This window comes from Mytilus trossulus, chromosome 6 (assembly GCF_036588685.1).
Source record: "Mytilus trossulus isolate FHL-02 chromosome 6, PNRI_Mtr1.1.1.hap1, whole genome shotgun sequence".
Classification (NCBI taxonomy): domain Eukaryota; kingdom Metazoa; phylum Mollusca; class Bivalvia; order Mytilida; family Mytilidae; genus Mytilus; species Mytilus trossulus.
In genome coordinates this window covers 42,897,966-42,949,889 of record NC_086378.1, presented here as the reverse complement: position 1 = coordinate 42,949,889, position 51,924 = coordinate 42,897,966, and the positions used below count along the sequence as shown (strand labels likewise).

The window sequence follows — 51,924 nt, the reverse complement described above, 5'->3', positions numbered from 1 at the left end:
TGCCAATATGCACATCTAAATAGTATGCCCTTATTATCTACAAAATTTCATGAAATTTTGTTGTGTGGTTTCAGAGGAGTTGCGATAACAAACTGTTGCAGAAGAACATTGAAGCAAATAAGTTCAAAGGGGCGTAACTCCTAAAAAAAAATAATATCGTAATTTCCCGTCAATATGCACAACTACATAGTATGTCCTTATCATCTGAAAAGGTTTCGTGAAATTCTGTTGTGTGGTTTGAGAGAAGTTGCGATGACAAACAGTTGCAGTAGTACATTAAAGTAAATAAGTTCAAAGGGGTGTTACTCCTAGAAAAAAATTGAATCACAATTTCCTGTCGATATGCACAACTACATAGTATGTCCTTATGATCTGAAAAGGTTTCGTGAAATTCTGTTGTGTGGTTTGAGAGGAGTTGCGATGACAAACTGTTGCAGTAGAACATTAAGGTAAATAAGTTCAAAGGGGCGTAACTCCTAGAAAAAAATTGAATCACAATTTCCCGTCAATATACACAACTACATAGTATGTCCTTATTATCTGAAAAGGTTTCATGAAATTCTGTTGTGTGGTTTGAGAGGAGTTGCGATGACAAACTGTTGCAGTAGTACATCAAAGTAAATAAGTTCAAAGGGGCGTAACTCCTAGAAAAAAAATTGAATCACAATTTCCCGATGATATGCACAACTTCATAGTATGTCCTTATTATCTGAAAAGGTTTCGTGAAATTCTGTTGTGTGGTTTGAGAGGAGTTGCGATGACAAACTGTTGCAGTAGTACATTTAAGGAAATAAGTTCAAAGGGGCAAAACTCCTAGAAAAAAATTGAATCGCAATTTCCCGTCGATATGCACAACTACATAGTATGTGAAATTCTGTTGTGTGGTTTGAGAGGAGTTGCGATGACAAGAAACAGGACTGATGGACGGACTGACGGACGGACTGACGGACGGAAGGGTCAAAAACATTATACCCTCCGCAACCCGTTGCGTGGGGTATAAATATGACCCAACTCAGTAACAGTTATTGACAGAGGATTTGTTGATTAGAAAAAAGATATATGAAAGTTCATATGTTTGGGGGTCTATTGGTGTAAGAACTTTAACAAATGTATCACTAGTCTGTCAACACTTAAGTTTTGGGTTTGAATCACCCACATGGCAGGTGAGCTCAACTCCAATCTTAATTGACTAGGATTGTCAGTTTTCATACAGAAAGATGTTGCTTCTCTCTGGGCACGTGATAAAAGGACTTTAGCATATGATAAAATGACTTTAGCACGTGATAAAAGGACTTTAGCATATGATAAAATGACTTTATCATATGATAAAATATTTATGTGTTTGATTCCATGCCATATACTCTAATCAGAATGACAAAACATTACACAAAATCTTTTAATATAAATAAAATCCTTATACCATTTAAAAATTATATCACATGAAATCGGCATTTATCACTATAAACATGTATAATCAACATAAAACATGATAAATTTATACAAATCTAAAATAATTGTGACATTTCATAACCATTAAAATCTTTACGATCACATGTAAAAAAACAACATTATGTAAACAACAATTATGCCATATCAAAACTATAATGCAATATTTAGTAGCTCTTGCCATTCAGATCAATAAAGATTCAAAACGAATATATGTTGACTACAATATTGAAATAACACTTTCATAAAAAAAAATTGCCAAAACCCCAAAAAATTCTATGTTGTGCAATGCATTTTTGAATTATCAGACTATTGATTACTTGCTTTATGAAAAAAATGTATATCAAGTAAGAAAATCTAAACAATATACTGATAAATTTGCAACTTTACTGTGGATTTTTATGAATATTCAAGGATTTCGTAAAAAAATTAATTTAGACTCCATCAAAGTACACATGAACTTTAGACTTGTATAAAGACTTGGAAATAACCATGGAATCAAATATCTACGAAATTATGTAATTTTTCCTCAAACCTTCAATATTTTTTGTCCATGACAATAAGCGAATCCACAGTTCTCACTTTTCTTATACTTTTTACCTGTAAATTTATACTGTTCTATTTTTGTAGTAACAAGTTACGTAACAGGTTGCAATCCTAGTGAAACATTTAACATAATGATAAGGAAAATTTAGCTTAGATGACTTATGCTTTATGATACAAACTGGCAGTCATTATATATTTAGTAAACAAGAGTTGACACATTAAAATGTCTTGCCTGCTTACATGCAACACTGTATATCTCAAAGTTTGTGTGCGTTTAATTTTCACTGTAGGCATTTAACCCTGAAAGTGTCAATGAATTGTACAAGGCAGTAAAATATGAACATTAAACATAAGGGAGATCTATCATCTCCTTCAAAGGCCTTAACAGCAAACTAAACCTGATTAAAAAATAACTCAATATGCAGTATTTGAACAAAATGCATTTTTAACAAAGATTACATACCTCAAAAAATCATCTGGTATATTGCAATTCTTATGAATCCATATGCCATATATTTTAGTCTTATAAATAACTTGGTAATGTATAGAAAACAAGAATGCGTCCTAAGTACACGGATGACCCTATCGCACTATCATTTTCCATGTACAATGGACCGTGAAATTGGGGCTAAAAGTGTAATTTGGCTTTAAAATAAGAAAGATAATATCATAAGCAACAAGTTTACTAAGTTTCAAGTTGATTGGACATCAGCTTCCATCAAAAACTACCTTGACCAAAATCTTTAACCTGAAACTGCCACTTTCATTTTCTATGTCCAATGGACCGTGAAATTGGGGCCAAAAGTCTAATTTGGCTTTAAAATAAGAATGATCATATCATAAACAACAAGAGTACTTAGTTTCAAGTTGATTGGACTTCAGCTTCATTAAAAACTACCTTGACCAAAAACTTTAACCTGAAGTTGGACGAACAAACGGACATACGAACAGACGAACGAACGGAGGCACAGACCAGAAAACATAATGCCCCTCTACTATCGTAGGTGGGGCATAAAAAAAAAGTAAACCTAAACACTGGAATGTAAAATTAGGGGATAAGTCTGAACAAAATATACTTGTTACAAGTGATTACATATACATAAGTATTATTAGAGAATTCATAAGTTAACAGATCGTTTTGCCTTTAAACAAATGACGATATATAAGAAAATATAAGAATTGCAGTGTTGTAAATCAGCAATTAGAAACAAGAACCTTATTAAGACACAAACATCAAAACACATCTTTACATCATTTAGTACAGAATGGAATCTGCTTATTCAAATTACATATATCGGAGCATTAATTTCTTATGATACACTAAATTAAGCAAAAAAATAATAATTTAATATCATTGCAGTAGTTGATTCAGGTCTCACAACACATAAAAATAGTCAAAACAAAAACTATTATAAATTCTTACATAAAACATGCAAAAATCGCAATATCCAAACAATTTGCAGTACATGTCTAATTCTATGGAAATTTATCCCATTCCCTTTCCGAACCATTGTATAAAAAAAATTTAATCAACGTGTGGTTGTCGGTGATCTCGAAAGATCATTGGATAATTTTAAGGGTCATAACCTTTTTAGCTAACTGGATGAATAAAAATATGCCAACAGGTGTTAATAAAATTGACAACTTCGTGGAATGTGAAAGGCACCTGAAGGGGATTTTCGTTTAAAAAAAAAGATAATTTTTTAATCATAAGAGAAACAGATTCTTACATAGTTACTCGTGAATCATCAGATTTATTCAGTCTCGATAATTTAACTATCTTGATTGGATAAATCCGATAATCCACTGGTATCAATGTAAGAATCTATATTTATCAATGCACTGAGGTGCATAACTGGTTACAATTATTGTAACAAAGATGGTCTTAAAAGAATTCTCTTCCACAATTTGCGACCTTGACATTTAAACATACTTTTAAGGTGGATCATCACTAAATATTTCCTCCGAATTTTCATGTACTTTGTCAAAATATATTTTTACAAAGCTTTTTTCAAAAGTATAATAAAAAGTATAGGTCACCATGCTATTTCTAAGCTGCAAGTTGAGAAAAATTACCCAGTTCTACATAGATAATTAGTACTTATAATATTCTTTTCGGAAAATAAAAAGCTCAAACTTGTTTTCTTGCTACTTGTGGAAAGGAATACATTTCATAGTCATTTCTTTACAAAAAAATAACAGTTATCTCCCTTTATATGGTTTAGTTGAAAAATTAAATTAAGCAAAACAAATATTTGAAATTTGTAAAAATAGTCTATATAGTACAATAAATCAATTATTTTTCTTTTTACTTTATTTGTGCAAACAGTGTTTCACATAAATTGCCGCTCTGTTTCAAAATTTGAAGATTTAAGCATTTATTTAGATTCTAAAACATTGAACAAACCTTAATTATATATAATCAGTAAGTGTAATTTATGGATGAACAGATATTAAAATGTAAATATTGAAGTTCCAATTTAATTTAAAGAATTCCTGGAATAAAAAATAGAGATTCTAAACAATTGCAGACCTTCTTGTATCATGTATATAGTAATGCTTACAATATGACTGATTTATTAAAAATATCTGAACATAACCAATAAGAGTGGTGAAATTATTTGAAATTATTATGTATACTGCAATAAAATAATTTCATAGTACATGTATATAAATTTTTAAAAAAACTTGGAAGACTAAATAAACATAAACATTAGATTTATAAAAAAAAAATTATGTATAAATATCAAACTTACATACATTTGCACTACATGCAGTTAATTAAGGGATATACACACAATTCTCTCACAAAATGAATGAACTATACTCATAAATAAAGATCTGAACTCTGTTTTGCTTCTGTTGATGCTTATCAGCTATTTTTTCTATTCTGTTTTGTCAAATGTTTACTTCTTTTTAATAATGTTACTAATTTCCAGAAGACTTCTGTGGGTGTTGGAGTCCTTACTATTTCACCTTTATTTTTATTTGGATAAGCACAATCTTCTAATAGTTGTTTAAGTTCAGCAGCAATTTCTTTTGGTGGGTAGAACAGAAGTCCTGTGTAAAAGTTGTGTGCTCTGGGAATAAAAACGTCTTCACAAACATTCTGAAAGAAAAAATAGCTCTTCGAGTTACATTAAACATTGTTAAAAGAAATAATCAGACTCCTCATTTGCAAATGGTTACCTTAGCAAATGCCAAAATAGTACAAAGTGTTGAAATACAGATGTCCATATTAGGGTATTTTATAATAGCCTAGGTGCCATACAGATAATCTTTTTGCAATATTCACACAACCTCCAATACTAGTATAACAAACTCATGTATTACAATATAACCAATTATAAACATGTACATTTGTACATTTACCATTGCTGATATTTTCTTTTCAAATTATTTCTTCATATACATATGTACACCCACTTGTGTAATAAAATATATTGTATTAGTTTACAGCACATATTCAAAGAGGGTGGTAAAGGGGGGGTTGCTTGTACGAAAAAAACGTGAAATAAGACATAATTATAAGAAATAACCCTTTACCACCCACTTCAAAGCTGTTTTATTTAAGTTGAAGTACAATGTAATAGATTTACATGATCAACAATAGTAAAGTTAAGGTTGCAATAATCAATTGGATATTACAAATATGACACAAATATACTTAGCTAATGAGAGTGTTAGAAATCAATAGTTTTTCTGATTCATAATGTTTATGTTTTATATCCTTATGTCCTTAAATTTGTTTGCACAGCAATCAGAATTCCCATATCCCTATATAGCTAAAGACCATAGAAAAAAGAGGTGTGAGAAATTTAAACACTAAGAAGTAATATCTAGTAGGTAGGTTATCTTTTCTTTTACATACATCATACATGTACAATGTACATGCATAAATATTCAGCCTGTGAAGTGTTGGCTTAAATTTCTTGAAAAAAACTTACTTGAATTAAATACATGTTTTCCAAAATCAGAGCTAGATTGGAGAAGTATTGTTATCAAAATTGTGTATGAAAGCTTAATTTTCTGATGATAGTTTTGAAGCTTATCATGGATGTATGAATTAATGTAGGTGTAGAAAAGTCAATACAACTTTTTCTTATAAGTTGCTTCAGAGAAATGTGGTATCTGCAACTCCTCCTTAAATTCTAATACTGAATATAAATGTATAGAAATTTTCTCAGAATCTTTAACATATAATACTATTTATGCACACCTCCTCTTTTCTTTCAGGGTATTCACAATATACAATGTAGTGTTAAAGTATCACTTCAATTTTTCTTATTTATTACCTGTAAATTATTATTGGTTCTCTTAGGAACACACTTTTCTTTCTCTAAATCACACCATCCTCGACAATCAAAGAAATCACATTCTTGGTGGCTTTTACATTTTGGATCTCCTAAATCTTTCATCATTGATGTGTCGTAAAATAAAGAGTCAGTATCAATTATTTTTACTTGCTTTTTAGAATCTAATCCAAAGTTTTCTTCCTTTACATCACAAAAATGTAAAGGTTCATGAAAATCTATGTCTAATGACTGACAAATGTCTAAAATTTGCAATGCTATGCTTGCACGTTCAACCCAGCCTCCTTTCTTAGCAGTAAAAATGCTTGGAGATGAATTGAGATTTTCACCTGATGGAGCATACTCCGTCACATAAACTCCTCCACATGTTCCATAGATCTTTGGAATAAAATGACTATCCTTATTTACCGACATGAACAAGTATTCATCTTGGTTCAATAGTTTCCATAAGCTTTCTATGACAACATTGTCAGCACCAGGGTATCTGGCACTCTTCACAAAAGAGGTGAAATCCATTTCCCATAGTTTTTCAAAAATGTCTTTGATACTTCCAATGTTTACTTTTGTTGTAGAATAAATAAGATCATTCATCAAAGTTTTTGCAATGTTTAAACTATCTGCAGTCAGACTTTTATTACCATGTGTACCTAAATTCAATGGTTCAAAATGATGTCCCTCCCACCTTTTGGTTTTGATTACAGCCTTCACATTTTTGCCTTCCTGACACCTTCCATTACATTGTGCGAGCAGAACTACCTTCCCTCCTCTGTAGTTTGCACATTTTTGGAATATAATGTCTTTAGACTCACAGATTGCTTCACATAATCTGCCTTCAATTCTATTACTTTTGTAGTCCTCACACTGTAATTCATAAACGATAATTTAATCTAAGTCTTCAGCAATAAAAGTAAACAATAAGTCAATAGCTGCTTTATCATTTCATTGAACATTTTTCAAATTTAATAGATTGAATGACTGGACTCATCTGAATAAATTTTCAGTGTGAAAACTACTTTTACATTGCCGTATTGCATTTAAAAAGTCACTATAACTGGTTTATTATGATAACTTATCCTTGACCAAGAAATAGCAGCATATTTAGTAATATTGTCTAACCAATATAAAATATACTTACAAGATCTTCTATGAAATGCAGTGACTCCTCATTTGAACATTGATTTTCCTTTACTGTTATCACTACAAGACTTATAACATAGACCAAGGAAATAAGTAATGTGGCACAAATGGATGTCTTGATCAGTCGGTTTAACCTACATCTTATTATTCTCATTCTGCATGGTCTCCAAATCTGCAAAAGATATATCATTATATGTATTTCAGAATAACTATGTTAACAGCTAACATGAAGACTTCTGTTTTCTTCAACCTGTGTTGCAACTATATAGCAACTGAAAAGTCAATGAAACAATAAAAAATATAGCTATTGTATAAAGTCTAACTGAAATAAGACAATGATGATGCTCAACAGATCTGATAACTGAAATGAGCAGGCTCAGCATATAAACTCTAAAATACAATCTCAAAATAAAAAGCTTCCTTAATAGAAATCCATCAATAATTTAAATTTTTATCACCAAGTCTAAATTGATTTATACATTTTCCAGTCTGTAGTTGCTTGACAATATTTTTTTTTCTTCAAATTAATTGAAACAAATATAAACTTTAATGAAATCGATTTTGTTTCTTGTAAAATGACAAGAGCTTGGAATAATACTTCAGCCCTTTAACAGCCACATTGTCTTACTACATCTTTTAATATTTCTTTTCATGGCCATGCTCACAAATGTCAAACAACTTGTCAAGAACATATATGCTTATTTATGTACATGTACTAGGTAAAATTTACTGATCAAAGTCTCAGAAGTGGCAAAGTTAATAAAAGGACAATGATAAAACTTTGTTTCAAATTATAAACTAGAGTCCACTTTGTTTCCAATTATAAACTAAAGTCCACTTTGTTTCCAATTATAAACTAGAGTCCACTTTGTTTCCAATTATAAACTAAAGTCCACTTTGTTTCCAATTATAAACTAAGGTCCACATCTCTTAGCACATAGGTATATCTGTGTTTAAATTGTCTATTATTGGAATACATGATATTGATTTTGTCTATAGATTTTCAGCACTTACATTGACTTATTCTGTATAATTTGTCTTTTAATTATTCATTAGCTTTTACTAGTGAGGTTTCTATCTTGATGTAGAAAAAAAATTTACTGAAAAAATAAATTACTTTAATTATACTGTAATTATTGTGTTTTAGATGAAAGAAATTTCAAGTAAGTTTCAAGTAAATTTCAAGAGCATGTTCATACAAACCAACCTGAAAACAGGCAATTTTAAGATACTTTACAAAAAATAGATCATCAATTTTTCTGATTAATTTTTATTAGCTGATCAACTAAAAGATCTAAAGATTGATTAAAAAAAATATCCTTCAAGAAAACCAGACAGGAAATAAAGATGCTATCCTGAAGACATGAGCTATCTTATATGAATCCTCTCCTCCCAAATAAAATCTTCCCCAAATATCTCACTATCAAAACTATTGCAGGATTTGAACAAAAATATCTGGATTGTATTTAAGTTACATCTTACAAAGTCTACCCAATTATTTTGCAAACTGGTATTAGGGTTGTCCAAAACTTGCAGTGAGGTGAGATTTTTTTGGCACCAAAATTTTATATGTTTAACAATTTAAACAAGAAAACTAAACAGCCTGATTTATGTACAAAAGAGGGACGAAAGACACCAAAGGGACAGTCAAACTCGTAAATCTAAAACAAACTGACAACGCCATGGCTAAAAATGAAAAAGACAAACAGAAAAACAATAGTACACATGACACACCATAGAAAACTAAAGAATAAACAACACGAACCCCACCAAAAACTAGGGGTGATCTCAGGTGCTCCGGAAGGGTAAGCAGATTCTGCTCCACATGCGGCACCCGTCGTGTTGCTTATGTGATTACAAATCCTGTAAATAGTCTAATTCGGTAGGTCAAATTCATGTAAGGGAAGGGGATTGTAGTTACGACGTAAGGAACATATCCGATATCATTTGTGAAACGGTTATTCCATAACGGTCAACCAACTCGTGATGGCGTCAGTAAAATTTATGAAGGGATGATTTCAACTTCACCATTTGGAACTCTTGGTTTAATAGCTTCCTTGTGAGCAGTAACCCTCTATCAAGAAAATCATGATAGGAAATGCAAGCACGGGAATATCGTATCAATTGGGATATATATACCCCGTATGCAGGTGCTGCTGGAATGTTGCTACTTAGAAATGGAAAGTTCACAATTGGAAAGCTGAAATCATCTCTTTTGTCGTAAAGTTTTGTCTTCAACCGACCCTCATTGTCAATTTCTAGATGTAAGTCAAGATATGAAGCCGACTTAACTGTATCTGTAGTATCCTTTATCTCCAATTCTATGGGATAGATGCGATCCACATAGTCACCAAATTTTGAATATAAAATAATGAATGAAAAACAATTATGATATACAGCAACAAACAACATGAACAACAACCACTGAATTACAGGCCCCTGATTTGGAACAGGCACATACAGAATGTGGTGGTTTATACTAAAAAAAATGTAGTTTGAAGGCAAACCAACCTTCCTATAGCCTTGTACAGTGGTGTAGCAGTACATCATTAGAATAAATAACAGCCTGATACTACTGAAGAGGTTGAACCCTAAACAGTTGTTGCAAATTTTGACACAATATTCAAGCTTAATTCTGTCTGAATTTGGATTGTGATCAATTTTTTTACAAAGTATAGGTTTCTGACACAATAAATGTCAAGATCTTACCAATCTATTGCAACACTGTGCAATTAAAGAGTATTCTTGAACATGTTGAAAATTAAAAAAAAACAAACTTTTTGAACCCCCTTTGGAGCAATTACCCCACACTTAAACCCAGCCTTTCCTTTGAAGTATAAAACCTTGTTATACGATTTCAGAGAGATCCATATTCTTAAACACGAGTCATTGTATGGAAACTAGAAAAATGCTTGTGTTAGGCCCCTTTTTGGTTTCTAATTCCTGTATAAATTGGGCAATTATCCCCAAACTCAATCACAGCCTTCCTTTAGTGGTATAGATCCTTGTGGTACAATGTTAGAGAGATCCATACAATTACACACAAGTAAATGTCCAGAAACTACAAAAATGCTAGTTTTTGGCCCCTTTTTGGCTCTTTCCAAAACTGTTGGCACCATAACCCCTAAAATGAATCCAAACCTTCTACTTGTATTAATAAACATTATGGTACAATTTCTGAGCAATTGAAATACTTATACACAAGTTAATACACAATGTATACTGAAAGTAGAAAAATGCTTGTTTTGGGCCCCTTTTGGACCCCTAATTCCAACAGGGTGATGACCATCATCCCTAAAATCCATCCCAACCTTTTCTGGTGTTGAATCTCTCATTAAATTTCATAGAGATCTCATCACTTTAACTAAAGTTATTGTGTGGACACCAAATGTGTCTTCGAACAACACACATGACGACGACATTTTGACATTGGTACAATGTAAAAAATTTTGAACACATGCAAATTATTTAATTAAGACTGCAAAGATAAAAATAGTAATTTGCAATATAACTTGCACGACTTTAAAATTTCAAAGGTGACGACAGTAAAGATGTTACAACAACTGCGTGGAAAATTTCCCAATAAACCGCCCTAACCGATCTTAGTTGGTATATATAAATATTTCAAATTTGACAACGAGTAAATATACGTTAATAGTGGGTCTTCACACGGATAGAAACAAGCGCCTGTGAATATAGCACCCTGTACAATTTAAACTGGTATAATTTTAAGAAATCCAGTACAGAAGCCTGAGTTACTTCAAACAAGTGATGGTAGGTAAAATCTTTCCTGAGCAAGTCTGTCAGCCCTCGACCTACATTGTAGCTGCGGAACCGTAGCTCTTAGGTACATGTACATTTTTTTTTTTTTAAATAAATTTTAAATAAAGTGAAATATTTACAATTTACAAATAAAAATAGTTTATTGGCACTAGTTAACACTATTAAAATAATTGGCAACACATTTTTTACAATCATTGTTAAAAATCGTTTTTCTTTTATTTTCAAGTTATAAAAAAAACTTGATCCCTTATTCATGATATTTATTTTAAAATTATATTTTATTTTTTTTCTCCTCAAATATACAAAACAATAGTTTACATTAATATCTATCCTCCTTAAATACTAACATATCTGTACAGGTAAAATCAAATTTTAATTAAGCTGGTACAGATTGATTTACGACCTTCCACCTGGATATTGCACAGCAGGTGTTTATTACACTGGGACAACTGTCCGTCTAGTCTGATATCTAGACGGATTAAGGCATCCATAAAATTAAGTCCCTACACGTACTGTACTTCTGTTATTTTAAATTTAATAATAAAATAATAACATAAGGACCTATGAGCTACGGTTCCGCAGCTACCCTTAACCAACCCTCGTTGTGGTCTATATTAAAAAAAAATTGTGAAGGAAATGTTTTTGATGTCAGACTGTCAACGTATATTTGTTCCACCAGAGACATATAATATGTCTCTGGTTCCACCAAACAGAAGTTCCAATGGAAAGTTTGTTATAAACATTGACATTATTGTTCCTGTTGGAACAAATATTCTATACCATTTATTCCGTTAGGAACATATATACTGTAATATTTATTCCTGTGGAAATAATATATTCCTGAATATTTTTTCCTTTTGGAACTTATATTATTCCGTGACAGGGCTTGCAAGTGCTGTCACTTGTGCTTTTGTTAAGATAAGCTGGCTTACCAATATATAAGATCTTTAGAATATTAGGTAAAATGATATACACTCTCAATAAAAATAAAAATGCCACATCGAGTAATAATAAATGGGAAATAACTCTAATGTTTTTATTTATATTTTTTATGTCACGGTCAAATAAATGTTTTCAAGAGTGAGATCTTTAAATCAAAATCAAGCGTCTATGTGACAAAAAATTGTCTCCCTTGGTTGCTGATGCTGACAGGTGCCCGATGATGTTGAATTTAAAAAATCTCTGGTTTTAAGCTGATTTTAAGTAATTATTAATACATTGTATGAGCAAGGTGATATTCAATACACAAGACAAAGTTCTTAAAAATAATTATTTAGGGCTAATTATTGTCTAATATTGATTTTTGCATAATTAAGACTATACATGTACTACACACCAGAGTACACACTAACACAGCTACAGTCTACAGTAAATATTGTACAAGAGTCAATTGGCTGTCTATGGAGGTCATCTTGATGGATTATATATGTTGTCTAGTCGAAATACACTCGTGAAATGATGACATTTTATACTAAGTCTATGAGAATAATCTGAAGTTTATATTATAACACTCTTGAAATGAGTCTTCACATTCATGTAAATCACGTTTTGAAAGTTATCTTAGAAATATTTAAAACAAAAATATATTTGGAACTATAAATTGAAAATAGAAATACATCTAAAGTGGGATTAATTAATTAAACCAGTTAATCAAGTGTACAAAATGTATATCAGCCTTCAAAATTATGCCTCAGTTTTCACATATTATATTTGGGTCCTACTAAAAAGCGCCTGGGAGTGCCTCGGTGAAGAAAAAACCGTCTGGGGAAAAGAAAAAAGCGCACAGGGGAAGAAAAAAAAAAACCCTGGGAAAATATATAGAAATTGCATTGGCATGAAACAACTTTGTGTCGAAAAAAATAAGTTATGCACATCGATTTAAAAAAATTTAAACAAGTATTATGCAAATTCAGATAATAGACATTTGTAATAAAGCACAAAAACAAGTATGAAGGTTTCATAAAATAAATTCTACAATTTTTACTGCATATTCCACAAGGCCAGAATATCATATTTGCTTTAGCAGTGGGGGTTAACTTTTCTTAGTGACAGGCATGTTGAAACCCTTCCACGATCTCTCAATGTCAATTAAAGTGTGTTTAATTAAGAAAACACAAAACTTTGAAGAGTGTTCACCATGCATGATTCTTCTATTTCCTCTTGTTAATTTTACAGCTTACATTTACTTACTTATATACAATTTTGAAATCTAAAATGTAAAAGTGCAACAACACTATCTACACTCTTTAGACAAAACAAACAATGTTCTTTTTTTTATTTTTTTATTCAGAAAAACATTTGTTGTTATAAAATATTAATAATTTCTTCTCCTGGGCGCTTTTTCTTTTCTCCGGGGGCTTTTTCTTTTCCTGGGTGCTCTCCAGTGCTTTTAGTAAGACCGTTATATTTTGATTTATTTCAATAGCCACATAAGTAGATAGTCGCTTAAAATGAATATACAACTGCATCAACAATAATCCAACATGGATAATAGATTTCTATCATTATAACAAACCTAAATAGCAGGCTGGATATATTTATCGTAAATTTATTATAGTGACCAAAGTTACTAAAATTCATAAGAGCTTTCATGTTTAGATAACTCTTTGTGTCCATTTATCTCATATATTCTAATTAGCATTTATTTTATTTCTATAGATATGGATTTTGTGCAAGCCATTGAGAATTTAGACTCCCAATTGCTTTGCAAACTGTTTGTGGAAGAAAAAAATGTACCTTCAAAAGTAAGTAAAAGGATATTTACATGCACATGATGTATAAAAGTAAGATACTAAATGATAAAGAATTGTTTCTTTATCAATGGTCAACTAGAGATTCATATATTTAAGTGGGAACCAAATTGTATGCAGTGATCAAATACTGGCTCTTTTGTGGATATTTGATTTCATGATTTTCACAAAGTCTCAACATAAGCCAGCTTCCATTGGTATTTTTTTAAACTTAAATTCATAGTTCACATGCAACCAAGAAATCTGTCAAAGTTAGAACTTATCAAAAATTTACAGTATGTTTTCCACATCGGATGGATTAAAAAAAATAATTCAGGGGAAGTTCTATATGTTAAAAAAATCCCTCATATCCAAAAAAAAAGTTTCCTAGTCTGACTTTGAGTCACAGTATAAACATACAGAATTTTATCAAAATGTTGTTTGACTGCCAATGAAACAAGGGCCCACCACAGACTGCAAAAATTAAAAAAAGTATTCAAATGAGAGACCATATGGCCAGATTTATGAAAAAAGCAATAAAAAAAAAGTTTGCCTGACTAAACAAGTTTGTCAGTGCTCAACCTTTCCCTTAACTCAAGAGAATGATGAAACAGCATAATATAAAAAAGAGTTCACTTTTTATTTACAGGTCAGCAATTGTAACTTGTACCATCACCTTACTGATACCTTTAACAGTAAACCTAAATCTCAACAAGATGGAGCCCAGCTAGTTTACATTTTAAGTAATTATGGAGTTGATATTAATAAACAAGATGAGGTAAATATTTTGATTTGATCACAGTACATACATGTATTGCTGCTTATTTGAGAACCCAGTACATAATAAATTTGTAAAAGGGTTTGATTCGGCCAATTTTAAATGTGTTGACCTGAATATTTCAAATAACAAAGAATTTTTTAACTTCATGCTAACTTTTTGGACATATTCAGGCAACCAATTATCATGATTATTCACAACCTTTTTAACTTTGGATGATAAAAAGCTTGACATAATAATATGAACAGTTTTTATATGACCGCAAATTTTTTTTTTTTTTGGTTGATATTGGTACAATGTATCATGTCGTCATTGTCAGTGTCGTTCAAAGATGGAATGTTTCCAGATAATAACTTTAGTATAAGTAAATAGAAATCCATAAAATTTTAACACAATGTTTATAACCACAAAAGGGAGCTTGTGATTGATTTTGGGGGTTATGGTCCCAATGGTTTAGGAATTAGGGACCAACAGGGGCTTAAAACAAGCATTTATCTCGTTTCAGTACAATAAGTTGTGTATAAGTATTTCAATTGTTCTGAAATTGTACCACAATGTTTAATACCATAAGTAGAAGGTTGGGATTTATTTTCTGCGTTATGGGACAAACAGTCTAGGAATGAAGGGCCAAAAACAAGCATTTCTCTAGTTTACGCACAATAACTGGTGTGTTTAACTGTATGGTGTATGGATCTCTCTGATATTGTACCACACTTAGGTTCCATATAACAAAGGGAAGGGTGGAATACAGATTTTGGGTTCTTGGTTCTAGGGAGGTTTCAATGAGTTGTGGGCCAAAAAAGAAGCATTTTTGGTAGAAGTTTTAATAAGTTGTGGGCCAAAAAAGGGGCCCAATTAAGCATTTTTATAGTTTCCAGTCAATAACTTGTGTTTAATGTAAAAATCACTTTGAAATTATACCACAAGTTTCCATACTAGTACAAAGGGATAGTTATCGGGGGTCATGTCTCAAATCATCTAGCAAATAGGGGCAAAAAAGGGGGTAAAACAAGGATTTTTCTGGTTAAAGGCAATTAAGACAATTTAAAATCAGTGTAAGGGAGGTAATTCCATTTAAAGAATACTGTTATATATATCTGTTTGATTACCTCCCTAACACTGCTTAAAAATTATGTATTAAGAAGTGGTGATGGTCTTGAGATGATTAGCTTTTTTAACCGAAATTTTTGTGACAAAAATGTCGGTTATTGATTTGGGGATGTACAGCGGGCGGTCGGGCCGCCGGGCAGGCGGCAATCAAATGTTGTCCTTGCATTAGCTCATGAACCTTTCAACCAAAGCTTTTAAAATTTTAATATGTTGTTACTGACAACTAAATGAAAGTCAAGTTCAATAATGGCGATTTTGACTTTACCGTTCAGGAGTTATGGTTCTTGAAAGATTGAAAAATGGTGTTTCCAGTCGTGTCCGTGCATTTTCTCAGGAACCATTCAACCAAAGCTTTTCAAATTTTATTATATTGTTACTGATGACAAAATAGAGGTCAAGTTCAATAATGGCGATTTTGACTTTTACCATTTAGGAGTAATGGTTCTTGAAAGATTGTAAAATGATGTTTCCAGTCGTGTCCGTTCATTTACGCATAAACTATTCTACCAAAGCTTTTAAAATTTTAATATGTTGTTACTGACAACTAAATGAAAGTCAAGTTCAATAATGGCGATTTTGACTTTACCGTTCAGGAGTTATGGTTCTTGAAAGATTGAAAAATGGTGTTTCCAGTCGTGTCCGTGCATTTTCTCAGGAACCATTCAACCAAAGCTTTTCAAATTTTATTATGTTGTTACTGATGACAAAATAGAGGTCAAGTTCAATAATGGCGATTTTGACTTTTACCGTTTAGGAGTAATGGTTCTTGAAAGATTGTAAAATGACGTTTCCAGTTGTGTCCGTTCATTTACGCATGAACTTTTCTACCAAAGCTTCCCAAATTTTAATATGTTGTTACTGATGACAAAATGGAGGTCAAGTTCAATAATGACGATTTTGACTTTTACTGTTCAGGAGTTATGGTTCTTGAAAGATTGAAAAATGGTGTTTCTGGTCGTGTCCGTGCATTTTCTCATGAACCATTCAACCAAAGCTTTTCAAATTTTAATATGTTGTTACTGATGACAAAATAGAGGTCAAGTTCAATTATGATGATTTTGACTTTTACCGTTCAGGAGTTATGGTTCTTGAAAGATCGTAAAATGGCGTTTCCGTTCACGTTGTTGCATTTACTCATGAACCATTTAATCTAAGCTTTTCAAATTTTAATATGTTGATACTGATGACAAAATTTTAACCATGACTGTATGTCAGTCATTTAATATTAGTAGTATTTATTGTTGTAAACTTGATTAGAAATTTAATTGAAATAATTTTCGGAAGAAGGGAAAGGGAGGTACATTGTGTAGCATAGTGAATTGCAAAAAAAAATGTTTATAAAGTTCATTAGACCACATTCATTCTGTGTCAGAAACCTATGGTGTGTCAATTATTCAATCACAATCAAAATTCAGAGCTGTATCCAGCTTGAATGTTGTGTCCTTAATTGCCCCAACTGTTCAGGGTTCAACCTCTGCGATCGTATAAAGTCTGATGAATGTTGAAACATGCATGAAATGTATTAATATATATGTTTTATAGGATGGCAGTACAGCTTTTCACCAATATCTGTATGATGCTGACTTTGTACACCCTGATGTTGTAGAATCATTCCTTAGATGTAATGCTGATGTATTTGTTAGAAACAAGGTTAGTTGACAAGAATTGTTAATAATTTTACATACATGTACAATTTATTGGTAACTTGAAACAAAATGAAATCTTTGAAACCTAATCTGTTACACATAGGAAAAATTAAATGCAGGGCTTTCAAAGGTAGCCAGTGAAAATCTACCGCTTGTAGAACTTGAGTACATGGACTTTCTTTAAAAAGAAAATCCTTTATCTTTAATACCAAATACTTCTGAATTGTACTGCAGTTAAACCATTGTCTTTTGGTACTCTTATTCATCAATAGCTTTTCATTATGCAATGACCTTAACTACAAGACCCAGGGGTCACCACACTAGGTGAAGTAAGTGACATCTGGTCCTAGGATACCTGACTTCACTCTGAAGAAACTTCAAGGAGAAGTTTGTCACCATTGATTTTCAGTAAAACTATGTCATTCAAGTTTATAAAACATATTCAACCTTTTTATAGATTTTTAAGCAATCTAAGACTGACCCTTTCAGGATGGGTGTTGATATTCAACTTCACAAGCTAAATCATGATTGTTGTCCATTTACAGCTTTACATGATTATTTGATTGTAAGGAACACCATGTTTAAATTTCAAAATAATAATGCTTTATTTATTGACGAATCTGGTAAAGCTCTAGAAAGAGAATTTTTCATCAGCAAGTTAAAGCATCTTTTGGGTATCTGTGGATATAATCCCCAGTCCTTTAACGGACATTCATTTCGAATTGGAGCTGCCACAACAGCTGGAAAATCTAATATTGAGGATCACTTAATTAAAACATTAGGTAGATGGAAGTCTAATAGTTATTGTCGCTATATAAGAACTAGTAAAAATGTAATTAAAAAAGCACAACAAAAGTTATCATCATGATTCTTGTATATTTCCATTAGGGATATCCCATGTAAAATAATTTTGCTTTTATTCTTATTTTATACCATATAGTGTACATTTGCACATTTACAATACATACCTGTAGATATTAAATATCTGAGTATTTATATATCATGTATTTGATTGTTTTATTTTTAAAACTGATTCATATAATTAAATGCATAGTTAATTATTTCTATCTTTATTATCAGTGAAGTATTGAAGGTGTCCAAGGTGTTCAATTTAAGTCCATCCCCTTACAACCACATTCCTATTCAATTCCTTTGGGGTCACTCAGCTGTTTCACATCTGATTTTTGGACCATTACGAAATTCGCCACTGGTTAATTTCTCTTCTAATCCCCAAGTAATTAACTACTTTTCATCTCTCCACCGTCAATTCAACCCCTTTTCGTAGCACCCTGCTACGAGATGAAGCATCGCTTCATCCCCTTTTTGGAACCCTCTGCGTTCCAGTTGATTGGCGGAGTGTCCATGTCCACGGGGCTTGGCTACCCACTATACCAAGTGTCGTCAACAGGGCCTGGAGCAAAATTTTCCTAGCTGAGATACTGACTCCCAAAGGGCAAACTTATATTATAATAAAAGTGAAACTTTATCAAGCCTTTGTTATCAACAGCCTTATCAATTTGTTGAAGTACTTGCGTTAGGTTTAGTCATTTGTTTGGTTCTGGTTTTTATATGGTCAGTAATTGTGGTTCTTCATCTAAAGACTAGCCGAGAGACTAGCATTGGTCCCATGTGGTATATACATGTACATGTTTATGATGAGTATGATTTGCCACCAGCTGTTCCAGGGTTAAAGGGCAACACACAAAGAAACTATCTTATAGAGGATCCTCAAACTTAAGTTACAGGTCTGAAGGTAATCATGAGGCACAGTAGTATCCAGGATCACATAGAATGTGTTAGAGGCGTCACTTGGCATTCGTCGTCCCTTATATGTGCTAACATGTCATGTAGGTCTCAAGTCACACTAGGCATCCATCTGTCAATATAACTTAAGATGTCGTCATATCCTCAAGGACAACAGAATAAATTGAAACTTATGCAGAGAGTATAAGTGTTGTTTATTCAGATGGAATGGTTTCTTCCATGAATGGGGCAGTTGATTCCATTGTAAGGTCAAAGGTCATGCCTAATTTGGTCTGTCTGATATCAGGGATTAGGTTCTCAGGTTACAATTTCAGGCTGCCAGCTTCTCACTTTTGATTTGGCTGTTGAATACAAAGGACGTTTACTCTATAGGAATAAGTTTTCAATTTCACCCACCATCCACCCCTAACTACAACCTTCAATATTTCGCTGAATGTGGGAACAGTTCTCAGCAACCCAGTGGTGCTTTATTAATACATGACCATTACGAAATTCCCCACTGGTTAATTTCTCTTCTAATCCCCAAGTAATTAACTACTTTTCATCTCTCCACCGTCAATTCAACCCCTTTTCGTAGCACCCTGCTACGAGATGAAGCATCGCTTCATCCCCTTTTTGGAACCCTCTGTGTTCCAGTTGATTGGCGGAGTGTCCATGTCCACGGGGCTTAGCTACCCACTATACCAAGTGTCGTCAACAGGGCCTGGAGCAAAATTTTCCTAGCTGAGATACTGACTCCCAAAGGGCAAACTTATATTATAATAAAAGTGAAACTTTATCAAGCCTTTGTTATCAACAGCCTTATCAATTTGTTGAAGTACTTGCGTTAGGTTTAGTCATTTGTTTGGTTCTGGTTTTTATATGGTCAGTAATTGTGGTTCTTCATCTAAAGACTAGCCGAGAGACTAGCATTGGTCCCATGTGGTATATACATGTACATGTTTATGATGAGTATGATTTGCCACCAGCTGTTCCAGGGTTAAAGGGCAACACACGAAGAAACTATCTTATAGAGGATCCTCAAACTTAAGTTACAGGTCTGAAGGTAATCATGAGGCACAGTAGTATCCAGGATCACATAGAATGTGTTAGAGGTGTCACTTGGCATTCGTCGTCCCTTATATGTGCTAACATGTCATGTAGGTCTCAAGTCATCACTAGGCATCCGTCTGTCAATATAACTTAAGATGTCCTCATATCCTCAAGGACAACAGAATAAACAACCTTTTTATAGATTTACGAATATAACTCTATTATATGCATGTTGGGATTTGTTATTAATTTTCTCATCATATCCTTTCAAAATGTAAATATAAACCACTGGTATTGTATGGCCAAATTTCTTTTTCTGGTGAAATGGTAAGTAGGCATTCACATTTTGATTTAAAGTCTTTATCATATTGTTTATAGGAAGGCAGAAGTATAGTTGACAAACTTCGACAAAATAGCTTACCAAAGAACATCATAGATTTGTGCTTAAGATATATGGTAAAAAGTTTAAATATATTTGTTGTTTTACTTATGATGAGGGAAATAACTTATGAAGTTGAATATAAAAATCCAATTTTGTTCTGTAATAATTACATATAACATCTGTTCTATGTAAAACTTCTTACTTACAAATTTCTTTGAAAGAAATACTTTTATTCATTATAAGAGTAACAATGGCAAAATTAACAAACACTCCCTGAAAATGTGCTTTCATATTTAAAATGGTGTTAGTTTAATGTTAAAAGAGTTTTTTTGGTAAAATAGTTTACTTGTATATTGTTTCTTTATTTGTGACCTGAAAACTGATTGTTCTTATTATGCTTACACCAGTGTAATGGAAGTATGTATTTGTTTTCTGTAATATTATTATTACTGTTCTGAAAAGTGTTTAAGAAGAGGGGCTTGTAGTGTGGACAAAAGTGACATAGATGTGGGCTGTATTTGTTTTAAAGTTACATTCAATAGGGGACAATTGATTAATGATAAATAAGCTAATTGAAATTGTTTACCATAGGAATATTTAGTGAAACATTATTTTATATATACTAATTTAAAATTTTAGCCAGGTTTATGGAATGCTGTTGAAACAGATGATATCAGTACAGTAAGGAAATTAGTCAATCAGTGGTGTAAAGTAGATATTTATAAGGTAAATAAGTTTGTAAGTATGAAAACTGTCAAGAGAATGATGGACTTGAATACATATAATATTAGATAAAAAAAAATCAGATCAAAGGATTAAAATATAAATTATGTGTTCATGCTTTGATGCGTCTGCCTACCAGATTTAACAACACTATTCTACTTTCTGTTCTGGTAATTACTGCCTCAAACAAGGATTTTCTGCTTCCAAATTTCTTAAAGAATGTGCCATTACAACAAATTCCAGCGGTTCAAAAAAGATGTATATAACAGAAAGTAAAAAGATGTTATTATACTTGTTCATAATTAACTTTTGCAAATCAAATGAAGGTTGTCCCGGTTGACGGATAACTGATTTGAAGTTTTTAGTCACTTGACTATAATTATTTGATTATAGAACTAAAAATAAGTAGCTTTGGTATGATTGCCAATGAGACACCTTAAACAACTATCCTCCTTAAACAAAATGATTTTGATCTAAGCAACTACCAGTATAGGAGACTTTTCAGCCCTAAAAAGGTTAGAAAAATGAACACAGAATAGAAAGACATGACAAAATGTAAGCTAAAAAAACCAACAGTATTATAGAAAAAAAATATGACAGACTCTCTGTTGCTTGTGGCCAACACATGGTAAAATCAGTATAAATTAAAGCTCCCATGAATTATTTCTTCAACAACCACTGAATTACAGGCTCCTGACTTTTGACAGTGACATAGAAAATATTATGGGGTTAAACTTCAGCAAGTTGGTGAGAGCTCAACCCTCTCCTTGCCTTTGATAATGGTATACAAACATAACATAAGAACACACAAGAAAAGTCAGTGTGAAATTGGCACTAGGCACACAAGAACCCTAACAAAAAGATAAAAATAGATACTATCAAAGAGTACTGAGAATTACTTAAAACTAGTTCAAAGCCAATTCCAACTAATGAATAACCATGTATTCACAGACTAAAATTTCAATTGTTAAATATCCAGTTGACTAGTAAGTGTAAATCTAAACAGTCTGAGGAATAGCATGGCATTGTCAAAAGCCAAAATATAACTATATACAAAATAGGGTTTTTAACTAAATTTCCTGGTTCTCTGATCACCCTTAAGTAGGTAGTTTTACATGATTTTCAAATAGAAGCATGTTCATCATGAGGTTTTAAGGGGGCTCGAGCATCTAAATCAATTTTTTTTCTTTATATAGGATTTCGCTATAATTTTCTATAAATGAACTATATCTTATACTGTAAAGAAAAAGAAAATAAAAAAATGGGGTCACTGTTCATATACGCTCACAATTTGCCTTCGAAAGAAGCATACATTTTTGCAAAGGTGTTTTTTTCTGTTGAACTAATAGGAGAAATAAAGGTAATATTAAAGTAAAAAAAAAACTTAATTACAGAAATCGCTCAAATTTTAAAATAATTTAGTTTAAGTACAGCTTATTTGAAAATTATAATAAAAAATATATGTCACCGATGAGTTAAAAAAGTATATTGAATTTTAATGCAAAAAAATGGCATGTTTGCACCAAAGGGACATAATTTTGAGCTTTTTCAATGATAATGTATCTACATATTAAAAGTCCTCTGGTGCCAACACTGATTGATTTTTGTACCATATGACAAAGTAAAAACTTCTTAAGGTAATGAATAAAATTTGTAATGAAAAACAAATGTTTAAATTTTTCCTGAAATATTTAGACCCTTGAGCTTCCTTAATGTAAATTCCTTAAAAGGATTTTGATCCCGATTTCACAGTTCATTTGAAGCAGATTTGGGATACCTTGTAGTTGAAGAATAGCATGGTGTCTATGGATGTAATTTCTTGTTTCTTAATGTAATGACACACTGACAACTGATAAAAGGACCTTCTATTTTTATGTTTAGGAAGGGAAAAGTTTACTTCAGTTGGCTTTGGATAAAGGAACAGAAGATGTCATCAGAATTATAAGTGGCATCAAAGTTTCAGTGGTAATATTTTTGTTTCTCTGAAGGCTTTTTATTTAATCTTTTTGGGTAATATTGTTTATTCATTTACCTCTTATGCTCTGAATCTGTATGTATTGTGTAAAATAATTAGAGGACACAGAAAAAGAAAAACAAGTAAGATGGTAATTGGATACCAGATATCATATATTTTTATGAAGAAGTAAAAAATAAAATTAGTTACATGATGGTACATATTTGTATATATTTATTTTGGTTTATTCCTCATTTTTACAGAAATCACAAATTTTCTTGTGTAATTTTGACATTTTGAGTGAAATTTTTAGATTTTAGGATAAATTTGTCTGCAATATTCATGAGGGGCCTGGTGGGTTATTTTCGTTCTTTGTGATCAGCGCCTTTTTCGCTATCTTGATCCATTTTTCTACAGATTTTTTTTTTTTAATTTTCGTCCATGATCATAGAAATTTATTTTCTGTGAATCGTGATTGACAAAAAAATCAACTTGTGAATCGTGATGAGACCAACATCAGGCCCCTCATTCATACGACTACTGTATCCAGTTGGTCCATAAATGAATATATAAGAAAAAACCTGTAAATATAAAAATGAAGAAAAGTTTACTATAAGGTGATTAATATTTTAAGAATATGTACATATTATTGTAGGCACTTGCTCATGGTGTATTGGCAGGAGATCTTCAATATGTAAAAAAAATGACAGCTGGTCAAGAAAAATATAATGTCAACTTTAGAAATATGGTAAACAATTGGTTTTAAAAATGTAGTAATGAAAAATGTATCTACCATGGACACTTCTTGGTCCTGTTTGATCCCCCCTTATCAGTCATGCTTTGCTACTTTACTATTATCATTGATTATATTCTAAGTCTAAATGCAATAAATGTAAGTAATTTTTTTCATCATTCAATCATAGAATTTGTCCATGTATTTTGCCTTTTAGTCTTTTAAAAATTGTTTGCCATGGTTTTGTCAGTTTGTCCTTGACTCATGAGTTTGAATTTTTGGCCTCCATTTACTTGCTTTGTTATGTTTGAAATTTATCAAACACAAGTTCAGTCACCTAACTTTAATATTTATACACTAATTTTACTAGGGAGACAGGAATGCCCCACTCCTTTACTATGCAGCATGTCAGAATTTCACAGATCTAATAACCTTCCTGCCAACGCTGGGAGCCAGGACTGATCTGTGTATGACATACAGAGAGGTAAGTCAATTAGTACATGTAGTATTAACTTTAGTCTTTTATAGATGTTATCCTCCATTTGCTGTCCTACCAAAAACAATTATTCCACCTATTGTGTATATCCATTGAATAGACCACTTTCGAGTTCATCCGTCACCGGAAAAAACTCATCCATTATACGCGTCTTTATGACGTCAACTACCAGATAGAGGGGGTCGCCTGTATCCCTGCACTATTTATGTTCATCAAGCGTCTTAGTGATCGTCATTGTGCATATTAAACTAGACAATGACAATTCCCTAGTGACAGCAATGCTGATTGTCAATTTTGAGAATTCAATTTCCAGAATAATTCGTACAATATAGAATTATAGTTTTCCAACCACTCGCTCAACATTGGAATGGAAGTGACAACGCCCCTAAACGCTCAAATGACGTTCAGAGTTTTTGACGGGAATGCATCGAACTCAAAAGTTGTCTATTGAAACATTATTGTCCTAATGATGACACACACAAATATTGATCAGGTCATTTGGGAAACAACAGTGTGTAATTCCTTTCATTTCCCAGATAGATATTTCAAATGACAGATATTCCCACCTTGTTGATGATGGATCCATGTAAAAGATAATTACAGGTATACTGACCTGCACTTTACATGTGTGTAATGATGTAAATATCATGATTTATCAAAGGAAAATTGTAGGGATTCACATTTTCCATTCAAAATATCTTTAGCAACAAAATAATAAGGCCTTGGTAACTGATCTTTGTCTGCAAGATTTGTGAAATTCTGAAAAAAAACTTAACTCATAAACCAATTATAGAAAATGGGTTGTTTGTAGGTGTGATTTTAGAGCCATGTGATAAATAATTTATCCATTTTTTACAAACTGCTCATTAAATACTTACTCATTTATGAAGTTCAACATGATTGTTTACTTTCAGTTTGATATACCAACTTACTTCAGTATTATGATGGAGTATCCAGTGGTTAATGCTCATACCCTTAAAATACTCTTACCGAAGAAACCATTCTCCGTTGATAAGATGTATTACAAGGTAAAATTGTACTAGAAAAGTCATAACATTATAGTGTTGATTTATTTATTTTCATGTGTACCAATTTACAGGGATACATGTATTTGATTTATAAGTATTGTCAAAGTCTGTGATTCTTTGAACATTTAAATTTGTGATCAACGAAATCAAAGAAAATTAGTATCCTTGGAATAGAAAGGATTCCAAAATAGAAAAAAAAACTGCTTGATTCATTATAATTCATAGGTGTGTTCCTTCCATTTTCTTCTTATATGTTTCAAGGGTTATCTACAATGTAGCTTTAAAATGTTATGACATATTATTGATATGTTATTTTTTTTTCCAATTCTTGATCAGTTTCTATTGTACTTATCAACAGTCTATTAAACATGGCTATTATTTATTTTTTCCTTTTATATCAAGGAAATTCAAACTAGTCTAGATTTATCAAAAGGAGCTTACTTTTTCTGCTGAATTATTCATTATGGTTTACTGTTGGCCTGTTTGATGGGAATTTTTGCCCATTATTGAAAGCTGTGGGTGTCCTATAGATGTGTAGCTATTAACTTTGTTAATCTTTGGTGTTTGTAGATAGATGTCACATTCATGTACTTAATCTAATGATTTATTTATTAATTTGGAAAAGATAATGTAATAAAGATCATATTTATTGATGTGATATTGGTTGACTCAGTCACACAAAGTTGATATAAAAGCCATCAAACTTTATGTTAACTTTGCGAGTGGAATGTAATTGTTCACATTATGAAACTCTATAAAAATAATCTTTACTAGTTGTAACTCTATCAAAGTGCGCTTTGTCCATGGAATATATAATAACAGATGAAACTAGAAGAAATCTTATGCTTCTAAATTTAACACTTTTTACTGTATTTATCTTTATTGAGTCACATTGATTAAAACCATGAATTATGGACTGTGAATAAAATATTTTTTATGTATTATAGGGAAGAAATATATTGTTCCATTGTATAGACTGTGATATGCACCCTGATATTATAGAGAACATTTTACAACAATCATCTGCTGAAATAGTTACCCAAAGAATTCAGGTAGTAATTCTAATGGTGAAAAAGTGCTATTTATTCATTATACGAAATCCCTACATGCATTTGACAAAACCAATGCAAGGGAACTTTGTGCATTTATTGCTGTTCTTCATCTCAAAATCATTCAAAGCTCTTATTTTAAAGTCATTCTATGGTCTTCTAATATTGTATACATGTACATAAAATTCCAACACAACAAATTTTTCCAACTTTGGGCAACCATGTTCCATTCATTCTTGCAATTCTGAATATTTATTGTGGTAGGTTATTCAAGAATCAATCATAATGTGAAATAAAAAGTAAGATATAATTATTAGTCCTCTAACTTTTCATTAAAATGGATAAACAGAATGAACTATATATTTGAGCTTTTAGAGGTTGATTGATTGTAACAGAATCATCAACGGTTGAAAATACCACAATCCCAATAAAAATATTGTCATTAATGAAATAAAGCCATCATAAGAAACTACAGTTATTTAATTTTTCCATTAGACAATAGGAATAATTAAAATTGATGAGTGATTCAGGTTTTACAATTGTAATCTGTAAAATGTATTTTTTATGCCCTTGCCTTAGGGGAGGGGACATTAAGTTTACACTGTCTATCTGTAATTCTGTACTTCCCAAAATTAATAACTGATCTGTAACTTAAGTTTGCATCAAGCAAATAATATGAAACTGACACACAGGTGACAATGATTTTTACTAACAAAAACAGATCAAGTTTGAATTTGTTGTAGTCATGTTCAAAGTTCTAGAGTTATGTCCCTTTATAAATGAAAATATTGCTAAATTTGCTTATCAGTTCTCTTATTTTAGTTTGCCTCAACCAAATGTTATAAAACTTATAACCAATGCCTATTCCCACCAAACACAGATCTAATAAAAATTTAGGTGGTGTCACTTTTGCTGTTCTAGAGTTAGTAACTTAAATGAAAAATAGCAGAATTTGACACAAATCTGTGTCCCATAGACAAAATCTTTGTTTTTTCTTGTGCTATTTTGTGTTTATATTTTATAGGACAACATGACAGCCAGAGACTATGCAGTACAGGAAAACTGTGATAATGCTGTGAATATAATTGACAAAGTAAATATGAAGAAAATATTTAAAGACTTGTTATCCTGTTCTAAAATTTTGTATCTTAAAAAGTTGCAGATTATGGAGTTCCATTGATCTGTTTTGGATAAAATGTTTCATTCAGATTTTCAAATCATTCATTAGTTGTCTTCATGACTGAACTACTTCAAAAAAATAGTTATAGTTTAACAAGTCATAGCAAGCATTTACAAGTATGCTTAAAATTCATCTACACAAATCATTCATGTTTAAACCATTTTTATATGACTGCAAAATTAAAAAAAAAATTTGGTTGTTTATTGGAATCACTTTGGCGCCGTCGTCATCATCATCCGAAGACAGTTTTTGCACTCTTAACTTAAGTAAAAGTAAATAGAAATCAATGAAATTTAAATACAAGGTTTATATCCATAAAAGGAAGGTTGGGATTGATTTTGGGTGTTTAAGTCCTAACAGTTGAGGAATAAAGGGCCCAAAACAAGCCCCTAAAAAGCATTTTTCTTGGTTTTTGCACAATAACTTGAGTATAAGTTAATAGAAATCAAAGAAATTTTAAGGCAAGGTTTATGACCACAAAAGGAAGGTTTTGATTGATTTTGGGACCAACGAATAAGGGGCCAAAAGGATCAAAAATTAAACTTTGTTTGATTTCATCAAAAAAATAATTATTGGGGTTCTTTGATATGCAAAATTTAACTGTGTATTCAGATTCCTAATTTTTGGTCCTGTTTTCAAATTAGTCTACGTTAAGGTTCTAAGGGTCCAAAATTAAACTTAGCTTGATTTTAGCAAAAAATTAATTCCTGGGGTTCTTCAATATGCTGAATCTAAATGTACCTACTTAGATTTTTGATTATGGGCCCAGTTTTCAAAAGAGGGGCGAAAGATACCAAAGGGACAGTCAAACTCATAAATCTAAAACAAACTGACAATGCCATGGCTAAACATGAAAAAGACAAACAGACAAATAATAGTACACATGACACAACATAGAAAACCAAAGAATACAACATGAACCCCAACAAAAACTAGGGGTGATCCCAGTTTTCAAGTCGAAATTGGGGTCAAAAATTATTATATTAAGTATTGTGCAATAGCAAGAAATTTTCTTGAACAGTATTCCGCAATAGCAATAAATCTTCAATTGCACAGTATTGCGCAATAGCAAGAAATCTTCAACTGCACATTATTGTGCAGTAGCAAGAAATTTTCAACTTCACAGTATTGCACAAAAGCAAGAAATATCTAATTGCACAATATTGTGCAATAGCAAGAATTTTTTTCAATTGCACAGTTTTGGGCAATAGCAAGAAATGTTCAATTGCACAGTATTGTTCTGTTTTCAAATTGGTCTACATTAAGGTCCAAAGGGTCAAAAATTAAACTTTGTTTGAATTCAACAAAAATTAAATATATGGGGTTCTTCAATATGCTGAATCTAACCATGTATTTAGATTTTTAATATCAAATTAGTCCACATGGTCAATGAGGTTTAAAGGGTCTCAGATTGAACATTATTTGATTTCATCAAAAATTGAATTCTTGGGATTCTTTGATATGCTGAATCTAACCATGTATTGGACCATAATAGGTAAATATCCAATTTAAAAAAAAAAAGTTTTTAAGTTTAAGTTCTTAGACCACATTCATTCTGTGTCAGAAACCTATGTTTTTCAACTATTTAATCACAATCCAAATTCAGAGTTGTATTAAGCTTAAATGTTGTGTCCATACTTGCCCCAACTGTTTAGGGTTTGACCTCTGCAGTCGTATTAAGCTGTGCCCTGCGGAGCATCTGGTTTGCATATGGCGAAAACAGTTGTTTAACTCTGACAGTTAAAATGGGAATGAGACACAATTAGTTATTTTTTAGATCAGATTCTTGTGCCTTATTTGTTCTTCGTTTATTGCTTTTAGCTTAAATTAGCTTGTTGGTTTTCTCTTTTCAATTCATATACATTTTGCCATGTGGAGGCCTTTTTCAGCTTATTATACCATATTGGTTTTCACTTATCCTTCAATATGAAGGCTATACTTTGCCTTATAGTTTTTTTTTACATTTCAGTATGTTAGTTTATGGTGTAACAATGGGGAATATAGCAAGCAGAAACAGCTCTTACTCTTGCATGGTTATACAGCTATTCCTAAGATATTGCAGGTAAATTAATTAAGAATTTTTAGATTTTTTTTCCCAGCTTTAAAAAAAAAAAATTATTTCTATGTTGATTTTGAAATTTTGAAATTTTGGAGTTTTAAATCCAATAAGAACATGAAGAACAAAATGATTAATTTTTTTTATATTTTAATTATATTATTATTACTAATTATGTAAATGTAAATGATTGTACTTATTTATGAAACATTTATCATATGTCATTTTAGGAGCAAGTTAATGAACAAAAGGAAGAATATTCAGAATCTGTGAAAGGTTATATAGTGAGTTGATTTAAAAGAAAATTGATAAGCAGACAGAATTCACAACCCTCCACCTCACAATCATTTGATATTGTAATAAATATCTTACTAAAAAATCATTATTGTTTGTGAGATATCAAATTTTGTGGAATTCCAGGGTTAAGATGAACCAAAATTTGTTCAACGAAATACGAATGTTATATAGTCTTGTATGTAGAATTTGGCAAAACCACGAAATCATATAACCATGACTAAGGGATGACATCAAAAGTTCAATGAAAGATAAAAAAAACTTAATTCACATAGTTTTTTCACTGACTCCCCCCACCCCCTCTTAATTTAATTTGGGAAAAATTGATTGACCAATAGAAATACATGTAAAATCAATTTCAAATAAACAAAACTTGCAGCAATTTCAACCCCCCCCCCCCCTTTTCCCCCAAACTATTTGAATTTAGTTTTTATGCCCCACCTATGATAGCAGAAGAGCATTATGTTTTCTGGTTTGTGAGTTCATTTGTTTGTTCTTCTGCAGTCCTGCTACAGGTTTCAGTTTTTGGTCAAGGTAGTTTTTGGTGAAGTAAAAGTCCAATCAACTTGAAACTTAGTACACACTAGAACACACCCGTGATGTCGCGGGTCCGTGACTGAATTAAAGTATATAACTATGTGCAAGCCTTATTTTAGTATTAGTATTGTCATCGGATAAAGTCATGCCGATTATAAGATACAGTTTTCTCTGCTTTCAAATCTTTCTGTTTGAACCCGTCGAACTGAAACTATCAATTATTGGTTAATTATTTGGAAAACAAAAGGTCCTGGAATGGAGTATTATTTAATCAACAGCATTGTCCTATATTAGTTATAAATAAAATTGAATTCTTTGATTCGCTGTTTTACGTCATGCACGCTAACAAATTAAAAACTGTACCTATACGCCTTATGTTTTAGTCCAGATTTTTAGTATTCTTATTGTTATCTTAGAAAGTCTTACTGATTAAAATACTACAATAGACCTGTAACAATTTGACAATTTAGTAGTGTCAACCCTGTGATTATGACCCGTGTATATAGCATATCAATCCTGAATAAGCATAGTAATCCTGAATACACCGTTTGCTGGTGCGCCCGTCAGATGCAGAACGTACAGATAAGGTAATAGGTAACAGGTGAATATACTATTGGTATCGGTATCGAACTTGACCCGGAACTTCTTAATTATTGGCAATATTAATTTCGTGGAAAACAAAAGGGCCTGGAGTGGTGTAATTTTTAATCTACACCTTTGTACTATATTAGTTATATATTAAGTTGAATTCTTTGATTCGTTGTTTTTACGTGATGACGGCTGACAAATTGGACCTCGTTATTTTAGTATTATAGATGTTTCCTTTGATATGATCTTTTTAATTTTTATGCCAAATTAGATTTTTTACCCCAATTTTGCAGTCACTGCACATAAGAATGAAAGTGCAAGTGGGGGATCCAGGTATTGGAGACACATTCTTGTTTCTCATAAATTGATCTTTTGATGTTGTCATAAAGCAATGTTTTCTCAATCTCATAAAATGTTATACCCACCAAAAGAAATGAATCAACAGTACTTCAAAAAATATTAGTCTCAAATTATTGTTTCAACTGACTCTTTTTGTAAAATTCCTGTGATAAAAAAGCATAAATGTTTTGATCCATAAAGTTGAATATGCCAAATAACACATTCAAGAATACCCAATCCATAATTGTCTTTATATATACTGAGTGCCAAGGAAAACGCAACACTTTTTTTTTTTTTTTAAATTTATACTTTTTATTTTATTAACGGTAATATTAGAACTTTGTATACTGTGGATTCATTATTTTTCGTTGGATACCAATTTTCATGGTTTTCGTGGGTAAAGGCGAACCATGAATTTAAATGTATTTAAATGAATAACATTTTTTCAAAAGCCTTTATATATGGAAATTGGCAAAACCACGAAATCAAATATCCACGAATGTGCAGGTTTTCAGCAATCCATGAAAAGTGATACCCATGAAAATAAATGAATCCACAGTGGTTGGTTTAAAATGACTTTTAAGACAATTGTCAACAACTTTACAGTTGAGTGAATTTTGGATCAAATGGGAAGTAAGGGTTATTTTGAACAGACATACACCGAGTTCACCACTTTTCAACAAACACACCATTTTCACGAATTTTTCATTTAAAGCTTGGCTAATGTCATGAATTTTCCCACCCCCTATTGTTAAGAAACTGTAATAAACATCTGAGTAAATGTCAGGACTTTCTAAGAAGAATGACATGCAGTTTTGGTATGATCCAATGAATCCTTTCACAGCATTCAATTATGAGAAGACTGAAGTTAAAGCCTCTACAATAACCCGAATCATCTGCAAATTCAACCAAAATGGATCATTTAACAATAAGCCCCATCATGGGGTACAGAAAGCAAGAAACGCTCAGCAAGACCAATACATTTGGTCTTTAACATATCCGATATGGACTCTGATGGCTGTCCAAAGGTCAATTGGGGTCACAGTAGAACCTATGGATCAATTTCAGTAAAGCACTATTTGCGCAGAAATTGTTAAAGAGCACCATAGTCATTCTTACTGAGATCTTTAAGGCTGTCTGGCGTAAACATTGAATTCTATAGACCAAAAATCATACATTATGTACTAAAAAAGCGTCAGTGGTGGTAACATAGACATTTGGCAACCACCTTGGCCAACATTTGGCACCCTCCTTGGCCAAAAGTCGTGCTTCTTGCCGGATTTTGGTCCGATCAAGCAAATTTTGCATCAGATTTGACATGGTTTAGACAATGAAAACCATCACCAATATCATAAAGTCAGCATGAGTTTGGTTTGCAGGACAAGTGGAATAACATTCATCGGGATCACATTAAACAGCCTGGATGAACAATTCCACAGCACTGTCAAGATTGCGCTGCACCACAGTGTTGTAACATTTTTTGTTGGGACTGTGAGTTGATGATTCGATATTGGATGTTTTGTTTACCTATTGATCCCGAAAGATAACAATGAAACATTTTTGTTTGATATTGATCTATTGTTAAAATTGTTCGTTTTCAAGAACAATTTGTTTTGAAAGATTATCATTTCTAATATAAATTTTATTTTTGAAAAGCCAAGTATTGCGTTTTCATTTGCACTCAGTATATAATAGCATAGCAAAAATGTCATTGAAAATAAAAAATCTGTACTATTGCCAGAAGATGTACAGAAATATCTTGTATTTGTAACAATTTATTTCTCTATGTTTCCTAATCATATTGTATCCATATGTATCATAAATTCCATTTGGAGATAAATGATACCGTAATTAGTATTCTTATTCACCACCTTCAGGTGTGCAAACAAGAAAATACATAGAGTCTGTTGGCGTAAACTTTTAAAAAATCATCTTTTCAGAAACCAGTGAACTTATTTAACCATACTGTTGTCTGCTCTATGGTTGGGTTGTTGTTGCTTTGACAAATTCCCCATTTCCTTTCCCAATTTTATTGGTCTGAATGATCCTGATGGTTTGTAGTAAAAAGTATCTGTTTTTGTCCTCACTGCCAAACCACCATTTTTAATGATAAATCATAAGCATAAAGAAAAAATAACTATTTCTATAGTTTTATTTTAAGAACTTGGGAAGATTTGAATGGGCAGAAATTATAAGAATGTCAAGACTTACTTTAATACTGACAGATACTTGAAATAGTAGAATGAGCGGCAATACAAGATCTACAAAAATTATCAATTACTGAAACTATCATCTAATTCCCATAAAAGAATATTTAAAACTGCTTCATTTATTTTCTTAACTTTTTTCTTTTGTACAGAATCAAATTGAAGATTTCCATGAAGCAGTTGAAATGTGTGAAAGTGAAAAAGTCAAAGATTTGATGTATTGTGACAAATGTAAACAGTTGCAGACGTGTTTGGCTGATAGTAGGATCCAGGTAAATAAAAATAGGAAAAATATTCATTATCTCAACTCATATTACCTGTTTTCCCGTTTGATATTCAGTAGCATCTACAGCTATACTTCTGTATTGAATGGAGATGAATTAGGCCCTCATTCTCAATCACAGTTCATTGATTACAGAAATGTATGATAAGCATAACAAAAAGATATGATATGGAGTTAATTAAGAATTGGTACATTTATTTTAAATATTCAAGGATACTAATTTGATCCATCAATTTTGCTTGGAATGGTTATTTGTGTAACATGACTATGCAAAGTTAGAAAGTTTTCATGTTTGGAGGTTATTATCTACTTCTAATATTAGTCTAAAGTTTCATTGATATCAATTATGCATAAAACAATTGATTTGAAAATTGCCTTGTTACTATATATTTTATTTTATTCTTTTGAAATGTCAAAAATAATTAGCTCTGCACCTTTTTTCATGTGCAGGCTAAAGGTCAGCCAGCCTTACACAAAGCTGTGCTAAGAAAAGATATGAAGACTTGCTGTGAGATAGCAGAAGCATTGGTTTATCAATGTAAACAAAAACTGGATTCTGTCAGAGACCAGGTAAACAAATAAGTTGATAGGAGGTAAAGCATGTACAAAAGTGTAAGATCTATAAAATCAGTTGTTTAGACCATTCTATGTCACTATAAATAAAAAGAGATGTGGGATTCAGGCCCATGAGATAGCAACCGAAAGACAAAAACCAAAAAACATCTAGAGGTTAACATATGTTCTTCAGCAACGGTAGTTGTCTTTTCCATATTCCAATGTGTAAATCACACAAACCATTTAGTAATTAGGGGCAAAAAAGCAGGAAAACAAGGTTTCCTTTCGAATTAATTGAGAAAATTTAAAAGCAGTGTAAGGGAGGTAATCCAAATCAATTTAAAGAACACTGTATGTTTACCTCCCTTACACTGCCTGTAAATTATATATTAAGAAATGATGATTGTCTTGAAGTGATTAGCTGTAAATTTATTTTTAGCACTTATTATTAATTAATATTAATTTTAGCCATGACTAGTATGTCATTTTATATTTTAAAACTTTTAGGATGTATTTAAATGGGTAATTATGGTTGCAAACTCCACTAGAAATTTGAATTGAGATACTGACCATATGTTTAAGGATAGAATTTTTGGGGGGATTAAGGGAAAGGGGGAGGTGAAACAATTGGAGGGGGGCAATTTTTCTCATTTTAGATTTCAGGAATTAAAACAAAACTCCATTAGAAATTTGAATCAAGATACTGACCATTGGGGGGGGGGGGGGGGTGGTGTTAATATTCAACAGCATAGTGTATTCCACAAAAACAAAAAACCTGGTGTAAAAAAAAAAATTTGGGGGAAAGGGGAGTCAATTTGCAACAGCATAGTGTATTGCATAAAAGCAAAACAATTAAATCATATAACCAATTTGAAGCTCTTTCAGTACAGTTATTCTGTGTCAGAAACCTATTATGTGTCCAAAATTAAGTAAGTGTACTTTTTGGCCCAAACTTTTCAGGGTTGGACATCTGTGGTAGTATCCAGCTGCGCTCAGCAAAGCATTTTATTTTATTTATTGAGGAATACATATTCAAATTGAAATCAAAACTTTGAATCAGTATTTTTAAATGTTTTATGTTAACAAACGGATGAAATAAAGCATTAAACAATACACTTTCACAATAAGTAAAAGTCATTATTTTCACAATAACTTTCAATATTTTTGTCACCTCATAGTTTTTCAGGACAGCTCTTCACTATGCCTATGGAATGGCAGATGGAAAGGAGTTTGTGGATATATTAATGGATTATGGTTCATCAGACTTTGCTGTAGACAAGGTAAATCAATTATGTAGATAAATTTATGTGGGACTAATATGTACATAGGAAGTATTTTTATTTATTTGTTTTTATTCCTTTTTTAAACTGTTACATGATTGAGAAAGACGTTTAATCCTTTTCTTCAAATTAATTTACTGTAGGGCATCATTTAGCATCAAACAAAATTGATTGCATAATGAGATTGTAGCCTGGCATGAATTCAGGGAAAGTTTCTATTGATGAAAAAATTATGTGTGTAGTAGCCAAATTTCAACAGAACAGCTACCATCAAAGTGTAAAATATCCAAAGATCATCTCAAATTTGAGCCCATTAGCTATTGATCAGACAGTAATGTATAAATCGAGGCAAAATATCTTATTGTGAAGAAGTCAACTTCAAAAAGACATATTCCTTCTAAGTTTTGGTCTATGCCTTCTTAAAACTTATTCTAAACATTGATGAGATTACAAATTAATCCAAAAAAATGGAGCATAGTCCTTCAGGTAGAGAAGATTTGAAGTTAAATTTATTGTGTAAAGTTATACCTATATTGAAATTTATAACAAATATCAGCTCTTTGAAAGAAATGACAGTTATCATACTTTTGTTTACAGGATGGAAGATCACCATTAGCATTTAAAGATAGACAAGAACTTCCACAGATGAGAGATTTACTTCATTATCAGTTGTTACAGGCAAGTCATCTCTATACCAGGTTTTCATATGAACGCAAACTTTTTTGCCGTCGTAAATTGGTATGATGTTGGCGTCGTCATCGTCAAAGACACATTGGTATTCGCACTATAACTTTAGTAAAAGTAAATAGAAATTCATGAGGTTTATGACCACAAAAGGAAAGTTGGGGTGGATTTTAGGAGTTTTGGTCCCAACAGTTTAGGAATTAGGGGTCCAAAGGGTCCAATATTAAACTTTGTTTGATTTCATCAAACATTGAATGATTGGGGTTCTTCAATATGATGACCCTGTATTTAGATTTTTAATATTTGGCCCCGGTTTTCAAATTGGTCTACATAAAGGGCCAAAGGGTCCAAAATTAAACTTAGTTTGATTTTAAAAAAAGTTGAATTCTTGGGGTTCTTAGATTTTTTTATTATTGGCCCAGTTTTCAAGTTGGTCCAAATCAAGGTCCAACATTAAACTTTGTTTGTTTTCAACAAAAATTTAATTCTTTGGGTTATTTGATATGCTGAATCTAAACATGTACTTAGATTTTTCATTATGGGCCCAGTATTCAAGTTGGTCCAAATAGGGGTCCAAAATAAAAGTTTCTTTGGTTTCAACAAAAATTGAATCCTTGGGGTTCTTTGATATGCTGAATCTAACCATTTATTTAGATTTTTGATTATAGGCCCAGTTTTCAAGTTGGTCCAAATCTGGGTCCAAAATTAAACTTTGTTTGATTTCGACAAAAATTGAATAAATGGGGTTCTTTGATATATGCTGAATCTGACCATGTATTTAGATTTTTGATGTTTTAGCCCCGGTTATCAAATTGGTCCACATTGAGGTCTAGAGGGTCCAAAATTGAACTTTATTTGATTTCATCAAAAATTGAATTCATTAGAAATTGAATTCTTGGGGTTCTTAGACCACATTCATTCTGTGTCAGAAACCTATGTTGTGTCAACTATTTAATCACAATCCAAATTCAGAGCTGTATCAAGCTTGAATGTTGTGTCCATACTTGCTCCAACTGTTCCGGGTTTGAACTCTGAGGTCAAATAAAGATTCACCCTGCGGAGCATCTGGTTTGAAAGAGGGGTATAAAAAAGGCATCTCACAAAAAGGATCATATACTTTAAGAAGAATAATTTGTCTCTGTCCTAATTTCAACATTTTTCTTGAAAAATTGTGCCAAAATTATAACATCGTATACATTCACATCTCACTTGGAGGCAGATTAAGGGGGGTTAGGCCCCCCTTTTTTTGGAAAAAAATGGTTGCTTATATAGGGAATCACCGAAGCATGACTAGAGCGGGCCCCCTCTTAGCCAGTCAGTGGGCCCCCACTTATAAAAAATTCTAGATCTGCCAGTGTCACTTAATGTAAAAATAGAATCTTTTGACTGAAAAGGTGGTCATTTTTTAACCACATATTTTCTGAAATCATTAGAGAAATGAGATTCTTTTTTTTGCAATGCATTTGTTGAAATTCAATATTTTTACACTCTTAAATAGAAACTTCTACCCATTGTTATATAACTTAAACCTTTCAACAATAGTTTGCTGAAAGCGGTCACCTCTATGTTTATCAAGTGTCCTATATTTAGTCATGATACTAGATGTAATTTACATATATATACAGCTGCTACTCAGAGCATAAAGCTAGAATATCTTGTTCTTTATGATAGTTCAAGCTGGACTGATTATAGAAGTCTATTGAATGGTATTATGAATAATTTATACGTAAGGCAAGAACCAAGGATTAATCCTTCTAATAAACTATTTATATGAGTAGAAATTAAACATAAACAGAAATCTTTCTCCTGTTTATATTTTTTCATTATTATAGCTTTGCAGAAATATTTACATGTAATAGAGCACAACTCATTTCATTAGTAGCCCTTATTAAATAACATTGTTTCTTTTTTCCAGGAATTAGAATCACCAGAGCCAGATCCATGGTCAGTCAGATTACAGATGCCTGTTGTCGGCTACCTCATTGACTGTGCTCATTCACAACACAAACATTTACCAGTTCACATGGCAGAAAAACTAGCTGTTGAACTTAATCCAATAGGCCACTCCCACAACAGTAATCATCATCATCATCATGAAAGTCAATCAATATTGAATGGCAGACAGCCTCTTGTGAATACAACCAATCACAGAGAGATGTATAGTAGTGATGGACCTAATCAAAATTATTCAGATCAAACCAATGGTTGTATAGATTATGAGACTGATTCAGATGAATCTTCAGACGATGATAGAGATGAAATGAACTCATCATCATGCAATATTTTATAATTGTTTGCCTTTTTTACTGGGTAGAGTGCAATGAATATGTTTGATTTGTATTATTTTACATTTCTTTTTTTTTATTAAATATTGTTGCAAGTAAGTGAACCTTTTTATCTTTTGTGGTACAACACTTTTGCTTAGGCTGTGTTTTTTCTAGATTGTATTTTTAAATACCAGAAATATAAATAAAAAGATGTGGACTGTCATTGAGACAGCTTCCCAATTGCAAAAAAAGCAAATAAGAGGTACAATAGGTGTTTACTATGCAATATGGATTTGCTTGTTCTTGAAGGCTGTTCTACAACGTTTGGTCTCTGGTGGAGAGTTGTCTCATTGACAACCATTACATATTTTTTTTATATAGAGAGCAGCATACAATCTTTAACAATGTCTATATATAAGACAGTACTGGAAAATGTAGAAACGCTTTAAGGTATAATTAATATTTCAAGATTGCTGGCTGTGGAGGGTAAACACTGCTGTGCCCATATATCATAGGCTAAATGTAGCTGTTGATTTTTATGCCCCTCTCTTAAGGGCATTAAGCTTTTTATTCTCCGTGTCCATAGTTCTTCCATCTGTCTCTTTGTTCATATGTCTGTCCCTCTTCAGGTTAAAGTTTTTGGTAAAGATAGTTTTGATGAAGTTGAAGTCCAATCAACTTGAAGTTAGTACACATGTTCCCTTTTATATGATATTTCTAATTTTGATACCAAGTTAGTGTTTTGACGGTATTTGACCCTAAGTTCAGGATTCACTGAGCAACTGAGAAAAATAAAAGTGTGGGTTGGGCATCCCTGTATAATGGACACATTCTTGTTTTCATTAAATAAGAAGATATGGTATGATTGCCAAATGAACAACTAACAATGAATAGAAAATGGAGCAGATTTAGCACATTTAAGAGGTATATAATATACAAGGTTATAGATATTGTAACCCGGACTGTAACCTCGCATTTGTGCGCATGCGCGACCGGAACTGGGCGGATCCGGTAATTTCTACTTTCACTTTTTGAAAAAAATCTCCTATGTGGAGATAGATTTGAACGCTTTTATTTACATTTATCTGCGAAAGAAAATACACGTCGTGCTCAGTTGCTGAAGTGGCTCTCTTTCTAGTCCTTAAGAGCACACATAACAAAAACATGTGAATGGTTTGCAAAATAATGCATTGTAACAATGAAAACATACATGATCAACTCAAAATTCAAAATAAAATTTAAACTAGGAAAGGAGGCTTCCCCCCCCCCCCCCCCCCCCCCCCCCCCCCTTCCTTTTCCAACTACAAAATGTGATCTGGTTCAAAAGAGTCCGACAATAAATACTTTTCATTTGTAATTATCATGTCAGTGTTCATAGGAGGTGACCAAATGATTTCTTGCGGCGTCCAGGAAGTTTTAAAAAGATGGATACGGACCAAGCATGTATAATATGGGGACAGATCGAGGACCTTTATCGGGACTCCAGGATCTGGTGTTTTTAGGCTCAGGATTTCGGGATCTATAATGAGATACGGGAATTCTATTTTTGAATTTCCGCATGTCAGAATTTAAATTTATTTTCATGTATAGGACCCCTCCTACCCCTGGTCATGTATGAGGGTGATACTTGTAATCCCTGGGAAATCTGGAAATCACAAATAACTGTAAAAAAAATTTGCAAATGACGTTTATAACAGTAGTTTTGGGTGCATGACTATAAAAAAGTACACATTCCTTTAGGTGATATCAAAATCAATTAATTTTGACACTGTCAAGAGTGGATAAATATGGTATTGCAAGAGATTAGGTGGTGAAATCTGTTTCACTGTCTTCATGTCGTCACAATGGGAATTTCAGATTAAAGCCTGAAAATTTGACGTCATAATCAAATATTGACCAATGAACAACTAAGATAAAACTAACCACACCTAGATTAAATGAAAATAATCATCAGGGTGGGAATGCCGTCGAAAAAATCTTCACAATAAAAAAAATATTTATTTTTTATCACCAATGTAAACATATATTACCATTGCAAACATCTATCACCAGTGTATATATCTATCATCCTACTGTTTTTATATGTATCACCAATATAAATATCTATCACCTCACTTTATTTATCACCACACTCTATATCACCAATATATTAAAATCTCCACACTGAATATATCTATCACTACTCTATAAATCTATCAACACACTATATAATCATCACCATTCTGTATTAATCACCACTTTGTACAACACTGTATATCTCTATCACCATTCTATCACTACTCTTTATATATCTGTCACCAGACTATATATCTATCCCCACACTTTATATATCCATCACCCTACTATATATTTGTCACCATACTTTATATATCTGTCACCATACTTTAAATATCTGTCACTATACTTTACATATATGTCATTACACTTTATATATCCATAACCTCACTAAATATATCTGTCACTATACTTTATATATCTGTCATTACACTTTACATATCAATCACCAGACTCTGTCACCACACTTTATATATCTGTCACCATACGTTATATATCTGTCACTATACTTTATATATCTGTCATTACACTTTGTATATCTATCACTACACTTTATATATCTATCCCCACACCTTATATATTTATCACCTCACTATATATATGTCACCATACTTTACATATCTGTCACCAGACTTTATATTTCTGTCATTATACTTAACATATCCATCACCACACTTTATATATCTACAATCATCTCACTATATATATATCCATCACCACACTTTATATGTCTGTCACAAGCCTTTATATATCTGTCACCACACTTAACATATCCATCACCACACTTTATATATCAATCACCTCACTATATATATCTATCACCTGATCACTTTATATATCAATCACCTCACTATATATATCTGTCACCATAATTTATATATATGTCACCACACTTTATATATATGTCACCTCACTATATATATATCTGTCACCATACTGTATATATCTGTTACCATACTTTATATATCTGTCATTACACTTAATATATCCATCACCTCACTATATATAACTATCACCTCACTTTATATATCTGTTGCCATACTTTATATATCTGTCACTAAACTTCATATATCTGTCATTACACTTTGTATATCTGTTCCCATACTTAATATATCTGTCACCAGACTTTATATTTCTGCCAATACACATAACATATCCATCACCACACTTTAAATATCAATAACCTCACTATATATATCCATCACCACACTTTATATATCAATCTCCTCACTATATATATCTATTACCTCACTTTATATATCTGTCACTATACTTTATATATCTGTCTTAAACTTTATATATCATTCAACACACTTTATATATCTGTCACCATACTTTATATATCTGTCACTATACTTTATATATCTGTCATTACACTTTATATATCAATCACCAGACTCTGTCATCACACTTTATATATCTGTCACCAGACTTTATATATCTGTCACTATACTTTATATATCTGTCATTACACTTTATATATCTATCACTACACTTTATATATCTATCCCTACACTTTATATATTTATCACCTCACTATATATATGTCACCATACTTAATATGTATGTCACCATACTTTATATATCTGTCACCATACTTTATTTATCTGTCACTATACTTTATATATCTGTCATCACACTTCATTACACTTTATATATCCATCATCTCACTATATATCTGTCACCATACTTTATATATATCTGTCACCATATTTTATATATCTGTCACTATACTTTATATATCTGTCATAACACTTTATATATCCATCACCTCACTATATATATCTGTCACCATACTTTATATATCTGTCACCAGACTTAATATTTCTGTCAATACACTTAACATATCCATTATCACACTTTATATATCAATCACCTCACTATATATATCTTTCACCTGATCACTTTATATATCAATCACCTCACTATATATATCTGTCACCATACTTTATATATATATCACCACACTTTATATATCTGTCACCTCACTATATATATCTGTCACCATACTTTATATATCTGTCTCCATACTTTATATATCTGTCATTACATTTTACATATCCATCACCACACTTTATATATCCATCACCTCAATATATATATCTATCACTTCTCTTTATATTTCTGTCACCAGAATATATATCTATCCCCACATTTTATATATCTATCACCTCACTATATATCTGTCACCATACTTTATATTTCTGTCACCAGACTTAATATATCTGTCACTATACTTTATATATTTGTCACCATACTTTATATATCTGTCACCACCCTTAACATATTCATCACCAGACTTTATATATCCATCACCAGACTTTATATATCCATCACGTTACTATATATATCTATCCCTACATTTTAAATATCTGTCACCACACCTTATTTATCTGTCACCAGACTTTATATATCTATCACCACACTTTATATATTTGTCACCACACCTTATATATCAATCACCAGACTTTATATATCCATTACGTTACTATATATATATATATCTATCACCTCACTTTATATATCTATAACTACACTTTATATATCTGTCACCAGACTTCAAATATGATCCCTACATCTTTTAAGATATCTGTCACCACACTTTATATATCTGTCACCACACCTTATATATCTGTCACCAGACTTTATATATCTATCACCACACTTTATATATCTGTCACCACACCTTATATATCTGTCACCATACTTTATGTATCTATCACCCCAATTAATTTATCTGTCACCACACTTTATTTATCTATTACCACACTTTTAATATCTATCATCACACCTTATATATATGTCACCATACTTTATATATATGTCACCACACTTGATATATCTGTCTCCACACTTAATAAATATTTCAGCACACTTTTTATATCTGTCACCAAACATTATATATACATCACCACACCTTATATATCTATCAACTCACTTTATATAACTGTCACCACACTTCATAAATCGTTCACCACACTTTATATATCTATCACCTCACTTTATATATCAATCACCTCACTTTATATTTATCTCTCACTAAACGTTATGCATCTATCACCCCCTTCTTCATTTATCACTACACCATTCATCTGTCACTACACATTTTATATCTGTCACCATACTTTATAAATCTGTCACTACTCTTAACATATCCATCACCATACTTAATATATCCATCAGGTCACTATATATATATCTATCAACTCATTTTATATATCTATGACTATACTTTATATATCTATCATCAAACTAAATACATCTATCACCACACTCTATATATCTGTCACCACACTTTCTAAATCTGTCCCCACACTTTATATATATATATATCACCACCCTTCATATATCAATCACCTAACTTTCACCTAACTTTATATATATCTGTCACCACACTTTATAAATCTGTCACCTTTTTTTTTATAATTTGTCACTACACATTAAATTTACATCACCTCATATATCTATAACCATACCCAATATACCACTTTTTATACATTTGTAACTACACTTCATATATCTTATGACCTCAAATTATGTATCTATCACCACACTTTCTATTATCTATCACCACATCTTATATATCAATCACCTCTCTTTATACATCTGTTACTACACTTTACATATCTATAACCCTACTTTCTTTATGTATCACCTCACATTCTTTATATATTACCTCACTTTCTTTATCTATCACCACACTTTTTTTTATTTATCACCTCAATTTTTATATCCATCACCTCATATGATATAGCCATCACCACAGTCTATATATTTATCACCTAACATGATATTTCAACTTCATTTATCTATCACCACCTTCTATATACATATCACCTCAATTCAATTTATTTTTTTCTATCCCCATACTTAATATGTTTGGTTCATCCTCTTACTGTATAAGGCTATCACAACTCTATGTGTATCTGTTAAAACCATGTTTATACCAATTTGAAAATGTATATAAGCATACTAATGATTAATGTATATGTACAGCAATCTGTGTATGTTTGCTGAAAACTAAAAGTGATTCAGTTCGGCATCTTTCATTGTAACTATTTGTTTTTCAGTATGGTTGATTATGTTGCACAATCATACACATTTCAATTTTGAAAAATATTATTGTCATCGTAGAAAGGACTGGTGTTTGTGTGTGTATCTTTTCAAAAAATAGGTAGGATTCTTATTGCTATAAAGAGATATTTGAAAAACAAACAGAACATATAAAAGCACACCACATGACTGATATCTGTATAGTATATAAATACAGCCTAGCGATATATGTAGGACTGTATTTGTAGAACACCAAATTGAGAAATAGATATTTATGACAACACTCCACATATCTATCACCACTCTGTATAATTAATCACCTTACTGTATATATCTATCACCACTCTGTATCATCAATCCTCATAATGTATATATCTTTCACCACTCTGTATCATCAGTCACTATATTGTTTATCTCTATCACCACACTAGACATCTATCCCAACTCTGTATCACCAATTACCATACTGTATATAGCTATCATCTCTCTGTATGTATCTATCACCACTCTGTATCATCAATCCTCATAGTGTATATATCTTTCACCACTCTGTATCATCAGTCACCATATTGTTTATCTCTATCACCACACTAGACATCTATCCCAACTCTGTATCACCAATTACCATACTGTATATAGCTATCATCTCTCTGTATGTATCTATCACCACTCTGTATCATCAATCTTCATAGTGTATATATCTTTCACCACTCTATCATCAGTCACCATATTGTTTATATGTATCACCACTGTGTATCATCAATCACCACTCTGTATCATCAATCACAACATTGTATATATCTATTATCCCTCTGTATCAGTTTTCACCACATTGTATATATCTATTATCACTCTGTATCATTAATCACCACACTGTATATATCTATCACCACTCTGTACTATCAATAATCACACTGTATATATAAATAAATGTGGTATAAATGACACAAACATTAACAAATATAGGTCACCATACGGCCTTCAACAATGAGCAAACCCCATACCCCATAGTCAGCTATAAAAGTCCCTGATAAAACAATTCAAACGAGAAAACTAATGGTCTTATTTATGTAAAAAAAAATGAAAGAAAAACAAATATGTATCACATAAACAAACCACAACCACTGAATTACAGGCTCCTGACTTGGGACAGGCACAAACATATATAATGTGGCGGTGTTAAACATGTGAGCGGGATCTCAACCCTCCCCTAATCTGGAACAGTGGCATAATCTAGTTTCACTCTATCATTAATCACCTTACTTTATATATCTGTCACCACACTGTATATATCTATCACCACACTGTATATATCTATCACCACACACTATATACATCTATCACCTAACTCATCATATGTCACAACACTTTATGTATCTATCACCACACTTTATATATCTATCATCACCCTTTATATACTATCATCACACTATATATATCTATCATAACACCTTATACATCTATCACCTAACTGATCATATGTCACAACACTTTGTATATCTATCACCACCCTGAATATATGTCACCACACTTTGTATATCATGTCAGTCTATATAAGTAAGACCTCATTTTATTAATATACCACCTCAGTTTATATCACCTTATTTAATATATCTATCACCACACTGTACATCTACCACTACATTTTATATCTCTATCACCTCACTTTATACATATAGCACCACACTGTGTATCTGTCACCACACTTTGTATATCTATCATCTCACTTTATATATCTTTCACCTTAATTTATATATCTATTTGCTCATTTTATATATATATGACATCCCTGAAAATATTTTCTTGACCTCACTGTTGATAATTTTTCACCATATTTTATATATGTATCCCCCTCCACATATGTATCTTTTAACTAAATGCACTGCTTAAATCAATCACAACACCATTGCTATATATGTCATCACACAGTATATATATATATATATATCATCCTTTTGTTTATATATCATCACACTGTATATATCTTTATACTATTCTGTGGATCCTTTACCTCACTGTACATACACATAATCCCACTATAACTAAGTCCACACTTATCACCTATCTATATCTTTTTATCACCATCATATCATATTTATAGTAACACAATGATTATATCTATCATCATTATTTATCTATTTTTCACCAGACTGTATACTATAACTTGTTGTATCTTCTATAAGTCAGAGAAATGTACTGGTCATTGTATAATTTACAGTGGAAGGAGATATGCAGATATGCAATGTCCACTGATATATGTTTGTATAAGCTTGTATACTTATCATGTAGCAATAATCAAATTGATTATTTATGTTTGTGTTCTTCTTACAGAAATACCATACAACATTTTGCAAGGATTTAGAGTTCATTGGTGAAAATGGAAGAAAGGACATGGGTACATCTAATTTTAAATGAAATAACAAGAATAGTTAAATGATTTACAACCAAGCAGGACTCAGCAATAGTGATGGTAAAGTATTTTTAGAAAATGATACTCCAAAAAAGATATATACAGTGTGGTGTTTAATATATTCCTCCATTGCTACAGTCGCTGCATTCATCACCACACTCTCCATATATATCCCAACAGTCTCAATAGGTACCCCCATACTATGATTATCTATCACTACAGTCTCAATAGCTATTCCCATACTACAATTATATATCACTACAGTCTCAATAGCTATTCCCATACCATGATTATCTATCACTACACTCTCCATACTGATGCCAACAGTCATTATGTATATATCATAATAATCTCTATGTATATCTCAGGATAATACAAAAGCTTCCCTTTTACTTTATTTATCAATCACCTCACTTTATATATCAATCAACACACTCTCTATATATATCCCCATACTCTCTATATCTATCCCAAAAGTCTCTCTGTATATCCCCACATAATAAACACCTTAGATTACCTTACTTTATTTATCAATCACCTCACTTTGTGTATCAATCACCACACTCTATATATATATCCCCACCAACCGTGCAAGGGCTGTATAGCCAGTCAAGGTCGTTAGAAACTTCCATTTGTTTGTTATATATCCCCAACTCTCAATATCTGCCTCAAAAGTCTCTCTGTATATATTTCAACACAATAAACAACTATCACCTTACTTTATTTATCAATCACCTCACTTTATATATCAATCACAACACACACACTCTCTATATCTATCCAAAAAGTCTCTCTGTATATCTTCACATAATTAACACCCATCACCTTACTTTATTTATCAATCACCTCGCTTTATATATATCAATCAACACACTCTCTATATATATTCCCATACTTTCAATATCTATCCCCTCAGTTTCTATGTTTATGACCGAATTATAAACACATATCACCTTACTTTATTTATCCATCACCTCACTTTATATATCAATCACCACACACACACTCTCTATATCTATCCCCATACTCTCGTTATGTATCCCCACAGTCTCTATGTTTATGACCACATTATAAACACCTATCACCTTACTTTATTTATCCATCACCTCACTTTATATATCAATCACCACATACTCTCTATATCTATCCCCATACTTTCGATATCTATCCCCACAGTCTCTATGTTTATGACCACATTATAAACACCTATCACCTTACTTTATTTATCCATCACCTCACTTTATATATCAATCACCACATACTCTCTATATCTATCCCCATACTTTCGATATCTATCCCCACAGTCTCTATGTTTATGACCACATTATAAACACCTATCACCTTACTTTATTTATCCATCACCTCACTTTATATAACAATCACCACACACTCTCTATATCTATCCCCACACTTTCGATATCTATCCCCACAGTCTCTGTGTTTATGAACACATTATAAACACATATCAACTTACTTTATTTATCCATCACCTCACTTTATATATCAATCACCACACACTCTCTATATCTATCCCTATACTCTCAATATCTATCCCACTAGTCTCTATGTTTATGGCCACATCATAAACACCTATCAGTTTCCTGTTTTTATCAATCACCTCACTTATTATATCAATCACATCACACTCTCTATATATATATAATATGCCCATACTCTCCATTTCTATCCCCACAGTCCCTATGTTTATGACCACTTTATAAACACCTTTCACCGTACTTTACATACTTTCACCTCGCAAAAATTATCAATGACCACACACTCTCTATATATATCCCCATACTCTCTAGAACCCAGAAGTCTCTATGTTTATCTTCACAACATAAACACCTATCACCTTACTTTATTTATCAATCACCTCACTACATATATCAATCACCACATACTCTCTATATATATATCCCTATTCTCTCTTTATTTACCCAAAATTCTCTATGGATATCAACACACAATATATCATATCACCTTACTGAAAATACCAATTACCTCACTTTGTAAATCAATTGCTCATTTTATATGTATCACCTCACTCAAAATATCTATCAGCTCACTGTTAATATTTTCACCTCAATATATACACTATGTCTTTCACACCACTGGGTATATCTCTCAACTTCCAACTTGAAAGTGGATATGAGTATGATAATAATCCATGTTTCTGTACAGAAATCTGTTTATGTTAATTTAGATTTTAAACTTAAAATGACTCAATGTGACACCTATCATTGTTATTATTTTTTTTCTTCAGAAAAGTGAAACAAGATTTTTGATAGATAGAAATTAGAAGAAAAGGAAAAGGTAATCTTCATTGAAATTTAAAGTAATATACATTTGTATGTAAAGAGTAAATTAGCAAAGTATTATACATACGTATGTAAAGAGTTAATTAGCAAAGTATTATACATATGTATGTAAAGAGTTAATTAGCAAAGTATTATACATATGTATGTAAAGAGTTAATTAGCAAAGTATTATACATATGTGTGTAAAGAGTTAATTAGCAAAGTATTAAACATATGTATGTAAAGAGTTAATAAGCACTTAAACAATCCTGGTTGAAATGAAATAATTTAAAAGAAATGTTTTTTTAAGGTATAACCGCTCCAACATGTCATGCAATATTTTATGTAAATATCATGTCAGGCATTTTTTCAGTAAAAGCAGCAAATATGATATACTAACTGGGGGTCAATGGTTGTAACATTCAAAATGAGTAAACCTTATAAATATATTGTTTCAGTGTTATTGCACTTGAAGCATTGTCTACAGTATACACCTGCTGGCACACACATAATGTATATACCACGACATATTATGTATCTACTGCAACACATAATATAATTATGGCCACATATAATATCTCCACCGCCACACATAATCAATCAACACACTGTGTATATATATCACCACATTATGTTTGTCTATCACCGGACTATTGTTTATCACCACACTATTGTCTATCACCACACTATGTTTGTCTATCACCACACTATGTTTGTCTATCACCAAACTATTGTCTATCACCACACTATCTTTGTCTATCACCACACTATCTTTGTCTATCACCACACTACGTTTGTCTATCACCACACTATGTTTGTCTCTCACCATTTTATGTTTGTCTATCACCACACTTTATATTTTAATCATCACAGTTGTAAAGCAAAGAAAAGTAATTACCCAAGAAAAAAATGATTTGAACTTTTCATTTAAATGATTGGTCGCACAAATGAATTGTATTTCTATAAGTTTTACATTTTGATACTGTCTTGGGATTCTGCCATTGCAATGATGAAACTCTCCTATTTGTCCTTAGATGGAAAACAAATGACAACTGTTTGGGACTTTTAAATTTTGTATTGTTTTGGAATAATTATTTATTCAACTGAACCATATTGTTATGTTTTAGGTTAAACAAGATTTAGTGCCTGCCACACAATTAAGAAAGAATGAGAGGCAAGAATGTCTACAGAACAGAGGAGATTATTTGTACTGCACTTCGATTTGTGTTTTAGTTATATTCAATTAGTATTAAAGAGTTATGTACAATAAATCATGTTATATTATGTTCTTTAAAAAATACTTTATGTCAATTCTCCTTCTCATGCTTGGTGTTCTTTGACAACATTGGATACTCCTAGTAAAATGTGACAAATGCATATCTTTTTTTAACCATTTTCTAACATGTGTATATGTAACAACTAGAAGATGCAGAAGCAGTTTTAATATACCTTTATACTTGATTACCCTTAAACTGAATGTAGCTCCTAGGAAAGTTAATGTTTAGAATTCTTTTTATAGGGGAGTCATATTCAGTTCCAAATACTTCTTATTGAAGGAGCTATTCCCCTTGGAAATATAAATTATACGAAAAATTGCATGGAAAGCCTTTTCAAATCTACATCATTCATAGGATTGCTACGAAATTTATATTGAAGGTTTATCTTAGCAAGTATTAGGGTTAGATTGAAATTCATTTCAAATCCACTATTTCACCATGAGTAATGTCCCTTGGAAATTAAATTTTATAGGAAATTGCCTTATACATGTTTTATATCAAATGCACTTTTGGCAATTACAGAATGATTTTACATCAGACTAAACTGGATTGATTTTAACCTACTCACTTTCTAAATGTGTTGTCTACACTAATGACATGGTTGGTTTTCTCCTTTGAACTACATTATACAATATGGTATGTGTTTTGCCATTGTTGAAAGTCTCCATTGGATAGTTATCTTCTTGATAAACATACCACATTTCAAGTTTTTAAGTTTTAAGCATGTGTAAAACAATGTTTAATTGAAAGATTACTTCAAGATTTTCTTCATGTATTAGAATAACGCATGATATGGGTATCCTTCCGTGACACAAATTAAGAACATGCAGAGCAAAAAGAATATGCTTGATTTGTATGAAGTAGAATAAAAAAATTACAGAGCTCCTAGGAAAAGCAGAAATGGAACGTT

General features: G+C 31.7%; 2 protein-coding genes and 1 long non-coding RNA gene across 4 annotated transcripts; 2 read left to right on the top strand and 1 right to left on the bottom strand.

Moving 5' to 3' along the window:
* Positions 1-2,464: 2,464 nt before the first annotated feature.
* Positions 2,465-12,276, bottom strand: LOC134721382 (divergent protein kinase domain 1C-like). Its single transcript, XM_063584344.1, has 4 exons — positions 12,158-12,276; positions 7,441-7,614; positions 6,288-7,166; positions 2,465-5,101 (listed from the first exon to the last, which is right to left on the bottom strand). Exons 2-4 carry the CDS (start codon positions 7,594-7,596, stop codon positions 4,865-4,867), a joined length of 1,272 nt encoding a protein of 423 aa, XP_063440414.1. The 5' UTR covers positions 7,597-7,614; positions 12,158-12,276; the 3' UTR covers positions 2,465-4,864.
* LOC134721381 (uncharacterized) lies at positions 12,272-39,036 on the top strand. Its single transcript, XM_063584343.1, has 19 exons — positions 12,272-12,428; positions 13,884-13,969; positions 14,604-14,732; positions 17,385-17,492; positions 20,663-20,740; positions 21,306-21,392; positions 23,271-23,354; positions 23,999-24,091; positions 24,447-24,560; positions 25,487-25,600; positions 26,548-26,652; positions 27,674-27,742; positions 29,799-29,891; positions 30,116-30,169; positions 34,003-34,122; positions 34,584-34,703; positions 35,867-35,968; positions 36,566-36,646; positions 38,568-39,036. The coding sequence occupies exons 2-19, from the start codon at positions 13,886-13,888 to the stop codon at positions 38,940-38,942; spliced, it is 2,010 nt and encodes a 669-aa protein (XP_063440413.1). The 5' UTR covers positions 12,272-12,428; positions 13,884-13,885; the 3' UTR covers positions 38,943-39,036.
* Positions 39,037-39,961: 925 nt separating this feature from the next.
* On the top strand, positions 39,962-51,046 carry LOC134723433 (uncharacterized). Of its 2 annotated transcripts, XR_010108064.1 has the most exons (4): positions 39,962-40,092; positions 47,359-47,497; positions 49,704-49,753; positions 50,865-51,046. It is a non-coding gene; the product is annotated as an uncharacterized LOC134723433 (long non-coding RNA). The 2 variants fall into 2 exon arrangements; XR_010108065.1 differs by lacking the exon at positions 49,704-49,753 and having other exon boundaries at positions 50,865-51,040.
* Positions 51,047-51,924: the final 878 nt, after the last annotated feature.

Excerpts from the sequence above, each read along its gene's own strand:
- LOC134721382 (XM_063584344.1), bottom strand. The coding sequence starts at position 7,596 with ATGAGAATAATAAGATGTAGGTTAAACCGACTGATCAAGACATCCATT. Across the intron at positions 7,167-7,440 it reads TGCATTTCATAGAAGATCTT|TGTGAGGACTACAAAAGTAA; the intron begins GTAAGTATATTT and ends TATGAATTACAG. Across the intron at positions 5,102-6,287 it reads GAACCAATAATAATTTACAG|AATGTTTGTGAAGACGTTTT; the intron begins GTAATAAATAAG and ends TTTTTCTTTCAG.
- LOC134721381 (XM_063584343.1), top strand. The coding sequence starts at position 13,886 with ATGGATTTTGTGCAAGCCATTGAGAATTTAGACTCCCAATTGCTTTGC. Across the intron at positions 13,970-14,603 it reads AAAAAAATGTACCTTCAAAA|GTCAGCAATTGTAACTTGTA; the intron begins GTAAGTAAAAGG and ends TTTTATTTACAG. Across the intron at positions 35,969-36,565 it reads CAGACTTTGCTGTAGACAAG|GATGGAAGATCACCATTAGC; the intron begins GTAAATCAATTA and ends TTTTGTTTACAG.